Source organism: Hippocampus comes, unplaced genomic scaffold (assembly GCF_001891065.2).
Source record: "Hippocampus comes isolate QL1 unplaced genomic scaffold, H_comes_QL1_v1.1 scaffold261, whole genome shotgun sequence".
NCBI classification, from domain to species: domain Eukaryota; kingdom Metazoa; phylum Chordata; class Actinopteri; order Syngnathiformes; family Syngnathidae; genus Hippocampus; species Hippocampus comes.
The window spans coordinates 5,725,347-5,780,119 of NW_017805824.1; the positions used below are offsets into that span (position 1 = coordinate 5,725,347).

At 39.6% G+C, this 54,773-nt stretch overlaps 4 protein-coding genes across 4 annotated transcripts in view; 3 read left to right on the forward strand and 1 right to left on the reverse strand.

Moving 5' to 3' along the window:
* The window catches only part of slc35c1 (solute carrier family 35 member C1), a 2,613-nt gene extending 918 nt beyond the window's left edge, over positions 1-1,695 (forward strand). The window contains exon 2 of the mRNA XM_019887019.1: positions 654-1,695. Within this exon, the coding sequence (XP_019742578.1) occupies positions 654-1,231 (578 nt within the window). The 3' untranslated portion in view covers positions 1,232-1,695. The remainder of the gene's footprint in view (positions 1-653) is intronic.
* A 16,243-nt stretch (positions 1,696-17,938) lies between these two features.
* Positions 17,939-27,145, forward strand: LOC109526027 (excitatory amino acid transporter 2-like). Its single transcript, XM_019887022.1, has 10 exons — positions 17,939-18,068; positions 18,283-18,435; positions 19,834-20,084; positions 20,200-20,308; positions 20,415-20,541; positions 20,642-20,875; positions 21,577-21,771; positions 21,894-22,028; positions 23,481-23,691; positions 24,664-27,145. The coding sequence occupies exons 1-10, from the start codon at positions 17,939-17,941 to the stop codon at positions 24,733-24,735; spliced, it is 1,617 nt and encodes a 538-aa protein (XP_019742581.1). The 3' UTR covers positions 24,736-27,145.
* Positions 27,146-27,374: 229 nt separating this feature from the next.
* LOC109526025 (uncharacterized) lies at positions 27,375-30,216 on the reverse strand. Its single transcript, XM_019887021.1, has 5 exons — positions 30,052-30,216; positions 28,541-29,137; positions 28,388-28,462; positions 28,218-28,296; positions 27,375-28,134 (listed from the first exon to the last, which is right to left on the reverse strand). The coding sequence occupies exons 1-5, from the start codon at positions 30,119-30,121 to the stop codon at positions 27,963-27,965; spliced, it is 993 nt and encodes a 330-aa protein (XP_019742580.1). The 5' UTR covers positions 30,122-30,216; the 3' UTR covers positions 27,375-27,962.
* Positions 30,217-36,151: 5,935 nt separating this feature from the next.
* apip (APAF1 interacting protein) lies at positions 36,152-43,848 on the forward strand. Its single transcript, XM_019887023.1, has 8 exons — positions 36,152-36,231; positions 37,590-37,658; positions 39,017-39,117; positions 41,169-41,217; positions 41,780-41,897; positions 42,160-42,295; positions 43,026-43,193; positions 43,283-43,848. Exons 2-8 carry the CDS (start codon positions 37,593-37,595, stop codon positions 43,380-43,382), a joined length of 738 nt encoding a protein of 245 aa, XP_019742582.1. The 5' UTR covers positions 36,152-36,231; positions 37,590-37,592; the 3' UTR covers positions 43,383-43,848.
* Positions 43,849-54,773: the final 10,925 nt, after the last annotated feature.

A 54,773-nucleotide genomic window follows, 5' to 3' on the forward strand; every position in this document is an offset into this window, starting at 1 on the left:
GATATGACTGGTTAGCACATCCGCCTCACAGTACAGAGTTCAACTTTGAATCTGGGCTCCGCCCTTCATGTGTTGAGTTTGTTCCCCCCCTGCCTGCATGGGTTTTTCTCCAGGTAATCTGACGGCTCTTGCCAGTCAACGTGGGGCACGAGTGCCGCGAGCACAGCCGGTGCTAAACGCTGGCAACGGGCGCCGTACAATACAGTATTAGCTTAATGAAGTGTTTTTTAGCGCACTTAATTAACATTTGAACGTTATTTTAGGACGCCGGTGTGTCGTTGACATCAGTACCAACAGTTTGTGACATCAATAAAAATGCCCTAAACATAGTCTGGAAGACAAGTCATGCCAGCTGTGACATGTTTCTGCGAACAACTTCTCAATAAAAGCATTCCAAGGCATTGATGTCCATATATTATTTGGTGAGGTATTATTTTGAAGTCGGCCTTCTTTGCCGTGTTACTGCCATGGATAGCATGAACAAATGTTGCTGCAGTTAGCTTGATTTCTTCCTGAAAATGTACATGCAAATAAGCGTGTACTCGAGGCAGAAAAATACATGCCTCAAGCAATTTTTGACCAAGGTACCGGAATTACTCAATGACTCGCTTCAGCCCTAATGAAGACATCATCCTGCTTGTGTTGTTTCTCAGGTGGATTCTGGCTCGGCGTGGACCAGGAAGGCATAGCGGGCTCCCTCTCCTGGTCAGGTGTCTTCTTTGGCGTAGTCGCCAGTGCCTGTGTGTCTCTCAATGCCATCTTCACAAAGAAAGTGATGCCTGCAGTGGACGCAAATATCTGGAAACTATCCTACTATAACAACATCAATGCATGCATCCTCTTCCTCCCACTCATCCTTGTATTTGGAGAGGTGGGCCGCATTACCAGGTTCAGCCGCCTCACTGATCTGTGGTTTTGGGCCATGATGACACTTGGAGGGGTGTTTGGGTTTGCCATCGGTTATGTCACAGGCTTGCAGATCAAGTATACCAGTCCGCTAACTCACAATGTCTCAGGGACTGCAAAAGCCTGTGCTCAAACTGTTATTGCAGTGTTGTACAACTCCTCCAGTAAAACCGTTCTGTGGTGGACCAGTAACATGTTGGTTCTAGGAGGGTCTTCAGCCTACACGTGGATCAAGAGCCGAGAAATGAAGATGACTCCCTCCGGGCCTCAGGATTTCGCCAAAGAAAAATTGATACCTGGAGAGAAAGCAAACACAGGGGTATAGCCCCCCCCCCAAAAGAAAACAAATCATAAATATTAAAATTTAATTCAATATTTTGTCTGCTCTTTTTGTATCCATAATGTGAAATGCACTTTTGTAGTCATTTGAGGTTTAATCACACTGCGTTTATACTGTAATTTCAGGTCACTTTTTTTGTCTTTAAATTTAACACTTGTGGTTCCTTGACACTTGCTAGTTAAATTCACTTCATACTGAGGTTGTTACTTTATTTATGCTTTACAATTGGCTCACAGCACAAAGCAACAAAATTGACTGAGCGATGGCATCTATCTAAAAAAAAATACTTGAACGTAGGTGTACTGTACGTAAAGGTACCAACGAACAGTATTTATTTCGGGGGTTATGCTACAGTTGCCTTTACAATCACTGACTAATCTAGTAATGTTCATGTTACCGCCAGATGTTTAAAAACATGGTATTTCATAAACATGAGTATCATTTTCAAATAACAGTTTGTGTGCAAATAACAGTCAGCATATAAATGTCTATTTCAATTGCCCATATTTGTTAGGTTAATATTTGTGGGGTCAAATCCTTTTGCGCCCTCTAGTGTCCACGGGGCCCATAGCGTTTGCCTAACTCACCAAATGAGGGAGCAGGACCTGCTGCCATCACACAAAAACACTTTGAAGGGAGCGTTTGTTAGTTTTTTTGTTTTTGTTTTGGTATATATATTGTATGAAATAAATCAAACAAGTCGCTGATGGTGTTGTGGTACACTTGCGGGACTTGTGTGTGGACAGTGTGGGATCGGATCCCAGTCAGTGACAATATGGGTGTGAATGGTCGTTTGTCTCTATATGTGCCTTGCGACTGACTAGCGACCACTTCAGGGTGTAGTTTGTCTTCTGCCCAAAGTCAGCTTCAGCAAATCCCCGCGACCCTGTTCAGGATCAGCGGTATGGAAAATGGATGGATGGATGGATGGAGGGTTAAATAAAAAAAAAAAGTTTAATCAAATTACTGTGCTTTTGACTGATTGCTGTTTGGAGATTCTTCTATTTAAAAAAAGATCCTCGTAGCAGTGGCCAACAATGCAACAATTGCAACAATGAATCACGTGACTCATTTTAACCTCGACATGTTTTGACAACGGGCATGTGAGCAAATAAAAACATGATGAATTATCGAACACACTCTGTGCCACCTTTGCAAAACGTGCTAAAGTCAATGGGTAAAATGTGCTCAATATCTTGAACAGAGAACGCCTGAATTTTAGGCGAGCTCCAACCAATTGCGTATCTGGCTTGTGTTTTAGTTAAAGGTCAAGAGTGAAGCCAACTTGGCCAACCATCTTTTGACTAATACTTAAAGCTGAAACTATTTCAAGCATAGCTTTGTTTGTTTGTTTTTTTTTTTGTTGTTGTTTTAACATAACCCACCCAGATTGATAGTTAAAACCATTGCAACGCGCTTAACAACGAAAATGCTTTTGTTCGGCAACCTCTGGCAAGTGACGTCGTTTACAGAAGGCCGAGTACCAGTCAGCCGTTGCAATGCATTGTTGATTGTCCCGTTAACTGCTCTTTGCCAATATTATCGAATTATTCGGCGAAATGCCTCGGCACTGTGTGGCGATGATGCGCTGTTCACGTTCAGGCAAACCGTTGTTTGAGTGACCAAAAGAATCGTCCGAAATGAATTTCACACCGGTGACGACGAGCATTCTTGTTAAAAACACTTCGAAGACATCTGTTTTCTCAACCGGATTTGCAAAAAATGTAGGTGGGGTAATTATTTTGTAACTCTGGCTGTTTATGAAAACATTTGATCCAAAGTATTATACGTATAGATGGATGTAATCATGTACAAACATATTTCAAACTATATTAGTGCATGGATGGAATCTTCTGCAATGATTTTGCAACTAAAAATGCTGCTGATATAATTCGTGGAGTGGTCGACAATGCAACAGAGCTACTTTAGCAATGACAATGTAGGACACCAACACACTATAACGTGTGATCTCAGTGCTAGTGGGAATAGATTGACCAAATAGGTACAGTAATCCCATCGTGCACAATTTACAGCACAGCAAAGCATAGAATTGCAAACAATAACTTTATGCTAATAACTGCTGCTCATATAGTTTACCGTTGTTCTAATCCCGATGCGTCTCGTCTCCACTCCATGTCGGGCTGTTCAGACACAACATTTTCCGCATCCTGAGCATTTGCGTGTACATGTATGGTCCAACGTACAACTTTCCAACAACCTCCTCTTCCTCTAACTCAGGGGTGTCAAACTCATGTCACATTGTGGGCCACATACGGCCTCGGTAGATGTCTAGTGGGCCGGACCATTAAAATTATTCCATACTCTGCTATAAATAACCAAAATAATATATCTTTGAAGGAAAATTTTGAAATTTAATGAATAGATCTTTTACAAAACATTTCATAAAGCACCTTAGATTTCCTTAGACAAATGTGCCATTTACTTTGATCATTCACATATATGCATTGCAACTGTAAGTACTGTATTGACATGTCCTTGAAAGCGTCTGCTGTGTTGGGTCTGTCTCAGTTACAGACTGAGACTGCTGTTGTCTTCTTCTCTGATCAAGAGTGTGTCCCCTAGCGGATACTCTATGAATTGCACCTTATTAAAAATATTCATTCCGTGTCTTTATAATGCATTTTTTTCACTTTTAAATTATCCTGCGGGCCTGATTGAACCTCCTTGGGGGTCGGTTATGGCCCGCTGGCCGTATGTTTGACACCACTGCTCTAAATCTTCAAACACCTCGACCCCCTCAGATAAATTTAAAACGTCACTTTTTTCTGAATCGATTTCCGACTGGCTTTGTACACGGCGGCCGATCCGCGGACCACTGCGTGTGGGCCGGCCTGGCTGGGTCAGCTGGTGCTCCTTGCGGCGGCGATGTTGCCGGCGTCAACTATTTCGAGTCGCTAAATTCAGTTTAAATTCATCTCTCCTTTTATTATTTATTATTTTATCTGTGGTTTTATTGATCTTGTTTTGATTGTAAAGTGTCCTTGAGTGTTTTGAAAGGCGCTTATAAATGTAATGTATTATTATTATTATTATTACTTACCATCATGAGCCCCACTATTGTTGTTTTAAAGTGACATCACACAATACAATTACTTTATCAAATTCGCGAAATAGAAAATATTTTTTCATCCTTTATTTCATGTATTTTGTTTAATTATTTTATTTGTGAAAAATATTTCAATTGGGATTTTCTCAAATTACTTCCCAGGTGACGTTTAAAAAAAAGAGTAAAATCATGCGTGGTGATACTATGATCTGAAATTTTATTTAAACATTGTATTGCTAGTCCGATCAACCGTACGAGCGCTGCGTAGAGCCGAGATTCAAATCCTAAAACCCAGAACTGTGAGGCAGATGTGCTTACTACGAGTTTATGGCTCAGAAAGCCAGTAGTACGTGTTTTTACAGTGTTTCCAAAATGATTGTTCACTGTCTTTTTACCTGATGGTTAAATGAACCTGTAATTGTGTTCTCACTTCTCAGAAAATAAAATGCAAACGACTTGCTTCGCTGTTGTAATTCCACATTTTGACACTTGATAGCAGCAACACTTCACTTCAGTGGATAACACAACTCGAGCTGATTCCTATTGCATTTCATCTTGACCAAACCCTATTTTGCCATGAAAATCACATTTTGCAACCCCCAACACATCCAACCAACCACCCAAAATGAACCACACTAGAGTTCAGTTAAATACAAAGCAAACACAGATGATGAAGTTCAGTTTTTCGATGCAATTATATTGAAAGAAAAAGCAAAGCTTTTTGTGTTTACCTTTCATTTGCTCTCAGTATTTTTCCAACCACTATTTTTCCCTGGCTCAAGCAGAAATTGCCACTTAGAGTCCCATCTGTCATCTGTCAGGTTGACAAACACAAGGAAACAAATGGATCCCTTTTGCAATTTTTGCATTGCAAAAGAAAATTATACTTGTCGATAAATTCTGCCTGTTTGTGTTTTTGAGCACTGCGTGCCAGAATCCCAATTTTCCTGAAATATGAAACCGCTTTTAAACAAAGCTATCTAGAAATGGCCAGAGTGTCATGAATGTCATTCACATCTCTGCCTGTCCACTGTAGCCAAAGTCCATGTCCATGGTTATTAAAGAGGCTGGCTGCTGGTTTCTTTTCCGCGGCTGCCTGTTCCTTTTACATTCCAATTGAATCTGCTCAAATGTCTTATTAATAACTCCAACAGGATGTGGAAAGCAATTACGAGGCACACATTTGATAGAAATGTGAGTAAGCCTGCAGAGGCTCCATTTAGCCCTCTCAGGGTCACGAAATGGAGAGTAGAAATGGTGAGCACGGACCATGTTTGCCAGAGCTGATTTTTGCTCAGCTTCCGTGGAAAGAATACCATTCAATCTCCAAAACAGACAATGTTGTATTATTATGATTAATTATCTCCATTTGTTGTCTGCTATGCTTGTCTGGCCTTGTCGTTTCAGAGTGTGGGCTTTCTGTTTCTCTCATCATGAATGTGTTTTGTTCTAATGTTTCTGCTCTTATGAGGATTTTTATCTCACCGAAGCTACGCCGTTAATCAAAAAATAATTACAGCATGAATGAACAACGATAACCTGTTGATGTTACCTAACAGATAGCTCAACTTCACCATCAATGAATTTGAGTTTGATTTCAAATAAAGGGATGACAAATTGGTCGATATCAGATGAGAGTCGGGGCAATATTTGCCCAATTTAAATTTGATGCAACAAGAGAGAGGTATAAAATCCAAGGTCTTGAGGTACACATTGATATAACTCTACCAGTTTTCTTTCCTTTTCTTTTGGGCAAATAATCTACAATTGTCCGACAAACTGTGATGCGTACCAGTACTGCATTATTATACAATAGTTGACATTGCACTTCTTCAGCTTGAAGCTCACAATTATTTTGTGGCATGTTTAAAATAAATAAATAAATAAATAAATAAAAACTAATGTAAATCCAAGTACAGGGGTAAAAACATGTCTTGGCCGCTTGCTGATTTCTTTTACAATAACTATATACAACTTACAACATACAACTTTTTTTTCCAAGAAAGAAAGACTCCACTTGTAATTGGAATTAAACCCTGTTGCTTTGCCATTCTGCATTAAACCTGCACAGGTATGGATGTCTACCTTTTAGGCAGCGTCTTAGTTTCTATGGGTAAATACTGCATGTACAATATGAGTGCGTCAAGGCAAATGTGCATGTGAGGTCAGGTGTTCGTGAGTTCCCATGCAGACAGTCCAACGTGCTGTCATTGAGGAACACACTGAGAGGATTTGCTAAACATAGCTCTTACTCCTAAAATGCAGACACCTGCCGCGTCACTTTACAGCTTTGAGCATGACATTAAGCAAAGCAATTTAACAATAACGTGGGCTCGAGCCAAAATGTATGAAAATAGGTGTAAAAGTATGCACAGCACCCAAGTGGGAGTTTATTCTTTTGCGACATAACAGGTCTTGCAGCATATGGCTTCAGAATGCAGCCGCCACTAAACATTACAATCACTATTGCACAGGAGGGATATATTAAAGAAAAATAATACAAATTGATATCGGATATATTTTTTATTATTAGTTTGCATGACAATTTAATTTATCAAGGTCCTGTACTATTTAAACTCTTCATCTTTCTTGCTCAAACCGGTGTAAACATGAAAAAGCCTTGTGATTTATTGTGAGAGAACAAGCCACCCAGACTGAAGAAGAACTACTGTTCCCACGTTTGAACTCTCCACCCTCTGTCTAAGCATTAGAGTACGCATAGCGCATGTGCTGGTAACATGTATACCCATTCGTTGGAGTTTGCAAATGGGGAGGTGCAAGCATCTCTCGAGCAGACTTTTGCAGAGGAACCTTCTACATAAGAGACGTCATTCCTTGTAAAAAAAAAAAAAAAGTTATCAAATATTAGCCAAACAGCTCAGAAAATGACAAAGTAAATTTGCAGTTATCGTGAGTAGGAACATCTACAAATTTGAAGAGGATAAGACACTCAACAGGTGAGCATGTTTCATTGGGAGTCATGTTATTGAATACATATTTCTGGACACACACAAGCAGCAAGCCGGTTTCTCCCATGCACGCCGTTTTAATCTGGTATTATGCTAGAGCTTGCATGAATGAAGGGATGGTGTCTGAATGTATCAAATGCAATAGAGTTACAGTTTTCATGTATTCATGTTCTGTATTCGGTACACTGTATCAATAGCAGCTCACTGTCGTCCAGTATTAAATCGTTCCTGTTCCTTTGAACTTTGGGAAAAGGACTTTGAAGGTACTCATGACTGTATTCCACCCCCGGGCGAATGTATAATAGCAGGTCAGATCAGGAAGCAGCTAAATGCTTAACTTTGACATAGAGTCCCCAAAACAATCTGGGTAATACTTCACAAGTGCCACTGATAAATTTAAGAGCTGAGAGACCAGCAGAGCAAAGATATGGTCATTTTCATTACTTTCTGCATTTGCCAAAAGATAGACGTCATTCGATATTCAAATATCATTGTAATGGACCCGTTATTATAATGAAGTGCTTTTCGTCATATATTTCATGAAAAGTTCAACATGGCAAAGAAAAGTGGAGCAATATCCACATTAGATACACCCTCCTTGAGCAATGTTAAAAATGTGTTATTCAAAATCGATGCGTTTCAACTACAATGCACAGTGCAGTACTGTACCGCTAGCATTAGTTTTTATTTTACCAATTTGAATGATGCTGTACAGCTCTGACATAAATATACACCATTAACACTGCCAACAATCATTAGCACTGAGGAGGGGTGTCAAACTCATTTTTGTCGGGAGCCACTTTGGAGTTATGTGTAGGCCGTTAAGAGAGTGAAACCACAAAAACGTCTTATCACCCCATCGTATTATTGCTGATACAAATTGAAATATTTCTAGTTTTCAAACCAGTCAAGTCAGCTATAATAGTTTGTTCAATTATTGTTTGAGTGGAAAATCATTTGACATTTCAATACAGATTTTAGCACCGATAATGCAAATTGACACACATGATTTGCATTTGCAGGCCACATAAAATGATGTGGCAGGCTGGATCTGGCCCCCGGGTCTTGAGTTTGACACCTGTGACGTAGAGTGTAAAACCATAACAGCGATTCAACAAAACGTTTTAATAAATCCATGTTGTGGGACCTTAATGCTTGGCTTTGTTGACCATGGATGTGAGATTGATTCTATTACTTTGATTTGACCTCTTTTTTTTGGTCTTTTTGGTAACTTGTTGCATTGTTAGTCGTGGTTATTTCGTGTCAGAATCCCACTCATCAGCTATCAGCTCAATATACAGTAATTGTTTGTTGTCCAGTCTTGTCAGTTATGCGTGGGAACCTCAGCTCCCTTTTATATTCCTGCCTGCAAAAAAAAAAAAAAAAATGTTGTTGCTGTTGTTGTTATTGGAGGTCATGTGTTTCAGCCTTTCCATTGAAACAATCACATCTGATACCCAATGAAATATTAATATTGATATTAAATAATATGCAAGTTCTTCTTGTAGGTGCATTGAAAAAAAAAGATCCTTTGGATTTACTTAATTTGAACATGTACATCGGCTGTATATGAAAAAAAAATGTGGTCAGTTGTGTCATTTACTCGTGTTTTCTTAAAAAAAAAAAACCCGGATGATATGTATTAGTTGAACACATTTTAATCAAGTGCAACCAAAAAGCAAGTAATATATTTTTTTCACTGTGTCAGAGGAATGAAGGAATGAAAGGCAGTGAGACCTTGACATGGGATACTATATGTATGATTGTTATATTTTTCCCACTTTGACCCGAAGTCAACATGGTATTGGTGGAAATCAAAAGGCTTACTGGATATTTTGGTTTACAGATACCCTAAAATCCACCCGCTCCTTACAAAACTTCACTATGGTAAAATAATGCATCAACTTTGCATGTGATTATTGGTGTACCTTGAACAGAAACAGTGGTCGCAATAAATGGCCACTTTCAACTGCTTAAGAAGCCATGTTATAAGGAAGCGCGCAACTTTCATCATTGCCACAGTAAGCCGCCACGGGTCAGACCTGACACTGCATCAGGTGTCTTCATCTGAAAGATCACCTGACTTTTCACCTTCGTTGAAACTCATGGAAAATGACCGTTCACAGCTGGCAAGCCCCAAATATGAATGAAGTGGAGATCATTGTCCATTAGGAACGGTGCTAAAATTCCTTTGGAACTCTGCCAGAAGCTATTGTCATGGAGCCCCCAAAGCAGCAGGTCATAACAACAAGATAGTCTTCAACTAACACGAAAGATGTCAGATGTCATAAAGTACAGTATATGGCACGATACTTTCAAAGTGACAGTCCATGCTAAATTTGGATCAGTCATTTGTTTGTTTTATTGGTTAGTTGAAATTGTAAAATAGAGATAATTCGATTAGTTTATTTGAAAGTGCAATTTCACCAAACGCATGAAAAAAAAATTATGGTGAAAAAAATAATCAATTGGAAAATAAATCACTTGACAATTGATGTTACATAATTTTGAGCAGATGATCACAAGTAAAATAAGTGCAATCACATTTATGTTTTTTTTGATTCTGCTTGTCTGAGTGTACAGCACGTGTGCGCTAAACGTAATAGCTTTGAGCTCATACTGATTTCTGAATAAACCATTAAAAAATCATCCCGAAGTGTGAATGTGACAGCACAGGTTGTTTGTCTGTATGCGCCCCGATTGGCTGTCAGACAGTCCAAGGTGTACTCAGCAACACTATGCATTTTTTACTTGAAATAATTTTTTTATTAGAAACACCAAAAATACATTTTCATGCAAGCCAGACCCCACAAAAAGATGCGTTCGCTCCTGTAATTTGCTATCTCTGGTCTAAATCAGTTGATAGGTTGTAAACAATGTCAGGGTTCCACCTGGTTTGGTTTGCGATCACAGTAAAAAGTGCCTCGCTTGCTAAAATATGACACAACAATAAATGCGATTTCATCACAAGAATGTAAACAAGAACACAATTTGCTGGATGGCCTAGCGTTTGCGAAGCGGACAAAGTAGCATGAATCAACACCATACAGAGTGAAACTGTAGTTTGTTGATGAAGTATCTGGACAATCTAGCAAGCTACAAAACAAAGTGTGATGCAATACATGCATGCCACAAACCACAGCCTTGAAAAGTTCATGAACAATATGTATATGGGGATTTTGAAAAAAAAAAACGAGCGGCACTCAATTTGTACCATCATTTGGCTTTAATATGTGGTCCTAAAATCATAACGATGGAATTTGAATTACAAGTGTGAGGTGTTTGGGTGTTTTCTTTCATTCAGGTAAGTATGTTGTCAAATACTACACCCGCAGCCCCGTCCTCTAAGTGTGTCTGATCCATCTCTGTGTGTGCTGGATTAGGATGGCTCAGGACGGATTAGTTAATTATAGACACATGCTGTCTAAGCGTGGTGTGTGTTGTCAGGTGTTGCAGCATGAGGTCGGCTTGGTGTTGAGTGCAGAGAGGAAAGGCGGAGTGAGTTGTGAAATTGCGTGGCGAAATGGTTTGCCAGGTGCTCTGAGCGTGTCTGTTTTCTCACTTTCTAATCTCTGACCGCTGGTATGTCATGGCTCGTTCACATATGATTTTGTGAATGCTAAGAGACAAGCATTCATCCTGAGGATATGCTGCTTTAAAAATAAATACATTTATCACGTCAGGTACAACATTATGACCACTTAGCTGAATTGGACAGCCGAAATATATAATCTATTTCGCTATCTATCTAGCTATCGTGACGCTAAACTATTCAAAATATTTGTGCTTGAGACTGAGATTTTTCACTGGCAACATTTTTTCTCACGTGCACCAGTGCAAAAATTTGGTGTACCTTAATTTACAACTGCATCACACCGTAGTTTTTATGTTTGCCCTTTAATTTCAACAAAATTGCTGCCTATCTTTTTAGTCAATATTGACTAGTAAATGAACACCTAACAATGTAGTCATCATGAAGTTCTTTATTTGAAGCACAATTCCAGAAGACAGATAACTGTCTTGTAAATATTGGTACTTGAAGTCGTCTCTGTCAGATTCTTGGTTATAACTTTTGAACATATCAGGCCTTAACATTAAAAAAGTTGTGAATCGATCGTATCATCCGCATCTTTTTTCACTCTGATTAATGCTGCTGATATAAATAGTGGATGGATGTGCATGAACGCTTCCACGTATATATATATATATACATATATATATATACCTTTGTTTTGCATTATATGCATTACATTATACTGAATATTTCGTTACCTTAATTAGCTACAGTACAACGGTGAGAATATTTAAAACACTGCTACAAAGCACTACTGATTGAAATATGTATATATATATATATATATTGGTATCACTACTTACTAGAAATGGCAATTTCATCTCCACTTCTTTAGGCTCAGCTCCCTAAAACAACAAGGCAGGCCTCTTGGCTAACGTTTTTATTTGGAGTACAGTTGCCTCTAACTTACAATTTCAAGGGCATGAGTAGAACATTTCGGGGAGCACACAGTAAATCCACTTGTAAAATAATATCCACATTTCCTCCTATTTCTTCATTGTACTGTATTATTGATAATTTGGAAAAAGTCATCCCGAAAAAGCCTTCATTCGCCATTCCCGTTTATTCTCAGAAAAAAAAAATCATTTTCAGGATTTGTCTCCTTTGACATACAAGGTTTAATGAGGCGAGTTTTACTGTTACTCCTCTTTGCCATCGTCCATATTTACAAGAGGAACATGAAACCTTATAGATTTTGACCTAGCAATACATTATTAAAACATTTTAAATGCTTCACAATGCAACATCAAAAGTATTTCCTTTGTAATTAATATGTAAATCTCAACTATCGCTGAACATAACATCTTCCAAGCAAAAGAACCCAGTGTTGATTTTGTGCAACGCCGTAGCCGTAATTATAGTGCCTGACAGAAAGCTCAACAAATAGCAGAACAATATGAATCTAGTAAGACTTTTAAGACACTATAATTACGGCCACAGCACTGCACAGAATTGCCTGTGTGTTGGTAACTCACGCCAACAATGTAAAGTGATTGACAGGAAAATCAATAAATTGGGTTCTTAAAAAAAAAAAAAAAAAAGGCCTTGAGTACCGTCGGCCTATGTGCAAGTGAGCCTCTTGGTAAAGGCGGGTCTGTGTACAGTACAGTAGTCACAAAGTTACTTGTCTCTTTGAGTTAGGCTACTTCAGGGCTTTTGAGCATTTTAATTTGAAACTCTAAGGAAAGGAGTTCCACTGACGTCATATATATATATATATATATATATATATTAGAATTTGAATTGAAAGTAATTTCCACTCTGTGTACAGCCTCAGGATGCTCGTCTGGTGGAAACCTCCGTGCGTTGTTCAGGAGTTTTCTTGTCATGACATTCCTGGCTTGCATCTCTTCCAGTGGACAGCATATTATGCCCAAGGGGTATCTGCCTGGAACTTGCCAGTCGGGTGACTATTCAGGATCTGCCTCACCCTCTCTAAGTATTTGGCCGTGGCTGACCTTTGAGCTGACTCCCTATGATGGCTATTTGCCTCTGAAAGTCAAGGGTGGTTGTCGTTGTCCTGCCTTGAGACAAATGAATCATTTCGGTCATGATCATCTTCTCTCGTGTTGATCACCCGCCCAAACTTAATCAGCTCGAATTACATTGCGATGTCGTTGTTGTATTGCAGTATATCTTTGGGAGGTGAATCAGGGAGTCTAGATCAAGATGGTTCTCGGCATACAGCTTGATGTCATCCATGTAGAGGAGGTGGCTGATTGTTGTTCCACTTCTGAAGAGAGAGAGGAGAACTTCTTGATGTTTTTTCGGGTTTAGTGAACTTACATCTCGCCCATCTACGGTATAAAGGTGCTGGCAGGGGTAGAAGGATTATACGACTTGTATTGTCATACATGAGTGCATTTTCTTTTCTAAGTGTGCATGTGTGTATAAATATGCATTTATGTGTACTACATCTGTTTAAATGTACATACAGTACTGTATACTGCTGTATTGCACTGTATTGTCTATATACAGTAATTATTGTCAACTCAATTGTCAAATGTTTTCTTGAGATTCTAATAAATTCAGTTTTTTATTTTTTTCAAAATATAGGGCCAAAATGGCCGTTGAATTCAAGTGCATTTATGACATGCATCCATCCATTTTGCGAACTGCTTCTCCTCACTAGGGATGCAGGCGTGCTGGAGCCTATCCCAGCTCTCTTCGGGGGACACCATAAACTGGCGCCAGGAACACATAAGTTAAACAACCATTCACACTCATAATCACACCTATGTACAATTTAGAGTGTTTATTTTAACCTACCTTGTGTTACGATCTGGAACAGTCTGGATAGGGGTGGATCCCACAAACGATAAGGTCTTGGCACATTTATTAACAAAACACAAGACCGACAAAGTCCAACTCGGGTCTATTGCCCAAATTTAGCTGGGATGGACGTCAGCTCAATGAGGGCAAGTAGTATTGAAACTTGATGGATGGATGTAATGGAATTAATTCAATTTTTCCAATTACCGGTAATCTTTTTTCTTGCCATTGTGGTCCTATAGAATACAGTTTGATTCATTATTCATGTATGTAAAAGGATTTCAAAATGATGATTTACTTTGTGGATAATAGGAGCCCGCATCCTGCATAAGCCCACGGTTTTAGCTTGGAAAAAGTGTCGTCATATTTTATTCAAGGGCCATTTGTGGAAGTAATATTCATAAAGATTCATGGTTTCACATGAAAAAAAAAAAAAAAACGTAACGATCAACTTTCACGTTACTCATTGCATATTGAGTTGCAATCTGCAATAGTTAGGCCAGCCACGTTCCCACCTATTTTTACTACACTGCAATACTTCAAGACATCATCTCATGAAAAATACTTTATCACTAAGGCAAGAAAGATGTTTTGGTTTTATTAATCTATAAATCCGTTTGGAGAAATTCGAAAGAAATAAAGGGGACAGAAGGAGGCGAAATAATAACAGCAGCAAGGACTGTGTTGTATCACTAATCTTGGCAGGTTGACTCCACCCTTTTTGTCTGGTTGTGTTCTGTCAGATGTCCAGGAAAGCCACTTCACCTTTCTGCAAATCACTGCAGCTGCATACGCAAGCATCTGAGAACCCGGATATATATATTTTGCATGCTGAAAAGAAGTTTTATGCAACTTTTTCAAGGCTGAATAACCCATTCTGAAGAGATTAAAAAAATTGTTTTGGGGACTCTAATTGGATTTAATTACAAACAAGCCATGACGTTAATGTTCACCTGACGGATAACAGCGCAGTCACTCTCAGATACAATTTACATTCTCAACGGATCGCAAATCAACAGGTAAGTGCATTTCGAATCCATGTGCTGCATACATCGATGTAGTCCAGAAACTTGTGTGATGAGATACACAAACATTGCAAATGTGAATCTTTTGTTCAACTATTGTTGAACACTTTAATTTCATTCATGATTTATGTGTTAGGCTGGTGGACCTTTGTTTGCTTTGGCAATGCATTTCAAATGGTTTGTACCTTTCCAGTTATTGAGCTATTCATGCATTGGAAGATGAAATAAATGACAATGTTTTTGTGATTACTTTGAACACGTTTTGCAAGTGTTTTGACATTTTTAGGTAATTTATTGATTAATGCTCTGTGTATAGCAAACACAATCTAACCTGCAAAGGAAAACATTTCTCTCATCTTTTTTTTTTTTTTTTTTAAACAACACAACTATCATTTGTTTTAGCATTCTTATTTTCAGGGCAGTACTAGTTCTATAGAAACCGATTGACAAAATCTCAAATTGGTAATCTCCTGCATTACATTCACAGCACACCTTGGTGGCACCTTGACTTTCCCCCGGGAAGCCCCTCTTCAATTACGTAACACAATTAGTTGCGTGCTGGAGGTGCTAATTTTATCCTCTTGAAAAGATTTAAGTCTCATTAACGCTGTAGCACTGCGTATCAGACAGACGTGATTGGCTTGTCACTTCTCTCTTTAACGTAAATGTTCCTTCAAATCATGTTGCACAGAAAATTCTTCAATCTCATGATTTGATATTTAAATAAACCTTCACTAGCCAGCACAGTGTTTACAAAGTCCTTATTATGCCATTCTTTCCAACTTTTCTTTTCCTACTTACTATAAGCAAATATTTTGTGAGGTGAAATGTTGCCTTCCATTTTACCTTTTCAGATCCAAATAAATAGTGTCCATATTGTCATTTCTGTCAGAAGTAATAACCCAGGTGTTAAAGTCAAGAAAGTCAAGCGTCTCAGTGACACGAGCTTTGTTACATAATCATGAACGTCTGTACTCTACAGTAGATTTAAAGGCCTCACAGGGAAGAGCTGATCTTTAAGTCCAAGAGGCTTTACGAGAAACCATAACAAAGCAACATGTTGCATCAGTGGTATGATGAAGCGGCATGAGGAAAAGCTTGGGTCAGCAGTAATCGGTGAGATTTGGAAGCAACAGAATGACCATAAACAGACACGTAAGAACTTTAAAGTGGGCAGAAATAAGAAAACTGTACTTCTAGATGTTTATGAAATAAAGTTTTTATTCCCTCCGGCAGGTTGTTTTTATTCCTTGGTTGGATCGTGGAAACACTGATGAATCCATTTTTACAAAGCTTTTGGGCGAGACTGGTTATGGGTCAAGGAGAGAATAAACCATTGTGATACAATACAGTCAAAGCAACGTTTTGTTCGAGATAACTAACAAACACTTATTGGAAATACTGTAGGACACATTGTATTCAAAATCAATGTAATGTAATGTAACGGGTTGTTGCTTTTACACAAAGATAAGAAAAAAAAAGGTAATATATGTGTTGTCTCCCCAAAGACAGCTAGGATTGACACGAGCATGCCCACGCCCATCATAAGGAGAGGCGGCTCAGATCATAGATGGATGAACACTGCTTCATTTTGATTTTGAGTGAATCACATACTATTTTGCGTAACTAGTATCATCGTTCCTAAGAATTATCGTAAAGCATGGAGTCAACTTAGAACTGTGTTTCGATCCCAGGATGATTGGATTGCATTCCACAGCTCTTCAACATTTTTGGAAGAGCATGTGAATCCAAGCTATCGGCAACAAGCTGTCTCAAAGTACACTTGCAAAGAAAACAAGATGCGCTGAAGTGATTACATTTTGCAACACATTGGCTTGCATTCAGAGAAACAGCGCAACATTTTGTGCACTGAAGAAAGGCAGACTGTTCTTCTGGGGACAGTTAGTCAGACAAATTCAAACACCCAAACAGTGAATTTTAGCCAGAATACACTGTGTAAACACTGTGAAGTATGGTGCACAAGCACCATGATATGGCAATGTTTCTGAAACAATAGTATTCAGCTCATTTATCGCATATGAATCGTGGGTCAGTTAGATTTCACCTCAGTACTTTAAAGAAGTCATGTTGCCTTGTACCCAAGACAGCCCAATATAAAATGGGTCTTTCAACAGAAAAAAAAACCTAAACAAAAGAGTAAATCAGCAACATATTGGTTTCAGACATACAAAATTCACATTATGAAGGAAACTGCCAAATCCCCAGACTTTAATGGAATGGAGAACTTTGAGGGGCGACGTAAAAATGCTGTTTCTGAAGCTAAACTAGAAATGCAGAGAAACTGTGGAATGGTGTAAAACCATTCTGGGCTCTAATACCAGTTCACAGGTTCCGGGAAATTGGTCAACTACACGGTGCGAGCTTTTAGTTTGAAAAATCAAGACAATGTTATTTTGTTTGCATTAGTGTTTTTGGAAATTCAAGCCATTATAATGATTTTGGAATTTTATCTCTCTAGCTAGCTAGCAAGCTAGATAGATAACTGGATATTTAACTAACTAACGAGATAGATAGATAGACAGATATCAACACATTTGTTATTCTGAACACAACTTTCGGTGAAGCTCTGGATGACCGTTCAGATACAGAATCTATTCATGTCTGTTTATATTTAGGAATGACATAGCTTTTAAATAAGTATGCAGGCGGTGTTTGGTGAAAAGTGTTTTCATTGCTATTAAATGTGTTTTGCATTTGATATTTTAGTACAATCAAAAGAGGAATTAAAGGATCTCCAGAAAACACTTTTTTTTTGTTCATCTATCATTACAGGAAACGATTGGCAACATTATTGTAAACATTAAATATCACAGCATATGGTCAAACTTAAAATGCTTTCAGTCACGAGTGCATGAACTTCTTTAGCCTCCTAAAAGACAAACAATTTAACTGTAGACCTTGGCACTCATGGTGCTGCTTCTGAGCCTGGCGACAGCCATGCAATGAATTTCCAAGTAGAAGGTTGATTATGTGTGATATTGCTCTTATCCGAGTGCTAACCTCATTGACTGAAAACAATTGTGCATCAAGCGGGCGTAGAACCTTATGAGTGCCAAAGGTAAATAGTCGCCTCTGCAATTTTCTCACTTTTGGACAAGGCCACGAAAAAGGGCTTCATTTTTTTTTCTAATTTTATTTACATATATTGAAATATGTTTACTTAATTCGCCAAATGTGAAAGTAAATGTCAAACAGTTGATATCTGCTTTCACCATGCTGTGAGGAAAACTTTTCCTTGTTTTCTTCTGTCACAGTGCCAACAAGATGCAGAAGCAAGTGGAGGTCAGGATAGACGAAGGCCATTTGGAGCCCACAGTGGACGCAACTGAGAGTGCATGTAGCACTGTATGTGATAAAATCATGAAGAACATGGTTCTAACGCTGACAATTCTTGGTGAGTTTAAGGTCATATTATCATTGATTGTCTCCTAGCTGAGAAACAAAACCCAGAAGAAGATTGTTTTAATGGCACTTGCAGTGCCCAGTGGTGACCTTGGCAGTAGCTGTATGACTCCTCAGTGTCTTCAGTAATGGAAGTGAGGCAACAGAGACCCGATACTGACGTGTTAACTGTCATAGTCACTTCTTTTCTTATGTCATCGATTCAGGTGTGTTTCTGGGTTCCATTGCTGGAATGCTGCTGCGGCACATATCGCCTCTCCCTCCTGATGTGATTATGATCATAAGCTTCCCGGGAGAGATCCTAATGAGGATGTTGAAGATGCTTATTTTGCCTCTTGTTGTTTCAAGTCTGGTCACAGGTGGGTAAAAGAAAGTGGCGGTTGCAAATGCGCTGCCTAATTTGTGTGTTCCTGACTGCAATCTGCACCCTAGAGTCCGGAACCTGGAGGTGAAACAGAGAACACCAGGATAAAGAGCTTGAGTTTATAAAAAAGTCTTTTTAATGCTTCAATATCACGAACAATGAAACAGTGAAATAATGAATTAGGGCTTTGAGAATATTGCCAGCTCACAATGCAAATTAAAATCCTATTTGTATAATTGCACTTTGTTTCAAAAAAAAAAAAAAAGAATAAAATGCACAAATCTGCATTTGTAGCCTAATGGAAAAATTAACATTTTATGAACTCATATTTTCACTGAAATATACAGTAGATAAGGGCTAAAAAGGGCTTTAAGAACAAAAAAAAGTTTCAGTTTTGCTAATAGGGATATTGACATAAAATGTTATCATTTAAAAAATGCGCGTATGTGTGCCCCCATCTGCACAAGAAATGTGGTTTGTTATTAGACTTATGTTCTTGTCGCAGATTATCTATAATGAACATCATGTTCAAACACATATGTGCGCACATGCACTTAGCACCAGGACACCCTAGGCAACAGTTTTGAGGATCGACTTTGCGGTGTCATCACACTTGCAGTTACATGTCTTGAAAACTAGGTTGAAATGAGGGGCGTTGCTGTCAACCCATCCCCACCTCATGATGTGTGGTCTCCGATAGTGGGGGGAGACTCAAACGTATTGTGAGGGTCTGCTGGGAACATCTGGCAGAGTCCACTGTCTGGCAAGACTTGCGCCATGTCCTGGGGGCTGCATTGGACATTGACTCCGAGTGGACCATGTTCTGTCGTGGATGCAGTCCCCTGAAACCATTAGTGGACACCGGCAGTGAGGGATGTGGTCAGGATGAAGGGGTCCTATCTGGTCTTTTGAGCATGTGGCACTCTGGAGACAGCCAAAGGGCTTGGCAGGCCAAGTGTAATACCGCTTTGGAGGTAGCTGAGGCAAAAACTCGGATGTCTGAGGCGTTCAGAAAGCTCTGTAGAATGAATTCCCGACAGTTTTATCTCAAATTCTGCTTCACCAGCCGACGACTCAGGAGGGGGAAAGTGCCATCAACACTGTGAACAGTGGGGACAGGGTGCTGCTGACCTTGACTAGGGATGTTGTGAGTTGGTAGGGAGAATACTGAAATTACTAAGTGGAGGAAGTGCTTTTTTGCTTGGGGTTGGTACGCCCGCGACCCGACCCCAGCTACGTGAGAGGAAACGAATGGACGAATAATCATTGGAAAGTTCTATTGTAATTACATTCACGTCATACCATCAGTATATTAAAATGAGACATAAGTAGCTGAAAAGTGACTCTGCTTCACACTTATTTTAATATTCTTCTGAAATCTTTGCTATCACAGGACTGGCTGGCTTAGATGCGAAATCTAGTGGGCGTTTAGGCACCAGAGCCATGGTGTACTACATGACAACAACAGTCATCGCAGCAGTCTTGGGGGTGATCTTAGTGCTGCTCATCCATCCCGGGAACCCCAAGCTAAGAGCTAATCTTGGACAGGGGAAGAAGAACGATGACGTTTCCAGTGTGGATGCCTTCTTTGACCTCATTCGAAATCTGTTCCCAGAAAACTTGGTGCAAGCCTGCTTCCAACAGGTACATTTCCGAACCCTTCATGTTTTCTTTGCCGTCAAGGGCCCTGGAATTTAGATACACAATGCATAACTCATCTCTTCATCCTTCCAACGGCTGTTCTGTATTTCTGGCGCAGATACAAACAGTGACTACAAAAGTACAGGTGCCCACTAACAGAACCAAAGCACCCCCGCAGTTCACCATCAAGAGGTCACTTCAGTTCAAGAGTGGAATGAATGTCCTTGGTAGGCTATTGATCCTATTCCAGACAAAAATAGTGCTAAGGCTACTTTGATTCCATTGTGGGTGTGTGACTTAAGTTTTCAATTGCACTTATGTTTTGACTCCAAGGTTTAATTGGATTCTTTGTCGCTTTCGGAGTCATCATGGGGAAAATGGGGGAGAAAGCCAAGCTTATGCTTGAGTTCTTTAACGTCTTGAATGAGATCATAATGAGGATTGTTAGTGCAATTATGTGGTAAGTGTACTGCTCAAAAAAAGCCAGAAACAGGAACTGTTCACAATATGCATGTGGATGCACCTCCATTCAAAAAATTCTTCTTCTTCTTGGGTTTCAGGTACTCGCCAATTGGAATTGCTTGCCTGATCTGTGGTAAAATCATCTCCATTGCTGACTTAGAGGTGGTTGCTCGACAGCTTGGAATGTACATGATCACTGTGATAGTGGGCCTCATCATCCATGGCGGCATCTTCCTTCCTCTCATATATTTTGTGATTGTCAAACAAAATCCTTTCAAGTTCTTCATGGGAATGTTCCAGGCTTGGGTCACGGCACTTGGAACGGCATCCAGGTAGTAGAACAATTGTGTTTTTCAAAAAAGCTTCAAGCGGCCTGACACTGGCTAGCACACGGGTCGTCTGTTATTCAGGATTTTGAAAACTGTTTTCCGAAGGACCTCGTTTCCAAGGCTACATAGCAAATAACAACAGGAACTTTGATTTGAAGCCGTAACTGAAATATTCATGCCAGCAGCAACTTCCAACTTTGTTTCCATGCGGGATAGTTTTCATTTACTCTCTGTTTTATTAATGACATGCGATGCCCTCATTCCCCTCCTGAGGTGAACTCGTTCCTTTTAAGTTCCTGCCAGCTCGCTGCTCCACCATCTACAAGAAGTACTAATTGTCAGACAAAAGAAACAATGCACTGTTGAGTCACAGCTGATATTTTTTTCTCTTCATGCACCCTTTCTCGAATGATTTTAGTCTCATTAAAGTTGCCGTCTGTACTAGCTTTCATATCACACACACACCAAAATAATAATAAATGAGAATACTCTCGAATAATATTTGTTTGTGAGAAGGGAGAAACATGGTGAATGTGATTGAAAACCTCACAACAATTACGACCCAATTGCATTAGTTACACAACCCAAAAAATGAAATAGATTTTTTTTCGATGGGGAGCCATATTAAGTATGCAGCAAAGTTAAATATATGTATTTTTTTTTTTATCCCCCCCCCCCCCCAAAAAAAAAATAACTCTCCACAGTGCTGGAACCTTGCCTGTCACGTTCCGATGCTTAGAGGAGAACTTGAAAATTGACAAGAGAGTAACACGTTTCGTCCTCCCTGTCGGGGCCACCATCAACATGGATGGCACGGCGCTCTATGAGGCCGTGGCTGCCATCTTCATCGCTCAGATGAACGGAATTGTTCTCGACTGGGGCCAAATTGTCACTGTCAGGTGAGGCTACTACACTACGCGTGAAGTCAGTAACATTTAGTACCAGTAATTCCCAGTATCAAAACCACATAACTTCCAAAACAAAGTGGTTCCTTTGCCCATCATTTGTCCTCTTCTAACAGTATGACAGCGACCCTGGCTAGTGTTGGAGCAGCCAGTATCCCCAGTGCTGGTCTCGTAACCATGCTGCTCATCCTAACAGCAGTGGGGCTGCCCACTCAGGACATCAGTCTCCTTGTGGCTGTCGACTGGCTCCTGTGAGTAAAACGCCTGAAATCATATTATACAGGAGTCATTGTCAATTTTTTTGCTTATCGAGCCCAGTCAAGAACTCGTCTTTCACACCACACTTGCTGTTTATCGAATAGTCAGTCTGTTTACTTTTCCAGTTTACTGCTGATGCACCGAATGCAGAAGTTTCAAACGACACTAAACAAAAGTTGTCAATTCCCAAAAGACATCATTAAAATCTATGTCATCATCCTCAAAAAAGGTGGAACAGAAAAAGTTTTATACATACTTCACGATTATGGCTTCAGGAACACGCAATTGATTTTTCAAATTGATTCATGGCATATTTTTGGGTAGAGGTTCATTTCTATTTTCATGGAATGAACATGTTTGGAGTGAATCATACCCTTTTGTCATGTTAAAGCAAGGCCTTTTGAACAAGGGGCAGGATGTCATTTTCACAGTTTCCAGACAATTATCTGTATCTCTAAAAAACACACAGATGCAGCACTTGTCAACGGAAGTAATTGAAACGCCTTTGAAATCATTCAAAATTAGTTTAGCCATCGAGGCCTCGTTCATATTTGTACTGATTTCAGTTATCTTTTTACCACATCAACAATAAGTTCCAGTATTATTAATTCACGTTGTGTTTCTGCTGCATCTATTCACAAACTTGTACTTTCGGTCCCAAATACTTGTAACATAGCGCTACTGTAGAAGTTGCACCAGTCTGTTTGTTGATCTCATGGTCCATTTCAGCCCTCACTCATGAGCCAGACCAATAGACAGAGCCACTGTCTCTGATTTAGAGTGCTTATTCTCATCACATTCTGCTGTCATCTGCCCCTGTAAACTTTAAAGGTCACCGCTCAATAAAGCATCAGCACCATATAATCTGTAAAAAGCGGTGGTGAGATCCTCAGGCCACCCAACTGGACTCGCTGCACACATCTCGGTTGCAACGAGAAATGGTGTCCATGGGAGGAAAAAAAAAAAAAACAGAAAAAAACAACAGAAAACAAAAAAAAAAGGCAGCTTTGGTGGAATCTGCTTCTACTGTAAAACGTGTGCACAGACAGAATGATATGGAGTCGTGTGCCTCTACTCCTGGTGCACTTTTTATGAATCACTGTGAGGCATACGGTCAAATCCCTTTTGCAAAGCCCATGTGGAAATAGTTGTAGAAACCTCCATGCAACGTTCAGTATCACAGTCAGGGTAGAGAGCTGGTGCAGTGCTCCACAACGGGAATGCAAACCACTGCACACTTGTTTTTATTAGAGGCTTCGCTATGAGCCTTACTGTTCTTTCCAGTGGTATTATAGTTCTGGGTTTTTATAAACCTCAAGAATTTCACTTGTTGGAAATCAAATGAAAAATAAACTTTATCATGTGTTGGCTGTGTCATTTGTTTTCTCTTTCTCTTTCCTCTTTCTCTCTCTAACTGGGTTGTCTTCCCTCCTTTTGACATGCAGGGATCGCTTCCGTACCTCCGTCAATGTGATTGGCGACTCGTACGGAGCCGGTATTGTATACCATCTCTCCAAAGATGAGCTTGACTCCTTCGATGCCCAACAATCCCGGATGGAGGACTTTGAGATGACTAAAACCAAATCTTTCTTTGAAAATAACACCAACCAGAATGTGTATGCTCACCACAATTCAATCCTGATAGACGACTGCAAGGTACATTTCACGTTAACGGATATAGAGACTTGTATGTAGACGATTCGCCCCTGCTCTCTCTTTATTTTCGTCATGTCTATGTTACGGACTTCCTTTATTGGTGTATGTGTAAATGTCTTGTCTTGTGAGGAAAATGTTGGTAAAGCTAAAAAAATGATGTTCCCAGATTGACACATTCATCATTTCATCACAGGAAAAAGCAGTTTTTGTGGTACCAGCTTAACCAAAGGCGAAGTTTATTCATCATGAAATGACATTTTTTTCCCCTTTTTTAAACAATGAAAAGAGTTGTGTATCATATCCAGATAGATGGATGTCTGTTGCATTTCTTATGCATCATGTTGTATACTGAGAATGAAATTTGTTTTTGTTATTATATTAATTGGACATGTATTTATGTATTCAAGGCAGCCCCAACCAAACTAGGCTCTAAATTCTCTTCATATTTTCAAGTATAAATGTTTGCCAGTGGTATGACATAAAGACTGCTCTTTCACTCTGATTCATAGAAAAATAATGCATGGGATAAAGAAATGCCCCCTTCAATGACTACCGTCATCCTTTTTAACTAGCAGCAGCAAAACAATTGCTGTTCGTTTACCTTGTGGTGATGTTGCATTTTATATGATGCATTATATGATGCATGATATGTGGCAATCTTATCATTTGGCGTATTAAAATTCGGTTGGGCAGAGAATCCATCAAATACATGGCCAACTCTCCAAAAAAAAACCAAACAAACAAGCATGTTTTGATGTGTTTCTGTTACCATAAAACTAGTACTACTACTATATCGTAACAAGAGTGTTCAAAGACATACTATACACGTGCTGGGAAATCCCATATTAACATCCACCCTGAGGACAATGGCCTGAATGTCAAGAACTTATGGCTTCTCTGCTCCAACCACCAGTGGTTTGTTATAATGGTGCCTTGGGCCCTTAGTTAGAAACTGTTGATAATTGCTTTCAGGTCACCATGGGCAAAAATGGCAAGACTGCAGGATTCTGTCTTGTTGAAGAGGAACCTTGGAAATGCGAGTAAAGCAGGCCCAGGAGCTGCTGCGCCTTACCCTGAGTAAAACTTTTACCTTCTGATGACAAATCGATTAAAATGACACTCAGACAACGTGAACCGCAGAGACTGTACAGGAGAATCATCTTCAAGTTGCCCTTTTAAATTCTTTTTTCCAGTTATCCATCTAGGTAGCTTCACATCACCTCAGATCGATTGTGTGTGTATTTGCAAAAACCAAACGCGAGTTCCAATAACGTGGTTGAAAAGCCTCAGGGCCTTACTTGGTGCTGCTGCAAACGTCATGTTTCGGCTATTACGGACTTCTTCACCTTTTTGTAACATCTCATTTCACTTTTGTATTTAATATCTTTGTGGTGCATCGAGAGCCGATGATATAAATCAAGCGAGAGCAGAGCATTGGGCTGATGCACATCTTAGGGTCAGTGCTTTTGATTTTTTTTTAACCCCTGAATGTTGCTTATTCTCAATAATGGGTGGCTGCTCCAATCAAGGCTTTTGAATTTAGATTTGGATTAACCCTTTCAGGGACAGCGGTTACGACAGTGGACAGTTTATCATGTTATCAGGTTACAGGTTATCATTATTGGTGCATGAACGGGTTAATTTGACTGTCACTTAAAATGCAAATATGCATGGTCAATGAGCACATAAGGCACAAAGAAAAAGCGGCTCTCTGGGCGATATTGTGATTCAAATACAGGTGGGTCCAATACCTTTTACTTTTTGACTAATGGGCTTACACCCTGATGTCGCACACACAGTCAAGCCTAAGCCGAAAGCTTATGTCTTAGACCATAAAGCGGAAAAGGTGCGGCCTCTAATTCTGGCAACAGCCAGTGCGTGATGTGTTGTTGTAAAACAAGCATATGAGGGTGCCCTCCAAGTTACTGTCATTGTGTTTTTGTGAATATTTTTGTAACGTTTGAACACTGAATTTTTTGGGGAATAGTTACAGAATAAGACTGGAACATATTTGGTCATACAGTATGCGCTGTTTCTAAGTGCAAACGGGAAAGATAAGCATGGCAAATAAAATGGGAGTCAGTAAAGATGAAAAAAGGAGAAATGGCTCTTACACTATTCAAGCCAGTGCATTGTTTTATGTTTCTCATTTCTTTTCCACATTCTTTTTTGGTTGTGTGTTCAATATTTTACTTGCCTTGAAGAAATCAGCTGCATAGTGCAGTAAGCATGTTGTTTCAATACAAGTTAATCTGGGATTCCCATGAATTCAGGGAATTATTGGTATCTATCTTGATGGCAGAATGAGGATGGTTGGGCCCTCCTCATCTGCACAACTGAGTTAGAGCCATTTGGTTTTCCTCCCGTGACGACATATCTTACTTGGTTTGGTCCTGTTTGTTTATTGCGTGCACAAATGATTTGGTCTCCCACATTTAATTGTATCAAGAAAGCAATAGCTCATGTAAAAAGATTATTGCTTAAAGTGCCTCCTTGCACTTTGTGTCTAGTCCATGTCCTCTATTTATAGATAAATGCATGCGTAAAACTTGTTTAGAGCTTTTGTCAGTGTTTTGCATGGCTTTTGCTATGCTTTGTATAATTACTTACAAACCGTAGATGTATGTTTAATAAACTTCACTATGGGCTTTGTTTTTTTTTTGGGGGGGGGGCGGATAGTTTGTGAACTTTTATTTTCATTAAAATAATTTCACTTTGTATTTCTAAATAACTACTGAACTCCAAATCATGATCAAGGAGACGGACCCTGATTATTACATGAATTGTGTACTTTTTTGATTGTATATTTGGTTGTTTCAAGGCTACGAGCAAGGTGAAAAAAAAAACTTTGCAAGTTGGAAAACGTTGGTGGCAGCTAAGTGTCTGCATGTAGTGAGACCAAAGTAAGCTGTTCAGCATGCAGTACAGACTCATACTAGTTGATGAGAAGGGCTACATTCGTCCTTTGAGTGTGCAATTTGTTGTCATTTCTGTAAATGTGGTGGGTACCAGAAAACCTCAACTGCATGCACCACAGCTGTTTGCCACCTTTTGGGGCTATCGACTGCACTGTACATAGGTACACAGCATTATGTTGTTGGTGGATAGACAACAGGAATGGGAAGAACACAATACCCCTATGTGTGTGTGTGTATGCGTGTGTGCGTGTGCGTGTGTGTGTGTGTGTGTGTGTGTGTTGTATTAAATGTCTGTCGAGTCCACCACTCAGTAAAAACATTGAACAGATCAGGGTTTTCTATTCTAAAACAAAGTGTGACATGCCGAACTGAAATGTACTGCTTTCAGGAAAATATGGCTATTGTTATGATACACTTTAGGAAAATGGGGGAAACCTGTCTTAATTATGACTGATGAAATACCTGTACATTAGCTCTGAATCTAAAACTTTGATATATATATATCCTCATATCTTTTCCTGATGTGACCAAAAATGTTCTTGGTCAACTGATTTAATTTCTTTCTTCTTTTTAATGAAAATGTGAAATCGTTAGTAAAGTCAGCATATATTTTGTATTTCTTCTTGTTTTTTTTTGGGGGGGGGGTGCGGGGGGTCTAACATCGATTGTAATATAGTTTGACTGAGACTCTCCAAATCCACATGCATGATAAAAAACTGCAGGGCAGACTCTTTGTCAGGCAAAAAATATATATATGTATCAAAAGTGTGTATAATGTTTTAATATGTGTTTGAAAATATCAAATGATACAAATAAATTATTGATGAGTTGTTGGTGGGCTTATTTCACAAAGCTTGTTTCATATGATACAGAATAGCAACATCCGAAAAGCTATTAAAACAAAAAAGTATATTCATTTCTTTCATAACTGATTACTTGGGGAGGTCAACAGAACAGCATCTCATAAATTACTCATATATATACAATAATTACAAAAATGTACAAATATAATGTCATAAAAACCTAATTACAAAGTACACTCTGATCAAAGATTGGCTTTTTCAAAAAAATCCTATACAAAGACAAATAATTAACATTCCTTTGAATATTCCTCAGAAATATGTGGCGGGATGGAAGAAACACATTTAACGGGTTCATTTACCAGATTTCAGTGGTTAAAAAAAAAAGAGTTGATGGTGCTAAGTAATTAGAAATAAGGACTGACAAGTATTCATGAATGGCACCAGGGCGACAAATATGTCTCGGAATATAAAATTGCAAGAATGTTCAGAATCTTTTTCGTCCAGCATCTCAGGTGGCATGGCGGCACCTTCTTGAAATAAAATGGTTGTCTCAGTCTGAATATTTCTCTGGAAGCTCATCCAACGGTATAACCGTGTACTCCACCACCTTTCCGTTTTCCCTGGGTGTATCTTTTTGCAGGAACGATTCGTTCTCTGTGTTCTGCTGCTGTGAGGAGTCAACTCCGGTTTGTGGACTCGATGCTTGCCTGGGACCGTTCCACCTAAAGAGAAGGAACGGTTCATATTATACTCGCTCCGAGATTAAGATTTGAAAATTAACTCTCAAGATGTGGAAAAAGCTCACTTGTCTCTTGTAGCGATAGCGGCACAAAGCATCACGAGTGCTGCCACGCCAACAACGAAACCCAAGATGATGACCCAATCTGATGATGGGAGAGAGCTGGACTTAATGAAATGTATTTTTCAAAAAAGTCTCGTAGAATATGGAGGAATTTAGATTTGTTGGACAGTTACCTGGTGTCACATGCCCTTTGTGTTGCTCTGTTTTCGCAGAATCATCAGTCTCTGGTACATGGTAAAATTCACCACCTAAGAAAAGAAAAAAAAAACCGTCACCCGTTTGTCAAGTTAATGTTACCGTATTATGGATCTATGAAGGATGTTTACCTTGTACAGATGGAAATTCAAACATTCTGGGTTTTCCTTTATCCTTTGGCATTCCAAATCCTGATCCGGACTCCAAATCTTCATCTTCTGGATCCTCCCGTCCGATGGTACTGAAACTTCCAGTATAGGTCTTACTGGCTTTTGTCGTGGGATAGTGGTCGAGGATCTCGCCATTCCCGGACCCTGAATAAAAACTCTCAGGATCATCAGTTTGAGAGGGCACAGTGGGCTCTGTGATGTGACTTGACTGGGTTGCATTTGACTCTGATGAGGACGGCCAGTCAGAGGTAGGACTTAAGGTGGTCGATGAGTTGGAACTTGACAAGTTTCTTTCACTTGTGGTTGAATAATCTTCATCCCTGGGCTGGAAGAGCGTGTCACCTGATGCGCTGCCTTCTTCTATGATCTCCACCAACGGAGATTGATTACGACTTTCTTCTCTGCCAGAGGATGTTTGGTTGGACTGTTGAATGGGGGAGTTTTTTTGAAGCGGTTCGGATTTGAGTGACGGAGGTAAAAATTGTTCAACAAGGAAGCCATCCGTCATAGCCTCTCGGAGAACGTCTTCCTCAGATTTGATGGGAATTTGGGTCGCAGCTGGGAGAAAGAGATGGAAAAATACAAGGATCACCACAAATATTTACCGACCAGACTTGACATGGAAAGTTTTTTTTTTTTCCTTTGAAGTCATCTCTGACCTCAAGGGTTTTGCATGCGGAGCCTGAAATGCTTGTATTAACTTGTGTTGTCTCACTTTGTTAAGGTGTGACAGTAATGATTAACCTGAGTGATTACTCATATGTGAGTGGGGTGAGAGGAAGTTTCAGTGGAGCTTCAGTCTATCACTCGTTTGGCACACCCAAGGGAACGTAACTCAAGTCGCGAAGGGGATGAAAAAAACACAACTTGGGATTAATGAACCATGTCATTTTATAATGAACTATAGATCAATTTTATGGGAAACTTGTAATATTAAATCTCTGTCCCTGTTTATTCCCTTATTCATTTCTACCGTCTCCTATGAGGTTACAAGGAGCACAAACGTGTCCATTACCTGTTTGCTCTCTTCAATTTCACCTTTTCGAGACCAATAACGATTTGATGTTATTTTGCAAAGGCCTTGGTGGGCCGCCAGAGCTACGAGTGAAACCTGCACTGCGAGAGTGAAACATGACACTTGAGCTTTTGGAAAAAGATTAAAGAGCACGCTGGGTGGTAGGAATGTATGTGCTGACTCATTGGGGAAGAAAAAACACACCATGGGAATGACAAGGATGTAATCACTTAATCGACTCCATATGTGCCGAAAAAGATATCTGAAGATGAATGTGACATCTATCAAATATTGATCGTGTGCGCTTGATGTATACAACAGCAACAGTATGTAACACCATGAAAATTAATCTATTTTGAAGTGATTAATTCGACTCATACTTCCAGTTAGAAAAATGTTATACTTAAAACAACAACTCAAATAATAATAGCCTATTTAAGAACAGAACTGCACTTACAATTCACCGGGGTGGAATAGACCATGGCCCAAAGTCCAAGAAAAATCCCCAAAAGAAGATGAGTCGACATCCTTTTATCAAAGAGTCCTAATCGAGTTTATGTTCAATGCCGCTGAAACTTTGTGCACCTTGTGAGACGAGGCGTTCAATCTGATGATTCACAACTTGGCCCTTTTATATGGCCCGGTTTGTGTTGCATGAATACATCATTGAGTAACAACACAAAGACACAAGGGCTTGAACACCTGTGAACACACCCTCTTCCTCAGAAATCGTCCGTGCTCATTTCCTCCTTGTAACGCAGAGCACTCTGAAACTTTGTGGCTATGATTTGCTGTGGTGTAGAATTGCCCCTTATCATACAAATAGGTGTTTCAAATGTTTTAGTTTTCTCATGAGGGACAAATATTATTTAAAAAGTGTCATTCCAAATGGGGTATTATTACATGAAGAATGATGGACTTTTTATTTCACTAAAATCTCTTCCGAGGATTTCATGCCCCAACAGTGGTGGTTTTGGACACTGAATCTGGACCTCCGTCCTGACCCCCTTCCATACAAAGATTATACAGTCGTGCTATTATTATAATTGTGAAATAGCTCTGACGCAAAAGGTGAGACTAATGTGGATGACTCAACATTCTAGCAGTTGAATCTATCTTACTTTGTATGCAGGGCTCAACAGACAGCAAAGCATATTTCACAATGCAAGTTTTTGTGAACAACTCATGGAAGAAAAAAAAAACAACCCACAAAAACCACTCATCAACACTCTGACACTACTGGCGTGACACATTATGTATAAATAAAAACTTCATTAAAATAAGGCAGTTACACTTCATGATTATTTAATGCGCTGTACCATTAAAAATGACAAGTTATATCAAGTTTTGTTGAAACACAACACTCGCTTGAAGTTACCAAGCATCCGACAAGAGGCAGCCAGGACTAGCAAGGAACAGTATTGGATAGTTACAAGCTAAGACTTTAGGTCAAGAAATTTTGTTGGCCAACTTTGAAAATTGTAATAGCTGCCTGCTAAATCAAGCAAGTGCACAACAGTAACCCATTATACATTCATCCATTTTCTAATCCGCTTGTCCTCACGAGGGTCGCGGGTGTGCTGGAGCCTATCCCGACTTTCTTCGGGGAGTAGGCAGGGTACATCCCCAATTGGTTGCCAGCCAATCGCAGGGCACACAGAGACGATGTGAACAATCACAATCACACCTCGGGACAATTTAGAGTGTTCCATTAACCTGCCATGCATGTATTTGGAATGTGGGAGGAAACCAGAGAACCCGGAGAAAACCCACGCTGGCAAGGGGAGAACATGCAAACTCCACACAGGAATGCCAGAGCTGGAACCTAACTCTACACCTTTACACTGTGAGCTGGATGTACTAACCAGTTGACGATCATGCCGCCTGTAATTCATTTTAATAAAAGCTATTTATTTATATAATGGGCTCCTGAAATGTATAGTCAGTCCTCTCCTTTGTAGTAACATCGCAGGATGGTCCAGTGTTTGTGGGTGCTCATTTGTTACCGTATTTTCTGTTTGTCTCACACTCTGCCTGTACCTTCAACCGTCTCTTATTCGTGCTCGGTGTTCTCCCTGAAAACCAATGTCAATCAAGTCTTCTGTTTCTGCGGGGCTCTCAGCATACTTCTCTTTAGGTCTTTCAACACCATTTTCTTCCTCTGTGTCAATGTCTCCCTCATTATTATTCGTCTTTACGATACAGAAATTGGACGTTATGTGCTATTTTATATTTTTGTGCTATAGACAATGGAGCGTAATACCCGACATTTCAGAAGCCCAGTTCATAGCCGCTTGATCTAGCGCAGTGGTTCTTAACCTTTTTAGAGGTACTGAACCCAAGCAGTTAATATGCACATTTACCGAACCCTTCATGAGTGAAAATAAATATGTATATTTTTTACAAATTCAAGATATTAAAAAAAATGCATTTATTCAAAATAGAAAAAAGTATATAACATTTCAAGAGATAAGTATACTTTTTTTTTAAATTGTACGACGTACAATGACAGTCACACGTTGATTACTAAGCGAACTAAATTTCCCACAGCACTGATTGGACAAGCAATGTCATGTGATCATCTACAGCTAATGATGGCCAAGCGGGTGTGTCATAACACATTAACATGTTGAGTCACATGTGTTTTACCCTCCATGCAGAGGCTCCGTCGAACCCCTGAGACAGACTCACCGAATCCCTCGGGTTCGATCTAACACAGGTTCAGAACCACTGGTCTAGTGGCATGATAAAGTTAACTAACAGGAGCTAGAATTGGGTTGAATGTGCTCCTGTGACAAAACCAGTGGGGCCAGCCTGAGAAACAACAACCCACATTATCACTGTAGGTTAACAAATATAGCAGGAATATTTCTGTTTGTATACATTTGTATTATAATTGCAATTTTAATAGTGAAACCGGAGAGAAAAACATGTTAGGCTATCTCATTAAACAAGTACATGGGGGGAGGAAACACATTATTAATACAAAACAATAGGTGGCCAAATGAAGAGGGCTCCAGTTAAATTCCGACACACAACACTTCATGAAACAACAAACATTTCTCATCAGTTATTTCCTTATTGTTGCCATCGTTCAGGGGATTTTTTTTTTTTTTTTTTTTGCCAGAGAGGAAGTTCCCCACATGATTTTAAAGACTGGTGTGATTTTGTTCCACAGGCACTTTGTATTAGGTGAATCGCAGTAAGTTAGTGTGGTTTAATGGTGACTGATGCACAAGGTGGGCACCCTTGGGCTGTTAGGCGTAATCAACAACTGGCAACGTTTGTTTGAATTGCTCAACATGCGTGGGCGAGCACTTGTCCAGTCTTGCAATGCAACAAGGTTTCACTGAGTAACTTTGAATGGTGAAACATAATATATCAACTAGAACATTCTCATGAAAACATATACACGAAAAGTCACACGTATTGAACAAAGATGTTGTCAAAGACTGTATACAAAAATTACATCGCCCGTTCGTCCAGCCAGCCAGCAAGCTAGCTACAATACCCACAATTTAAATGCTACCCATGACACAAGAAACTTGAAAAAAAAACTGTTAAGGAAGTGTTACTATGTAAATTACAAAAAAAAAGAAAAAAAAAGGGAACCCTATCGAGAGCATAGTGTGATCATGACATGACTTGACGTTTTGCTCATTCAATTTACTAACGAAGAATGAGCCTGTTTTTATGTGTGTTAGTTTTTTCTTCACTTTCATTTAACACTGCATTGAAATGCAATGTCCTTTCAGTGTCAGATTATGAGACTGATGTTGCGACAGAATTTCACTGTATTAGGTTCGATGCCCACATCAGTTTAGTGAAAATGTCAACAATTTTCTTGTTATATAGTAAATAAGTATATGTAATAATTTTGTTGGGGTTATTTAGTTATAACTGATCACCTTGTAAAGGCCATTACTTGTTGCCTAAACAGTAAGGGTGACCACTACAATGGTATTGCCTGTGCAAAATGACAACAGCATACAGTTTTGAGAATTCCGAACTGCCAATTTTAGTGCAAAACAGTACAATCATGTTGGGTATGCATGTCCATCTCTTTAGCCTCATAACTTCACTTCTGCTTCCAGTTCTGCTTTGTGTTGGTCCACTGTGAGTCCAAACACCCACAAAGTACCCACTGTCCAAAATATTTCCTCTGGTATGTCATAAAAGGTTACAAGGGCAGTCATAAATGTTTGCGATGAAATCCTTTTGTCGTCAGACTTTGACGATTGTAGGTTTAGCCATAGCAGTCTAAAACCCGCAAAAGGAGAGCCGTTAAGATGCCATATTTTGCCATTGAGTAGAAAACTGTTGGCAACTCTCTACTGATGAAAGAAAAACCTCCAATGATCATTAAAGTAACTTGAAATTGATCAAAAGTAATAACAAATAAAGAATTGCTTCAATATATGTTATGATAATCAGACATTACTTTTTTTTTCTTGGTGGTCCAACAAAATTGTCCTAAAAAGGAAATAATCACTGATGGCTTGGACTAAAATGATGTTACCCTTATTTTAACATTTTATTGCACAACCTTTTGTGGAATCACTGAAGTCAAACGATATCTGTAACTCTCAATGAAACTTTTAGCATGTCTCGACAGGAATGTCTGCCCACTATTTATGAGCAAAGTGCTCTGAGCAAAGTGCTCCAACCTTCTCAGGTTTGAAGTGTTCCTGCTCTAGACAGCTTCTTTCATTGATGTCCAACAGTATTTATATCAGGACTACAGCTTGATGTTTAGTTCTTTGACATTCTTATTTTTCAACCTGTGTGTTTGTGTAATTCTGTTGAATAAATCCATGAACTGCAAGTGTGACCATGCTGGATGGCCTGATAGTCTTTGAGTTGTCTTTGCATACAACACAGGTTCAAGACACTCTGTGCCAGATTTAGCAGAGAAGCCACAGAACATAACTCAGGCTGCTCTCTGTATCACAGCAACAGTTATATTTTCTTGAGACACATGACACAGGCAAAATTATGGTTACGCTTTTTTCAAAAAATGAAAACCCACAACCATCAAAGAAGTAACTTGAAACTGATGAGTTGCTGAAATGCATGTATTGACAAGCCAGCATGCTTTTTGTGTGAGTGTTTTCTTTTTTGTTTTTTGACAAAATTTTACCACCTATTTTATCTGGAAGTTTGCCGGTGGGAATGGACTTATATGATTTTGCTTGTGCCATTAGTACAAAGAAAAGAATACTGCAACTCTGGAAATTTTTCAGTGGGGCAGCCAAGGTGACAGAACGCCTCAGTGAAGGGTGGACAGGGAAGGTATGGTAGCATCCACAGTCAGGGTTTCATGAAATTCACACATATCCAGAACAATACCCATCACAATCATAACCAAAGCAGGCACAAATTCGAATTAAAAAGCAACATTTTACAAATCTTTATTTTCGAGATACTGCCATTTTCTTTCTTTCACTTGTCTCTGCTTATGTTTACTATCCCTTGATCGACTTCAATCGCAAACTAACAGCCAATCACAGTGATTAATTGTCACAGACGGCCGACGGCATTTTGCATGGTACGAGCTATGGCTCATCCTTTCAAATAATATTTAAAAAGCACAATAACACGAAAGTCTCTTAATTCTTCACAGTTGTAAATGATGCTTTTGACTTTTGTTGTTGCTTATATTGTGAGTGTGTGCAACATTGGTATATGAAAGCATTTTATTTAATGCATCTGTGACTGTGGATGGTATGATTAACAATTGTTTTTCAGCCATGTTGTTTTCTTGAATAGAATGAAAGTAATGCTTTTGATTGATGTTGACTGCAAAACTTGAATGTCCTTTACTTAAAACAGATTATTTTAGAGATTTCATTGAGCTCAATTGTGCATTTATTCTTTTATATACACACACGCACACACACACGCACACGCACATGCACTGGAGTCCAAACAATAAGATGCGATTGAAGGTGTTGGGTAAAGCCGCCCTACCCTAGAAAAAAACACACCAGTTTGGAGTTTGCTATTCTCAAGACGCATGCGGACGTGCCAACCAGTCGACACTCTGCCGCCAATAATCGGCTGTAATCAGCTGTAACAAAGCGCTTCGCAGAAATTTTCACACAGAAAAATAAAGCAAAGAACACATTTCATTACATATTGTCAACAATACAATCGTTAACACCCATTTCTAAATACGCCTTGTTGTTTGATGCGGTTGTAGTTGAACGAGGAGAGAATCAAAGTCATTTCATCTGTGGATCAGGCGCGTCATCACAGCGTGCATGACGTCACACACGTCTTCGAGAAAGTTTGAAAGTAAACAAGAAGTCGTGGCGTTCATTGACAAATACTGAGATCGGTTAATAAAAAAGGCAAAGAAGTTGACACCAAAACATAAAATGTATCATTTAGTACAGTGGATTCGAATGAGTTCCACATAACACCTTTTAAAAACTGGGATGCATGCATGACATGTTTTTATCCCATGTACAGTACAAGATAAACGCGTACACCTTAACACCGACCTGCAGGGAGCAGGACTGCGCCATAAGAAACCCAACGCTGTCACAAACACACAAGAAGAAGCCGATACAACGCATGCGCATTACGTACTATTAGTATCATTGTTTTCCCCAACTCGAGCGATTCGAAACTGGTAAGCGTTGCAATTAATATGTTGGCAGAAGAAAGGAAATGAGTTGACGTGCTTTAGCCTTTGTAAAGCAAAGGCGCAGCTGTTTTTACTCCGTATTTATGACATCAAGCAAAGTCACTTAGGTCATCAATTTACCAAAACTTACTTAATAAGAAGCAGTCTTATTATTAAAAACGATTGCCGTGGCAATATTTACTTTTCGCTCCGCGTCTGTTGACGGGATGTCGGCCAGCTGTTGCATGCGTGTTTGCACATATGTTCTCACTGACTTGTTATTAAATGAGACACCAGGACACAATACTTATGTGGTGACATCTTTAGGTGTCGTGGACTTCTATTAAAAAAATATTTCGAAAGGTTGCATGCATCATAGTGCTGTCATTTATTGCCTTCAATGAACATTGCATGCAAGTTGTTGGAACGTGGGTGAACCCGATTACTCGTTGCCACCAGAACTACTCCGACTTCTGATTACGTCGCAAATTTGCATGACTGCACGTGTTCGCATATACTGGTCGACTGCGTAAACATGTTATCGTGACTACATTTGATTTAAAAGACTTAACATTTTTCCCCTGACCTTTTGAAGATAACGGAGATGACTGACTCACAGAGTATATACCACAGAGGCTATTCTAATAAAAATTAAACTGGACCAAGAAAAAGATGAATGATGCAGACCTGTAAACCTTTTCTTGTGCCAAACTCTGCGTCATGTATGGTGTGTGCATGTTGTGGACATTTGGTTTGAATGCTGAGGTGAACTTTTGTACAAACCCAATTCCAATGAAGTTGTGAGGTACTGTTAAACATGAATAAAAACAGAATACAATGAAGTGCAACTATATTACATTTTCAAACGGATACACTTAATTGTTTTTCGCAAATAATCATGAACTTAGATTTTTATGGCTGCAACAACTTCCCCAAAAAGCTGCGACAGGTGGCAAGAGACTGAGAACATTGAAGAATCAAGAATGCTCATCAAACACCTTTTTGGAACATTCTACAGGCAGAGAGGCTAACTGGGAACAAGACGGTGACATTTTTTGGGAATAAAAAGATCTTCCCTAAATTGCAAGCAAAGAAGGGTGAAGTTCACCTCTTTGTGAAAAACCACCTGAGAAAATAGTCGAACAGTTTAAGGACAAGGTTCCTGGATGTACAGTTGCAAGTAAGTTAGGGAATTCATCATCTATGGTACATAATATCATGAAAAAATTTAGAGAATTTGGAGCAATCACTGCATGTAAGGGGGGGGGGACAACATTGGTGATTCATGTTTTTATATCATTCTAACTAGTCACAAATAAAAATGAGTTGCATTTTAAAATGTCAAATTGAATGTTTTCCCACAGCAAATGTCATCTTTGTGTGGCACCAACAATGGCGAACAAGGTGCAGGTCCAGAACCAGCAGAAAAAGAGGTAAATATCATTTGACAGCAAAAACAAGGGATGAAACAAGGAATTTGGGCTTACACGGGCTGGTGTTTTAGTGTGTCACCCTGTGATGGTAACAATTCCTTGAGTTACTGGATGCAATAACTATTTTTCAGCTATGACTACAAAGATAATATATAATAATGGTAATCTAATGTTTCCTCAATGTCGGATGCAGCCCTTGAAAATGAAAAAAAAAACATTAAAAGCAATCAATATACTCATAAATGTTAAGAGATTGTGTGTTAGTCGAGTCCCAACAAATAATTATTCCATTAGAAATCAACAAACTCAAATCATTCAGAATGTATTCTCTTTAAAAAATACCGGTGTATATATATTTGATGAAAGTTGTGCTATTACTGTATTTATTGATCAAATCTGAGGGAATCTGAGAAATAAGAGCTTGGCTACATCTGTTTGTCCATCCATTTCCTATATTGCTTGTCCTGGCATGAGGCGGGGGTCTCAGGCTGGACTGGTCGCCAGCCCATCATAGGCCACAATCATTCGCAATCACATTCACCGTTCGAATTGATTGAATTCGTGTCTTCAATTAGATGAATAAGCGCATTTTTGAAATGTGGGACGAAGCTGGAATACTTCAGAATTGTGAGGTAAGATGCTAACATGCTCAGCCTCCCTGCTGCCAGATGGTGTATTGTGTATGGCCAAATAGTGTGTATGATCAGTTAACTTGAGAGCAGCTGGACTGTTACTGAGAAATGTAAACTAACTGAGCCTCACTCCCCGCGACTCCGAAAGCCACTTTCCCCCATTTGACAAAAACAAAAGAAAAATGTATTCAACTTGGTGTTAGGCTTAAGATCCACAAAGAGCTCACGTGACAGGAGTAAGAGTATTTGTCACGTTGCAAGGTGGTGATGGACCCCAAAAAGCAGGCAGGAGGAAGGAGCAGGGTGTCCTTGAAAGATTGTATTAAAACACAGAGAAAACTAAATCCAAAACAAACAAAGTCCAAAGTATCAAACAAAACACATGACTGAAGATAAAACATAACACTGACCAAAACATGACTGAAACAAACATGACAGCAGCAAACAAACGGCAACAAACATGACAGTAGCAAAGAGCAACAATGACCCGACACTGAGTGTTCGGGCTGGGAGTCCTTTTAAAGCACTATTTACATAATGACCAACAGGTGTGCAGCTGCAGGGAGAGCCCTACAGTGCCACCTGTTGGTCCCAAACCGAATCATGACAGTATTGGGCTGTTGATTTAAACGACGACCACATCTGATCATTCAGTTCTTCACTGGCTCACTAAAATTTTGAGTTACCATATAGAGACTGGGCCCTAATCGTTTGTTTGTGTTGTAGGACAAGGAGCATCCTCGTATGCTTATTCCTGAACTCTGCCGACTCTTCTACCAGCTAGGATGGGTTACTGGGACAGGCGGAGGAATCAGTTTGAGAAGAGGGTTTGTATATAATGAGCTACGTTCTTTTCGCCCCAGTAAGCTTATCAAGAGAGAAAACGAGTGTGACAAAAACAAAACATGCACAGTGGCAAATCGGGCCCATTTACAACATTTTGTCATTTTTTTAAATGAATTTGATGGTATAACTTCCCTTTACAAGTGTCACCTCGACTTCACATTTTTTGTAGCCATTAACAAGCTTCTGGCGTAATTGTCGCTGGATAGTTTTTTTTGTTGTTTTTTTTTTTGTTTTTCCTTTTTCTTGAGCAGTGGGAAATGTAGAGAGGATGAGTGACTGTTTGATGTGAACGCACCATTTTTTTAACAAGCTGGAAAGTTGTTTAAAAACAAGTGGTAGTGGCCCTTCCATGGTCAGACATACTTAAAACCATTTTCACACTGTGGAAGCTACAATGGTGCCATTAAAAAGCATTATCTGATTGGTAGAGTCCAAATTTATTCCGTAGGTCAAACTTAAACCGTCTTCCACGCATACCTTATTTATTGTGCACCCTAAACTGAAGGAACACATAAATCAGTAATGCCTGATAACAAATAACAGAGTGTCTGCAGTTATAATGCAAAAGACTGAGCATAATAACTCTCTCCTGTCATCTCATTTACAGGCCAAGGAAAGGAAAACAAAAAAAAGTTAGTGCTCTAAAATGCATTTTTGTAACCGCGTGTTCTGTTGCTTCCTGTGATTGATCCACTTATTAAAATGGGAAGTCCTGTATTTACCAATAAATAATAAAATAATCATAAATAAAAAAATGCATTACAAATATACATCATGAAAACTGTGTTTCTCACGAGTCAGAACTGTTGACGGCAAATGCGCATGCACCAGGTTACTTTGTGGCTCATGCCCCCACCATCTACATTCCAGAGCTTTTCTGCTTCTACACTTGTGCAGAGGTAATTACAGCTCTGAAGAAATGAACCACTTTTGCCATTAAAAAGTGCCATTAAAAATTCTCATTGTCCAGCTTGACGAAAAGGAAACACGCACGCACGCACACACACACACACACACACACACACACACACACACTCGCACTAACTGTGTTGTTCTTTTGTGTGTGTGCGTCTGTTTGTGTTTTATTTAATCAAAGCTCTGAATTATAAATATGATTTCTCTCTCTCCCATTATCGTGTGCAAAATGTTGTAATAATGTCAAAAAGACATTATCAAATAAAGAAAGGAAACAGGAGAAAAGGAAAAAAAGATATTACCGGTACACAAATTTTTAAAGGCATCTTTGTATTTTGTGTGAATAAAGCGGAGGGATATTGGGGAAAGGAAACATGAATTGTTGTAATGATGTATTTATAATACGGTGTATGTTTTTATTGAGTATCCTATTTTTGTGCTAAGTCACATTTTTGTTTTCCTAGTTTGGCTGGTCCTGCAACTCAACCCCAAAATCCCCATTCCCTAATCGTGTTGACGCCAGCAAACAAGTTCCTGTTGGATTTGAAACTTCCGCTTCTAACGACAGAAAACCTTTTTATTTTTAATTTGAAATGGCTTACCTTAACTAGAATTCCACAACACAACACAACACATGTTCTTATTTTTTTGGAGAGGGTTGGGGGGGTTCTGGAATGGATTAATCGTGTTTCCATTTCACGAGAGAAAATTGATTTGAGATACAGGCGTTTTGAGTTACGAGCATTGTCGCAGAATGAATTAAACCCGAATTTCAAAGTACATCTGTATTTCATCGTGCCGAGCCGTATCTGCTGTGCGCACACAAGTTGTCGACATGGCACCGTCCCGCTTCAGTGAGTTCTGTCTGAAAGGGACAGGCGAATAAATCCCCGCTCTACTTTTAACGCCACTGATGGGCGAATTCACTAGAAAACCAGTGTGTGTGCTGAGTTTTTCACACACCATGAAACACATTTGAAAGGAAGGGCAGCAGTAGCTCACGTTGTGTGAGTGAGGGTTTCAAATTTGACACCCCCTGCGGACCACACGTCTTAAAATGTTGATTACGCGCTGTAATATCTTCAATATTAAAACATGTTTGTTCTGTGACTTACAGAGAACATATCTACATTGCACCTTCTGGGGTCCAGAAAGAGAGAATACAGGTCAGTCGTGATAATAGTGTACTACATAGCCTTGCAAAAGTATTCACTTGAATTTTATTTTTACCCATTTTGTTTCATAACAATCTCTAATTTTAATTATTTTATGTGATAGATCTGCATAAAATAGTTTTTATAATAATTTTTTTTCTCACTAAGTAGCACCCCAAAAATATTCAGTACCATGTACCATGATGACCAACGTTAAAATACAGTGGCATAATAGGCCTAAGTGTTCATTAAAAAAAAAGTTTTAATCCCTAAAATAATAAATAAATAAAATAATGGAAGGAATGCAAGACACTGTAACATGATATAGTTTGAACTATGGCTGCAACTAATAACCATTCTTATAATAATTGATTAATCTGTCAATTATTTTGTGGATTTAATCGACAAACAGGATTACTGTTTGCGCACCCCTGAATTAGAGGCTGTAATTGAACAAAGTGAGTAAAAAGTCAAGGGGTGTGAGTACTGCTGTAAGGTACTGTATGTCATGCTCTGTTTAAATCTTTTTAGTATCAACTGTTGTTGTCCGTGTGTGTGTATACGTTTTAAACAGCCAGAGGACATGTTTGTGTGTGATGTGGAGGAGAGAGACATCAGTTGTCCGCCTGCCTGGAAGAAGTTAAAGAAGAGCCAGTGCACCCCATTGTTTATGAACGCATATACGATGAGAGGTGAAATTGTTTTATCCGTACACTGATATAACAGTTGACCAACAACTGAGCCAAATATTAAATCGATGTCTACAGTAATGCGATGTAAGGAGTAAGCTATTGTGTTCAATGTAAAGTGTAGGGGACTTTTTTGGGGAAGTTTAGTGAACTTTATCCTGTTGTTGATGGTGAGCCGTGCATTAAACACTAGTGTCCTTTATCATGGAAAAATCTCAAACTAAAAATTTGTTCTTGTTTTTGGACAAAAAAAAAACCAAACCAGGGGCACAGGCGGTTATCCATACACACTCCAAAGCTGCTGTCATAGCAACCCTGCTGTATCCTGGTAAGGAATTCAGAATAACACACCAGGAGATGATCAAGGGGATTCGTAAAGGCACCACCGGCACCAACTATCGGTATGAAATCAAGGATTAATCAAACAGTTGGCCTACCGTAGTTCTTATTCATGTCTTAGTGATGTGTAAGCGTGTTCTGCCATGTTCCAGGAAATACAAATTCAATAACAGCACAGCAATCAAGGATGACACCATATGTCTTAGCATGATCTTATTTAAAGTCTTCTGCAAGCATTTAGAGGTTCTTGAACTTTTTGTATTTAGGTCAGCATGCCTCATCTGGAATTGTTGCAGTTGACTAACCATAAACAATACGTTAAGGTGGGGTTCATGTAACTAATTAAGTCATCATTATTACAGGGAATGCTCCAGTATGAATTGGACCAACAGTTATTTGGTTTCCCTGAGAGTAAATATTAGCATTACAGTCAAGAAGGATTCCCTTAAGTACTACGCCACTGCAAAGCACTTTTCTTTCTTTTAGGTGCTATTTTCTTACAATCTAAAGGATGATGATAGTGGCTGTTACGATGTAAGCATGATAAACAGCCCATTTACAAACTGGTGATACGAGGTCAGGGGCAGTGTGTGTTTCTGCGTTTTTTGACGGACAAAAATTTAAAGACATTTTTGTTCTCAGCCGGTGTCAACGATCTAATTCTCTAAGCGCAAACCTGGTTTGATGGATTCACTTGCCTGTGTGACCGCAGTGTGTCAAGCCTTGAGACAATCTTAAGTGGGGTCGAGACTGTTTGCCATCGGACTGATGAATGGTTAAAATGTCTTGCAGCTATGACGACACTCTGGTCGTGCCCATTATCGAAAATACGCCAGAAGAGAAAGACTTGAAAACTCGGATGGCTCAGGCCATGGAGGAGTACCCCAATTCGTGCGCTGTCCTTGTTCGCAGGCACGGAGTGTACGTGTGGGGCGAGTCATGGGAAAAAGCCAAGACCATGTGAGTATTTCCCAATCCGAAATAGAACCGTTGTGAATGTCTTAACGAATACAAATGTTGAAATAATGTTTGTTGCTTCACATTTGTAGGTGTGAATGCTATGACTACTTGTTTGACATTGCTGTTCAGATGAAGCATTGCGGACTGGACCCTTCAGCTTTTCCAGAAGGAGAGAGAGGAATAGTTTGACATTTACAGGCACCTTTCAAAGTGACGCTTGTTCAAGGAAGGTCAGGAAAGTTCAATCAGGAAGCAGATTTTAATCATTTTGCTTTCATGCCAGCGCTCCACAATTTGGACAGTGATTGCCGATTCAGAGTTGAAGGCCTCTTATCCGGAAAGACCTTGAGAGAACGGCTTCAGGCTCTGGGGGTGAAATCTTTATCATTAAAATACATTCAGTTAATATGCAATTGTTGTTTTGTGCCTGTACTTAAACCAAAAAAAAAAAAAAAAACGAGTACATGTGTTCCATAAGATATACGTTTTTTTTTTTTTTTTTTTTTTTTAATTAAAAACAAAAAGTAAACCTTCGCCTAACTGTGTTCTTCACACGAAATGATGTATGTAAAATTGAATGAATATCAGGGGACACCAATTTATTTAAAGACTGATTAACACTACAGTATATGCATAATAAAGACCTGACACCAATTGTTTTGTCTCTCTCAGTTGAGCACTTTCAGGTGAGTGGGTGTTGTGGTGGCATCACGCAGTGCCAGTATACACTTGCACAGCATGTTTCTAATCCTCTGCATACTCCCCTTTTTTTTTTTTTTTTGAAAATGAGAGTTGTCCCTTCAATAAGCTCTCTCTGGTGCCCCGATCCCATTTCCTCCACCACTGTATCTGCTCTAAACAGACTGCAGCCAAATATGTCACAAGCTTATTTAAATTTAAATTGTGAGGATCCTGAAATGTCCCCATCAGTTCTTGCTGATGGGGAATTCTTGTAAACGAATTCACGAAAAAAAAAAAATCAACACTCCCCCATAAATTCAAATGACTTTGTCAAGCCCACAATGTCAAGTAATGTGATATCATGAAAAGACCAAAATGATGAGTTGTCACAGTTTTGTTGACTTTGATATTTTGTTCTTAGTGGGGGACTTGCTGAGGAATTATCTTTCAAAAGCACATGACAATGTTTAAGGGTTGGGGAGTATATATTCCTCAGGCCTGCAGATATTACAAAGTCAAGCTTCTCTAGCACTGATTATGTGCATTTTAATATTAAGACCTAGCAGTTGACATTCATATGTATTGCTTTATTCTTTAACAGTAACAAGATGATGGCGCCCTGGGGTGTAGCGGTTTCTCCGGCTCCCAGGTTTAAACCTCATTACAATGACTTCAGAGCCGATTTTAGTGCCATCTCAATAGCGTCTGAAGTATAGCTCTGAAGGACTCGAGAGAGTTCAACGGCACCTATTTCATCATTGCTGAAAATCCCTGCCGACTGCAGATCCTAACATCCACTGATACCATGACTCTTCCAAACCAGTGTTCGCTCATCGAACAATAAAATAAACTTCCTTTGCCTGAGTTTGGGTGGTTCCAATGAGATGAGGAATTGTTTCGTGCTCTGTTTGATGGAAATCTGGCTAAATGACAACATACCCAACTCAGCCCTCAATATTGATGGACCCCAGCTCTTTCGCGACGACGGTGACGCCCACTCAGGGAAGAAACACGGGATTGGATTCCGCAACAAAGGTTGGTCCAGAAACAGGGGACTTAGAGGGAGTCCTTTGCTCTGAGGAAATAGAGCATTTGACTGGTAGATGCTACCCACAGCACGTATGCCACTGCTCTTTACAGTGGACACTCTCGATTCATAGGCATAGGGATCGCACTCGCCTGTGAATAGCGAAACTCCGTGTAAGGTTGACACCCATTCCAATTTCTTGTTAAAACAGGGATAAACCAATGGCTCCCCCTGCTTAAAGACCACCTCCATTATGCCAGTGCCCAAGACATCAACGGTGACAGGTCTGAATGACTATGGGTCAGTGCCCTCACTCCGATAGCCAAGTAGTGCTTTCAGAAGCTGATCATGGTGCAGATCAAGAACGCACATCAACATCCATAATGGACCCACATTAATATTCCTAGAGGAAGAACAGCTCCATTGAAGATGCCATCTGATCTTATGGTCCACACCGTCTTCACCTACCTGGAAAGCAGGGAATCCTACGTCCGCCTGCTCTTCCTGGAGCTCTCCTCTGACTTCAACACCAACAGACCATAGACTGTCAGGACCTACAACACCTCTCGCATCACCCTCAGCTCCTGCCCCCGCCAAGGCTATGTACTGAACCCCCCTCCGGTTCCCACTCCTGACCTATGACTGCTCTGTGAAATTCCCTAGCTGTCACATAGTGAAGTTTGCGGACTACGTAGCAGTAATGCTACGCATCACGAACAAAGATTAGTTTAAGTACAGAGAGGAGGTAGAACATCTGGGGGATTGACCCAAAGATGACCTTTGCATCAATCCGAATAAGACCAAGAAGATGGTGGTGGACTTCAAGAACAGAAACCCAGATGCTTTATAGTCACTTCAGTTACTGACTGCGTTTCTTTACTTTCCTCCATAAGTGTGCCTTTTTGTCTCTGAGAGCTTTAAATAATTAAAATGATAACATTTGGATCACCTTTTACTAAAAAGACGGAGATATTCAAATTAATTGAAATCCATCTATCCCTCTTCTGAACCGCTCATCCTCACAAGGGTCGCGGGCGTGCTGGAGCCTTTCCCAGCTGACTTCGGGCAAAAGGTGGGGTACACCCCGGAACTGAACAACCATTCAGACTCAAAATCACACAGAGGGACAATATAGAGTCCGCTTAACCTACCATGCATGTTTTTAACAAGCATTCACACTCACAATAATACCAGTAAAACAATTGGAGGATTCAATTCACATTAGTCTTTGGAATTTTGGAGGCTTATCAGAGTTTGTGTGATTTAGTTTGTGCAATTAAAAGGAACTCATGCTTCAGTGAACAAATGACTGCAACTCGCCATTAGCATGGATGCGTATGCATTTTTAACCAGATGAAATTGCCCTGTTCAGCATCAAGGAGTAAAGGAGATTTTAGAATGGTCATAAGTGCGCTGTGCCGCGATTGCAAAATATACATTAAAGAATAATTATATGTTCAGATCCAGCAAAAAGTTTGTGAATTCATGAGTCAACTCATTTCTGTTTTCTCAAGCAAACTAAATGAGGCCCTTCAGCCTTCAGTGAGGCAACCTGAAATGACTCTCTTCAGGTTTGCACTCCATGTGAACTCCCTCAAAAAGCTTATTTGTGTTGTGTTGTGTTGTATTTTTTTCAAACATTTTCAACTCCTTTTTTGTGGGGACTTATCAGTTTGTGGACATACCATGAGCACTGCAGACATTCTTATTTTCCTATTAGGCTTATTTCAATTCAGGTAAGGGGTAGGGGTGTGTAAGTGTGAAGTGGTTCCACTCAACCCATAATTATTCTCTTCCAGTCACATTGACGTGTTTGGCACTGATACCCCAAGAGAAAAGGAACCCTCAGTGCTGCATCGTGTTCTTTGAGATATTGATTGAAGTGTAAACGAGTTTATGATTTTAGGCTGAGTAAAAGGCTTGATCCCTTTCCTGGTTACAAATGTTACTACGTTTACATGCAGTCCATGTTTGATTTGAGGTCAAAATTCCGATTTACGAAGCATTCGAAATAAGCTTTTTACATGAATGAGTGGACAGAGTTAGTCCCACATTTGAATAACCCAACTTAAAACGGTGACGCATGGACACAGCCATGTAAAATCGATGTAATTTCCGCTTCTTAGTTTTTACCATAAATAAAGCACATTGTATTCATGTCACTCACCACAGGAATAAAGAAAGGCTGTTTTTTTCCTCGCTTCAAAATTGTGCTTTTGAGCAGCGTCTTCAAGCTTCGCCATCACTGTTTACCTCTGCTTGTGTAATTCCGGCGAGTTGCGCACTGGTTGTACGGATTTATACCCATGTATATATCTGTTTGTATGTACAACGTGAGATTCCATTCAGATTAAGCAAACGCATGCACAGAACACAAACCAATGCCTCATAACTCAATTTTCATGTTAAAAGAAAACGGGTCTTGTTCGGCTTTTTAAAAATTGACGTTGTAATCAGCACTGATAGCATGAAGGAGGCGAAGTGGGGGAATATCACGGTATTGGAAAAATCCATCAATTCCTATATGTGACTATAGATTACCTGTATTGATTCAAGTATTTGTTGGCTACTCTCACCACTTCGATTTAGGGAATTATTAGGTCACCTTTTGTTTACTAACCAAACCAAAGTGACGACTTGAGCCAAAGGCTGAAAGCTTACAATAGCAGTAGCCTACTTGTCAGGTCGAATTTATAGCACTACTCTGCGGCGCACACTGCTTCTACAGGTTTCACCTCCACGCGCTTGATGTATCGTTTGCTTGCATTTGCTCCTGTCCTCTGCAAGCAGAAATGGTTTGATGTCTGCCAACTTCCAATGTGAATCAGCCTCTTATGCATGCTTATCACACTAGCTGCAGCACTTTGCTCTAGGCCTTCTTCCTTTAATCCTTTCACCCAGACCATACTTTGTTTTCTTGGTTGCACTGACTTTGCTGATTGAAATGTTAAAGGAAAAATGCGGGACAGCGGAAGATGGAGAGAGAAGCTCTGTCAACACATCCCCAGAATAGCAGTGCACTGCAGTGCACTCCCGCGTTCAATCACTTTTCTTTAAACGTATGAAATGTACGCAGTTTGCCGTCAGATATCTGAGAAAAAAAAAAACAACAACAACAAAAGCAAGCCAACCTAAATAAACAAATGTTTCTTTGGTGTTATTGCTTCTTTTCAGACAACCATATGTTTGTGAAAACGTAATCCTCTGAATTCAAACAAGGATACTAGCTGTTCGGTGGGTGGCCTGTTCTCATAGCCTAGCAGTTAGCACGCTCAACCGCCAACATGTGAAATGGTGTTTGGATCACAACAGTTAGACTGGTGGCCAGTGATCTGGAATGAGAGTGAGGTTTTATGCTTCACTTTAGACTGTGTAGTATCGCTCCGAATTTTCTTTGAAGATTTCGCCCCTTTAGCCAGTTTGATTGATCAACAATCCTTCCCGCATACAAACACGTTGAACATGCACGAGCGGTGTGTCACATTCTGTCTGAAGTAGCGTATGGGCGGATTCCACACGCAAGACAGACTGGGCGTGTTTCTGTCAGCCGTCAGAGAAATGGGCCATCTGCAGGTACTTGACCCAGTGAAGGACGATATAAGGGACGGGCGAAAACTCACTTCTGTCCTTTTGTAGTCCGCCCTTTTTAAATAACTTCTCGTCCTCCGCCCTCAAAATGGGCATCTGTCAAAATACACCAACTAGGGTTGAAACCCATGACCTTCTTGCTGTGAGCATCTGAAAGTACTGACTCTCTAACATAGGAAAGGGGAAGGGGGCTGCAATTTTTCATCAGTTAGTGGTGCTCCACATAGGACTGCAGACCAGATGAATGACAAAAATGCCATTTTCATGGCAAAATATGAGTATTCTTATTTTTTCAGTTTTTTTTTTTTTTTTTTTCAATTGAACCGTTGTTGATGTATTACAATTCTCAAATACATGAAAAAAAGTGCCACTGGGCTCTCTTGCATAAAAATTCCGTCATGTTTGAACTGCATGTCATTCAAATCCCCATACTGACATGGGCCAGTGAAGTCGGTTCTAGATGTGCCCCCCTTTGTAAAGTGTGTCCATGACAACAGCCACTTGTCCGAATTAAGCTACCATACACATTTCTAACATCATTCAATGTTGAATGCATGCATTTTTTTTTTTTGGGAGGACAGAAATGTACTCCTCATTCACTTCAAACAAATGGTCACCGCTGTGGCAAAAAACAAAAAAAAAAATATATATATATATATCTATGTGTATATATATATATATATACACATGTACGTATGTCTGCATTGCTGTTTGTGGACTTCTCAGACAGTGTTGTGATGGCCATGACACACACTTCGCCTCTGATGCACAATTACACACTCAGGGTTGGGGTCGCTGGTGAGCGATGTTTCCCAATCTGTGGTGAAAGCTGATGGGCTCAACTCCAGTGAAACTTTTTTTTTTCTCAAAAATTAATAAAAGTCCACTCTGAATGCAGTTGCCCATCCCTGCTTTAAGATGTATTGAATCTCTTTTGCAGCTGCATGCACCATAAACTGCCACTTCAAAATGAACTATTAGCTCCATTAAAATACATTGTCTGTGCTCTGGGAATCCTCTTCTCCACTCAATTAGCTTCCCTCGGCATGTGTGTCACTCTCCTCCCACCGATTACCCCCACACCTCTCCCCCCGAGTGAAGCTCAGGGTTCTGTCATGCAAAATATTTTTTGCCAAATCAAATTTGAATGGATTGGAGGGATGACAACCATTTGCGATGAATGGATTTGCAAGGGATTTAGGTTCTTCTTGGCAAACATCCCCGCTCTAAGACACCACCAAAAGAGAGAGGGGCTACGCAGCCACGCATATCTCCGCTATCACTGCCGAAATATTGCATATTCCGACCATGTATTTCATGCATAACATGATTGGATACATCCAGCGGAGATATGGCAGGCTTGTTTTTAATCTGGTTACTTGTACATCTGTATCAACGGAACTGAGAGCCAAGTTGAGGTTGGATGATATATTGTTTTGTACATATTTTACCATCAAAGCGAGATCCCAGTTTATTTGTGAAATGGGGGATGCTGCCTCAGATGGAAGGCGAGCGTGAGATTAGTCCTTCATTTGAACTTCGGTGGCAAAAATAGAAAGGTAACTCATGGTACAAAAGGATTACCATCCTCCAGAAATGAAAAAAAAAAAAAGCCTACGTTGTATAGATCTGGTCGTATGTTCTTGAGGTTATCTTGAGCCGACAGTCTCCTAAGTGTTCTTGTTCAGAACATGACGGCAATGTGTTAGCCAAACTAGGCTGTCTCATTTAGACCTCAAAAACTAAATGGCTGCTCCATTGCACTTGTGTTTATTCTGCTTGTCCCCAGTGCATCTTTTGGGCCTTTGTTAACAAGTTCCACCAGCAACATTTTGTGTTGCCCTCCACGGCTGAATGCTCTGGGTGCGCATCCCCTGAGCATGTGCGCAGACGCCAGTTGGTCTTAGCTTTGTTGTTTTAAGGACTTTTTCATTTTCAGACCAGTCATTATGAGGTCATAAAAGAGTAATCATTAATCACGGTTCCATGTAATTCTAGTAAATTCATTTTACAGACTCTGGTTACACTCACGACACAGAGCCCCTCATTTAAGTGGGCCGGTTTACTCATGTCACTTGAGGCAGTGTTGTTGCTGAGGCCACGGTGTCTTGGGTCAGTCCGCTAACTGGAGTCAGTGGACCAAATTATTTGAGTTGGCTGTGTACTGATAGGTGTGTGTCTGCTAACTCGCCTTGGTAGCTACTATGCCTTAAAGCACATGTCAAACTCCGGTCCTCAAGGACCACTATCCTCCAAGTTTTAGATGTCTAACACACTGTGTGGCAATATTGCTCATCAGATTTATTCCTGGTTGTGCACGGTTAGTATTTTGGCATCCACATTTGTTTGCATTGAGCAAACACGTTGGCGCCTGTTTTTACAGACCATCAGTAAATCAGGCATGGGTTGTCTCTCCTGCTTGTCAAGTTCACTCTGTCACTGAACAAGATAAACAGAATAAAACATGGATAGATGGACTTTTACTTACCGTAAAATTCCATGAAGAACACACCTGTGCATGTATAATACATCATCTGCCTCCCAGTCACCTTTAAAAAGTTTTTTTTCCCCCCTCTATACTTGTGTATAATAGCGTTCCCTGATTCGATGGTATCCTTTATTACACTGAAAAAAATGGTGTGTTGAATGAACTCAATTTTATTTGTCAAGTGGTTGGACTAAATACAGTCAAACCTTGTTTCAACATACATCGAGGGACATAACAAATCTGTAACGGTAGTTCGTTCAAAACCATATCCAATAAAATGGCCACCAACTACGACATGTAATACAGTTTGAACATTTACTAACATAAAAACATGAACATGTAATCCAGTATAAACATTTCAATTACAAATACATGTAGACAATATGACGAAAAAAAAGATTTTATAAGACATGAAACAAACAACTGTAGCATTCCTACTTCATCTCTTTTGTTCATAAGCAAGGTGGCGTTTTTTTCACTGTTTTGTGGGAAAAATCTGGTTGTGCAGCCACTTGACAAAATGAGATTGAGTGCCCCCTGTTTCATACCCTCCCCAGATTTATGATTTTTTTTCTTTTTTTTTTGGACGGGGGAAGTCTTATTCATTGGAATTTATAGAAAAAAAAATATTTTTGATATGACAACACGTCTGTTGTTTTCCACCTAAAGTTCTTATGAGCTGATGATTTCCCTTTTCCCAACCAGCTGGTGAACGAGCTCACAAAAACCACATTTTTTCAATGACACAAGACTGGTCTTATTGCTGCAAACTCTTGCAAAACCTATGTAATAATTTAGACTTCCCTGCAGAACAGAGGTCTTACTGTGCTCTTAAGAAACTGCAACAGCACCTCATCCGTCATCTGTCATCGTCTGTTCAGCCTATCTCTCTGGCCCAGCTGGAGAGCATCCTCTTTCCGAGCCCACATAGATGCACACAGCCTCAAATGTGATGGATGAGGGAGTATACCTTCCCCTTTTTACAGAGCATGACTCCATTTACACCTACAATGTACCAGAGAACACTTGTCTAGCTTGTGGGTCCCTGTGTTGTTCTTACCCTGACCTTTTTTTTATGAACAAGTTAAGACAGACGTAGGGCATGCAGGACCCCTTTTTTCACCCTTCTCACGTGACTCTAATCGTAACTCTCAGGGGCGCAGCAAAAAAAATGTTCAAGTGGCCAAGGTGACACAACGTCTCACCGAGGTGTGCCCACGTGCATGCGTCCGCATGGTATTCACATGTTCACACTCATAATAAAAGCAGGAAAAGTCTGTCCACTTGCTTCCAAGGTCCCATAAGCCTTTGTATGAATTATATTTACATGGTAACTGTTAGTGAGAGTCCACTATCTATGACAGTAACAGACTCACGTTAGTTTCTAGACTTTAGCACAAATGACCGCCAGTTGTCGCAGCTTAAAACAGAAATTATCACAATACATTGGCACAGATGGCAGGGGGTGGGGGGGACATAACCCCCTCCCCCCCACCTTCATCACGACTACACCGTCACCCCCACATTCGCTATGTTAGAATGCATGCATTTTGAGTCAAATATGGCAACCATCTTGCGTTGCCATTTTTCGTGACACCTTCTGTAGGTTTTTTTTTTTTTCAGTGAAAACACAGTTGTCTCAATATGTTTATGACTCATGGTGAGGAGCAATACATTTGCGGATTTATTGAGATCAATTATTTAGTTGTTTTTTTTTTTTTTTGTTGCTGACAAACTTTTGCTCGACTCTGCTCAACTCTTGCACCTCTCCATCAGTAATACAGTGAAAATGAGTGGAAATGTGAATATTTACTTCACAAGTCAATTTGTGTTTCATCTGTACCCCTAAATTTTCTACTTGTGCCCTTAAAATTTCAGGTTAGGGGCCATTCCGCTCCTAGTAAAAAAAATAAAAAATAGTGAAGTACGTTAATGATTGGGTAAACTGCTGTGAATGTATCCTCAATAACAATACCCCTCTCCACCACGAAGGTAATCTTCACCAGACTATCAAGAAAAATCACAATGGCACTGTTTAAACAGGATGCAGATTAAACTGCTGCTTCATCTCCTACCACGTCGTGCAAAGTTAAACTAGCCTCCTCCACAGAGCACTGGATTGTAGGGGTAGGCGCTGAAATGGCTTTTCGAACTCTGCGGTGGCCAAAAAAACACAAACAAATCCACAGGAACATTGCCCAATGCACATAAATAAACAAAGGAACAACTCACACGCAAACTCACTTAGCAAACAATGAAAAGTTATATTTGTTCTGTGCTCCTTATTCATACGGGAGAGATGAAAAGAGAGGAAAAGAGAGCGAGAGAGAGAGAGAGAGAGAGAGAGAGAGAGAGAGAGAGAGAGAGAGAGAGAGAGAGAGAGAGATTTCAGCTGGGACGAAGTGCAGCAGCTCAACAGCACTTGCAACATTATTGTTCTAGTGATGATTAGTCCATCCATTTTTTGTACAGCTTCTTCTCATTAGGGTGGTTGGATGTGCTACATGGCTCAATTGCATGCAAAATGTATTTACCCAAGTAAATCACATTATCCAACATGTAAAAGAAATGGGAATGCGTAATGGGATATTTTTTTCTGTGCTGATATCAATTTTTATTATTATTTTTTAATCTCTTTGTTTTTTTTTTCTTACTCCTGTAATTGTTTTTCACTTTCTGTTTTGAACAATCATGGAAGAAATAGGGTGACTGGGAAATTTTATCCCCAACATGCGAAAATGAAATTGAGGATCTTGGGGGGGGGGGGGCACTTATGTTAAAGTTTGGATGACCACTTGCGAGCGCATGTACCAATGTAACCAATGGAAGTTAAAAAAAAAAGAGTCAGAGATGCTGCCTTTGTGATTCATTTCCTCTTCACTTATTTTAAACATTCAACCATAGGGTCGTGTGTCAAAATTAGCAACTCCAACACAACTACTCTAGTCATAGCACAGTTGACAAAGGAAACCAAGTGATTTATTTTAATACAGCAAGGGACTACATTGATTTTATTAAGAACAGGATTGAAAAAACGAATTATGTAGTTAACAATTTGAGGAGCAGATGTTACATGAATAAAATAGTTTACAATTTAAAATTATTAATACAAAAAGTCCCGTTATTGGCAGAGTAGGATTCCCTGAGGTTGCTGCCGCGTAGGATATGATTTCTGCAGTTAAGACCTTGGTGTCTTCCATCTGTCGATGGGTCATGCCTGCATGGGTGCATGTCCCCATTGCGGACGTCATCGTCCAGATGCCAGTCGACACTGCCATTTCATTCTGAATGTTCTAATAAAAGGGCTAAGGAAGGAATAAGTTAAACAAAATTGCAATTCACAGCAGTCTTAAAAAAGGGAGACAGCAAGTTATTTATAAATTTAACGTTGTGGTTTTCTCTCTTTGTTAACCATGAGCCTTTTGTGATCTAACAAACTTTTAGAGGGTTAAAATGTTGAAGTTTATTAAATGTTGCTTTTCATAACCAGGATGGACACAGATAAAGAGAAAACAAGTGATGAAAGTGGAAAAATATGTTAATATATTTATAGCATTTTGGAAATGTAAACAAGAGATGGCCTTTTGTGGCAAAGAACAAGCTGAGAAGGAGTTTTCTGTGGGTGTTGTTCGATATACCAATGCATAATAATGAGTGTTAGTGCTAATCAGTTGCATTTGTCTGACTTTACTATCAGCAATATAAGAAAAGAGATCATAAAAAATGTATACCGGTGCGCGCACACACACACCTATATATATATCTATCTATCTATCTATCTATCTATCTATATATA

Coding starts and splice junctions, on each gene's coding strand:
- LOC109526027 (XM_019887022.1), top strand. CDS start 17,939: ATGCAGAAGCAAGTGGAGGTCAGGATAGACGAAGGCCATTTGGAGCCC. Junction 18,436..19,833: donor TGTTTCAAGTCTGGTCACAG/GTGGGTAAAAGA, acceptor TTGCTATCACAG/GACTGGCTGGCTTAGATGCG. Junction 20,542..20,641: donor ATTGTTAGTGCAATTATGTG/GTAAGTGTACTG, acceptor CTTGGGTTTCAG/GTACTCGCCAATTGGAATTG.
- LOC109526025 (XM_019887021.1), bottom strand. CDS start 30,121: ATGTCGACTCATCTTCTTTTGGGGATTTTTCTTGGACTTTGGGCCATG. Junction 29,138..30,051: donor CTATTCCACCCCGGTGAATT/GTAAGTGCAGTT, acceptor TCTTTCTCCCAG/CTGCGACCCAAATTCCCATC. Junction 28,297..28,387: donor CAAAGGGCATGTGACACCAG/GTAACTGTCCAA, acceptor TCCCATCATCAG/ATTGGGTCATCATCTTGGGT.
- apip (XM_019887023.1), top strand. CDS start 37,593: ATGTCATCTTTGTGTGGCACCAACAATGGCGAACAAGGTGCAGGTCCA. Junction 41,898..42,159: donor GAACGCATATACGATGAGAG/GTGAAATTGTTT, acceptor AAACCAAACCAG/GGGCACAGGCGGTTATCCAT. Junction 42,296..43,025: donor ACCACCGGCACCAACTATCG/GTATGAAATCAA, acceptor AATGTCTTGCAG/CTATGACGACACTCTGGTCG.